This window comes from the organism of the source record quoted next, unplaced genomic scaffold (assembly GCF_019419815.1).
Source record: "Pyrus x bretschneideri cultivar Hongxiangsu unplaced genomic scaffold, Pyrus_bretschneideri_v1 Contig29, whole genome shotgun sequence".
Classification (NCBI taxonomy): Eukaryota; Viridiplantae; Streptophyta; class Magnoliopsida; order Rosales; family Rosaceae; genus Pyrus; species Pyrus x bretschneideri.
In genome coordinates, this window is record NW_025999601.1 from 2865419 (window position 1) to 2935550 (window position 70132).

The 70132-nt window shown below is 36.1% G+C and overlaps 7 protein-coding genes and 1 long non-coding RNA gene across 13 annotated transcripts in view; 3 read left to right on the top strand and 5 right to left on the bottom strand.

Moving 5' to 3' along the window:
- Window positions 1-3486, bottom strand: part of LOC103947702 (probable CoA ligase CCL7) — an 18961-nt gene extending 15475 nt beyond the window's left edge. Inside the window, exons 1-6 of the mRNA XM_048588662.1 lie at window positions 2361-3486; window positions 1700-1889; window positions 843-988; window positions 498-565; window positions 314-416; window positions 51-241 (exon numbers count right to left, since the gene is read on the bottom strand). Of these exons, the coding sequence (XP_048444619.1) occupies window positions 128-241; window positions 314-416; window positions 498-565; window positions 843-988; window positions 1700-1889; window positions 2361-3377 (1638 nt within the window). The 5' untranslated portion in view covers window positions 3378-3486 and the 3' untranslated portion in view covers window positions 51-127. The remainder of the gene's footprint in view (window positions 1-50; window positions 242-313; window positions 417-497; window positions 566-842; window positions 989-1699; window positions 1890-2360) is intronic.
- A 19214-nt stretch (window positions 3487-22700) lies between these two features.
- LOC103947703 (lactoylglutathione lyase) lies at window positions 22701-30793 on the top strand. 3 transcript variants are annotated; one of them, XM_048588939.1, is made up of 9 exons: window positions 22812-22972; window positions 23053-23184; window positions 23277-23338; window positions 23884-23944; window positions 24217-24296; window positions 24399-24469; window positions 25155-25244; window positions 25838-25960; window positions 30638-30793. In XM_048588939.1, the coding sequence occupies exons 1-8, from the start codon at window positions 22853-22855 to the stop codon at window positions 25936-25938; spliced, it is 717 nt and encodes a 238-aa protein (XP_048444896.1). In that variant the 5' UTR covers window positions 22812-22852; the 3' UTR covers window positions 25939-25960; window positions 30638-30793. The 3 variants fall into 3 exon arrangements, with proteins under 3 accessions (XP_048444897.1, XP_048444896.1, XP_048444895.1); XM_048588940.1 differs by lacking the exons at window positions 22812-22972; window positions 30638-30793 and adding an exon at window positions 22701-22798 and having other exon boundaries at window positions 25838-26455; XM_048588938.1 differs by lacking the exon at window positions 30638-30793 and having other exon boundaries at window positions 25838-26456.
- A 509-nt stretch (window positions 30794-31302) lies between these two features.
- Window positions 31303-33796, bottom strand: LOC103947705 (transcription factor RAX1-like). Its single transcript, XM_009358643.3, has 3 exons — window positions 33096-33796; window positions 32814-32943; window positions 31303-32398 (listed from the first exon to the last, which is right to left on the bottom strand). The coding sequence occupies exons 1-3, from the start codon at window positions 33229-33231 to the stop codon at window positions 31618-31620; spliced, it is 1047 nt and encodes a 348-aa protein (XP_009356918.2). The 5' UTR covers window positions 33232-33796; the 3' UTR covers window positions 31303-31617.
- Window positions 33797-46712: 12916 nt separating this feature from the next.
- LOC125468041 lies at window positions 46713-50587 on the top strand. Of its 3 annotated transcripts, none has more exons than XR_007260023.1 (4): window positions 46713-46919; window positions 47025-47139; window positions 49810-49968; window positions 50353-50399. It is a non-coding gene; the product is annotated as an uncharacterized LOC125468041 (long non-coding RNA). The 3 variants fall into 3 exon arrangements; XR_007260022.1 differs by having other exon boundaries at window positions 46714-46919; window positions 49810-49882; window positions 50335-50587; XR_007260021.1 differs by lacking the exon at window positions 50353-50399 and having other exon boundaries at window positions 46717-46919; window positions 49810-50159.
- A 1475-nt stretch (window positions 50588-52062) lies between these two features.
- Window positions 52063-56811, bottom strand: LOC103947706 (protein N-lysine methyltransferase METTL21D). 2 transcript variants are annotated; one of them, XM_009358644.3, is made up of 10 exons: window positions 56655-56811; window positions 56358-56452; window positions 56115-56181; window positions 55766-55831; window positions 54824-54917; window positions 54576-54686; window positions 53881-53981; window positions 53172-53246; window positions 52988-53080; window positions 52063-52673 (listed from the first exon to the last, which is right to left on the bottom strand). In XM_009358644.3, exons 2-10 carry the CDS (start codon window positions 56369-56371, stop codon window positions 52290-52292), a joined length of 1005 nt encoding a protein of 334 aa, XP_009356919.2. In that variant the 5' UTR covers window positions 56372-56452; window positions 56655-56811; the 3' UTR covers window positions 52063-52289. The 2 variants fall into 2 exon arrangements, with proteins under 2 accessions (XP_009356919.2, XP_009356921.2); XM_009358646.3 differs by lacking the exon at window positions 56655-56811 and adding an exon at window positions 56603-56648.
- Window positions 56812-57355: 544 nt separating this feature from the next.
- Window positions 57356-60361, top strand: LOC103947708. Its single transcript, XM_009358652.3, has 4 exons — window positions 57356-57617; window positions 57717-57837; window positions 58551-58705; window positions 60225-60361. Exons 1-4 carry the CDS (start codon window positions 57423-57425, stop codon window positions 60246-60248), a joined length of 495 nt encoding a protein of 164 aa, XP_009356927.2. The 5' UTR covers window positions 57356-57422; the 3' UTR covers window positions 60249-60361.
- On the bottom strand, window positions 59116-61768 carry LOC103947707 (serine carboxypeptidase-like). Its single transcript, XM_009358651.3, has 9 exons — window positions 61378-61768; window positions 61096-61264; window positions 60893-61012; window positions 60502-60645; window positions 60260-60410; window positions 60045-60136; window positions 59677-59935; window positions 59442-59575; window positions 59116-59345 (listed from the first exon to the last, which is right to left on the bottom strand). Exons 1-9 carry the CDS (start codon window positions 61728-61730, stop codon window positions 59187-59189), a joined length of 1581 nt encoding a protein of 526 aa, XP_009356926.2. The 5' UTR covers window positions 61731-61768; the 3' UTR covers window positions 59116-59186.
- A 3494-nt stretch (window positions 61769-65262) lies between these two features.
- On the bottom strand, window positions 65263-68498 carry LOC103947709 (vacuolar protein sorting-associated protein 24 homolog 1). The gene is made up of 6 exons (XM_009358653.3): window positions 68211-68498; window positions 67972-68048; window positions 67387-67489; window positions 66424-66545; window positions 65792-65983; window positions 65263-65693 (listed from the first exon to the last, which is right to left on the bottom strand). Exons 1-6 carry the CDS (start codon window positions 68320-68322, stop codon window positions 65613-65615), a joined length of 687 nt encoding a protein of 228 aa, XP_009356928.2. The 5' UTR covers window positions 68323-68498; the 3' UTR covers window positions 65263-65612.
- Between the last annotated feature and the right edge of the window lie 1634 nt (window positions 68499-70132).

Genomic DNA, 70132 nt, shown 5'->3' on the forward strand with positions numbered 1-70132 from the left:
TCTGTTATTTTATTGTTTCTAAATTGTTCTCCAACAAAAACAAGCGTAAGGAACTTGTAGCGTTCCTCTACAGACAAGCCTTACCGATAAAGCAAACATCGCATCAATGAGGAGCCATGATACAATTTCATATTTTCGACCGCACTTTCTCGATGAGCTCTCTTCTGAGGATTTTGCCCGATGCTGACTTGGGGACACTGTTTATGAATGATACTCTTCGTAATCGTTTGAAAGATGCAACCTGCCACAGGAGCAATTTTTTACCAAGGAAATCAAATTGGACCGAAATAATCCTTTGATGTTTCCTACTTACTTGACTAGCAATAAAGCTCTTGACATCTTCTTCAGTTAGAGAACTATTTGGCGTACGTACACAATATGCAACAGGGACCTCACCAGCTTCAGCATCAGGAAACCTGCTGGACGGAAATAAAACCATCATTCAATTAAGTTCAAGAGAAGGCGGTTAGCACAAGTTTTGTATGTGGCAAACTCACGGGATGACAACCGCATCTAATATTTCAGGGTGAGAAACTAGCAGCCCTTCAAGTTCAGCTGGTGCCACCTAGCAGAGGACCAACCGAGCAAAGAAAACATGATTGAATAATTGCAGATGTGTAGAGCATAAGAATCCATTATGAAAAAACGCAAACAGAAAGACAATAATTCACTTTTAATCGAATTCTGACAGCATAGCATCCATGATCCACCAAATTTTCTAGTTGCAGAGACAACTATGTTAAAGGAAAATTGGCATGGGATTTGTTATGCATAAAAAATAGCTTTGCAGAGATAACCAGCAGAAATTTCAGTAATTGTTTAACTCTAGCAAAAGAATTTACCTGGAAACCTTTATACTTAATGAGCTCTTTGATTCGATCAACTACATAAAGTTGTCCGTCTTCATCAATGTATCCAAGATCTCCTGTGTGTACCCAACCATTTTTATCTATAGTCTCGTTGGTGGCCTGTGGGTTGTTGAAATACCCTGAAATGAGTTTAGTAATCATGGTGTTATAAATTTTTATACCAAAAACCCCACGACACACAAAATAAACTTGAACAAATATCCTACTAATATCTGCACAAGAGGCGAACCAAATAGACTTCACACAACCAAATTGGAAGCAAAGGTTTGCAAGCTTGTTATATTGGGCGATTATATTGACCCGAGGCATCCTTAACTGACAGTTCTCAATGAAACAGAAAGGAAGAACTTTTCAATGCTAGACAAGATAAATGGCGAGGTAACTGAAATTCTGGAAAATAAATTATTGCATGCTTCTGCATTGTTATTATTTCATGGTATTTAGTTAAGGCAGCAGACCCAACTTAAATTTACACCATGGAAACATTTATAAACATTCCGCATCAGCTTTTCAGCAAGTAAAAAAGCGAACATTTTGCGGGAAGAGAGTGTGATCCATATTGGCAAATGCAATGCCCTGCTTGGGATGAACAAAGCATCAGCACTAGAGTTTTGCATCTTAAATAATTGATGAGGATACTGAAAATCATAAGCATAAACCTCATATGCCGCATGAAAATGCTACCGCACTGCGCCAATTCGAACGATTACATTACAGACAAAAAAAATGTGACTTCTCTTATAATAAAATGCAGAATAATTTCTTTCTGTGAGACGATTAATATGTCTATGTGTGCAGGACAACTTTTGAATGTTGACAAACACACTTACCAGTCATCATATTAGGCCCCCTAACCCATATCTCTCCCAACTGTTTGGGAGGTTGAGGCTTCAGTGTATCTACGCTGACTATCTGACATTCAACTCCAGAAACAAGCATGCCAGTTGAATCAGTATGTCGAGACCCCGCTAGTGTGCTCCCCACCGAAACAATTCCACAAGTTTCTGTCATACCATAGCCCTGAAAAACCAAGCAAACTTCTGAATCAGTGAAAGAAGTTTTATCCTCCCAGCTACTACATGAAAAATTTTAACTTCGCAAATGAGGTTGAGAACCTCAAACTCTAGCGCCACCCAATTTTCACATTTCACATCAGTTGAATTGCGGCATAAGCTGTCATCCACTTTCAATTACTTCAAACTTTGTGCTAAATTTAATTAGCTACCCTCTTGCAATTTGACTATATTTTAAACTACTCCAATTTACGAAAGGGGATTCGAACTTGTTGTGTAAAAAGACACATGACGACTAGAACACATGACTGCTTGAAAACTGCACTTGAATCAAGAAAATGTAGCCTATAGCCATTTGGTTTCAATCAAACACCAAACTCTAAACACAATGCCTATATTATAAAATAACCGAACCAAAGGAATTAATCGCACTTCCAAGTTATAAACAATCAAAACCAGCAAGATAATAATTTAATACCTGAGCTACTACACCTTGAGGAATAATTTTAGCACACTCCTCCATCAACTCTTTCCCCAAAGGAGCTGCCCCTGAACAGATATGCTTCAACGACGAAAGGTTAAACTTCTTAACCACACTGTTTTTCGCCAGAGCAAGCACTATAGGAGGCACAATCCACAGGTGTGTCACCCTATACTTCTCAACAGCCATCAAAACCTTCTCGAGATTGAATCGCCCCATCGAGACCACAGCATTGCCCTTCTGCAGCTGCCCATAGGTGATAATTGCCAGCCCAAACACATGGAACATTGGCAGAACACAGAGAAACACATGGTGCATCTCCCCAGAAAGTTCTTGATCCATTGTGACCATCAGAGACGAGGCAATGATATTCCTATGTGTCAAAACTACCCCTTTGCTGACCCCCGTTGTACCTGAAGAGTACAACAGGACAGCTGTGTCGGTCTGCTTAATGTTAACCGATGGAAAATCGGACACAGATCCAGCAGACTCGACCAAATCATGGAAAGTTCGAATCTTTGAGGCTGATCCAACGTGGGATTTCCCCGAAAACCCCTTTGATCCTAAGAACACTGTTGGGAGGTTAAGGCCCTTGACTTTATCCCAGAGCTCCGGGACTGTTATAACCAGCTTGGGATTAGAGTCCCGGACTTGCTTGGACAGCTCTGAAACAGTGTAGAGCGGATTGGAGGTGGTGCCAATAGCGCCGGACGCAATAATCCCGAAGAGACAAATGGGGAATTGGATTGAGTTGGGGGCGAAAATGAGGACGACGTCGTTTTTCTTGATACCCAGATTGATTAAGCCATGGGAGACCTGGATAACTTTGGACTTGAACTGCGAGAAGGACAGGGCTTCGGAGGACTCGCCGTCGATAAGCGCGGGCTTGTTGGAGTAGGAGGAGGAGTTTCTGAAGAGGAAGGAGACCATTGAGAGATTTGGGTCTCTGGGTAGGACAAGCGGCGGCCGAAGTGACCGGAAAATGCCATCTCTGCCGAACCCAGATTTCTCCATTGACGATTGCGGTGGAGAAGTCCAACTGGGTAAGCTGGAGTTTTGGGTTTCTGGGATTTGGATATGGTTTTATTGGGGAGTTTGTTGAAGGTGATGGGTGATGGGCGATGGAGTATCATAAAGACCCACATTATTCTCAGTCAACCCAACAGCGCCAGAGTCCAAATCATCAATTGCTTAGTCTTTAAGTTTTCTATTGTAATTAATTCATAGATTAAGCTTAATTAGTTACATTAGTTGTTAACTAAATATTATTAGCTGCTGTGTATAAATACTCCAAATGTAACCAGTTTCATTTAATGAAAATTCATTTCTTATATGGTATCATCCCTTTTTCGCTTCACCTTTTTTCCTTCGATCCTCTTCTTCGTCGCTCCCTGCGATCTCTGATTTCTTCGATCTTTGATCCTCTCTCTTCATTTTCTTGTGGATCTTGATCAATACCTTCTTCTTTTCTCCTATCTGATTTGATTACAATGCCTTCGTCGAGTTCATCTCCAATGAATCCTGATGTTCTTGCCCCAAATTCGTCCCCGATGAACCCTAATTTCACTACGGTTCCGCCTTCTCCCTTAATTTCTTAGATTTCTATTCAGAATATCAGTTGTATGGTTCCTACCAAGCTTAAACGGGACAATTATCTTGTTTGGAAGGCGTTGTTTGCTCCAATTTTTCGTCGCTACAAGCTTATCGGGATTGTTGATGGCTCTGAGATTTGTCACTCCCCCTTCTTACTTGATGATTCTGGCAAGAACACTGGCACTCCAAATCCAGACTTCGATCTGTGGTATGAAAAGGATCAAAATATCCTTATCTGGCTTAATTCTACTTTTTCGGAAGATCTCATTCCGTTAACAGTTGGTGTTACTTCTTTTCGCGAACTATGGTTGAATCTTGAGCAACGATTTGGCGGCGTTTCTGCTGCTCACATTCACCAGCTTCGCTCCCGCCTGCATACTGTTCAGAAAGGGGATCTTACGATTTCTGAATACATTCAGCTAATCAAATCCATCTCTGATGCACTTATGGCTGCCGGTGCTCCGATCTCTGTAAGCGATTTGATTGCAGTCACTCTTAATGGCCTTTCTGATGACTATGAGTCATTTGTTGACTCCATTATGCTTCGCATCTCTTCTACCTCCTTGGATGAACTACATGGCCTACTGATTAACAAAGAATTGTTCATGCAGCGTAAGAAGAAACATGTTGCTTCATCTGTTTCTGAACCCTTTCAAGCCTATGCGGCTCAGTCTCCATAGTCTCAACCGCCTCTTCTTCCCACACCACAGGGCTATACTGTACCGAGGCAATTCAATCGTGGTAAAGGATCTTACCGAGGCAATAATTCTCGTGGCACCAATACCTATCGAGGCCACACCTATCGGGGCAACAACTATCGTAGCAATTCTGGCAGTTATACTCGTCCTTCTAGTCATCCCCATGGTCATCGCGATCCATGCCAAATCTATCATTCTCCTGATCATGATGCTCTGGACTGCTTTGAACGCATGAATCATGTTTTTGCTGGTAAAATTCCTCCTGCAAAATTGGCAGCTATGTGTGCTCACACCAATATCCCATCTTCTGCTCCTATTTGGCTCATGGACTCGGGTGCCACATCTCATATAACGAATGACATCTCTGCTCTTCATTCTCCAGCTCCTTATAATGGTCAAGACAAGATTTATATTGGTGATGGTTAAGGTATGCCCATCCACCATACTGGTAGTTCTTTTCTCACTACTACTGCTGCCACTTTTCGTCTGAATAATGTTTTACATGTTCCTGCCATGAAACATAATCTTCTTTCTGCGTATCAATTCTTACGAGACAATCATTGCAAATTAACCCTTGATTCTGATGGTTCTACAATCAAGGATCGTATGTCGGGGAGGATGCTTTTCCGAGGGCCCGTTAAAGATGAGTTTTATCTGTTTCAAGGACTTCCTCCAGCTTCTACTTCTCCCTTTGCTCTTGTCAGTAGCAAGGCTTCTTTACCAGTTTGGCACAATCGACTCGGCCACCCCTCTTCTGTTATCTTTCGAAAGGCTTTAACTAGTAGTACTATAGTTTACAGTGGTAAAAAGTTTACTTCTTTCTTCTGTTCAGATTGTGCAATTGGTAAGAATCACAAATTGCCTTTCACTACAAGTCTCAGTTCTGTCTCTATGCCTTTGGAACTTGTTCATTGTGATGTTTGGGGACCTGCCCCCACTTTGTCTGTCACTGGTTATAAGTACTATGTGTTGTTTGTTGATCAATTCACCAAGTACAGTTGGTTGTTTCCTTTAAAGCTCAAGTCTGAGGTGTATTCAGTAATTGTCACTTTCAAGGCTTATGTAGAAAACTTGGTTGGTAATAAAATCAAAGTTCTTCGATCAGATTCTGGGGGTGAATTTACAAGCTCCTGTTTTAATTTTTTTCTCTTGCAACATGGCATTCTGCACCAATATTCTTGTCCTCATACACCGGAATAGAACGGTTGTGTTGAACGCAAACATCAGCACCTTACTGAAACTGCTCGGACTCTTCTTACTGCATCAAAGGTCCCTCATCAGTTTTGGGTTGAGGCATTTTCTACTGCCTTGTATCTGATCAATAGGCTTCCCATCTCTAACCTTGATAAATCTCCATGGGAATTACTTTTCCATAAGTCTCCGGATTATTCCAAGCTCAAGGTTTTTGGCTGTAGCTGTTATCCATGGCTTAAACCATATTCTATTTCTAAGTTCGATGGGAAGAGCATTCACTGTGTTTTTCTCAGTTACAGTTTGCACCACAAGGGCTATCGTTGCTTAGATCCTCTTACATCCAGGGTCTATATATCTCGCCATATGCTTTTTAATGAATCTACTTTTCTTTTTCATACACCACACAAGTTCATTGTGTATACTTCTCCGCTGCCCCACAGTCCCCCTTCCCCATCTCCAACCTTCACTCATCCTTTCACTTTTCCCTGTCCTTCCTCACCCTCTATACTTCCTTCCACTTCCTCATCTATTCCCATCGTCTCAAATTCTCCCACCGTCTCAAATTCTCCTATCCACCCTATATCGCCTCCCCTAGTGTCAACTTCTCCAACAGTGCAGGATTCTTCACCAGTGCCACATTCTCCACTCCCACATCCACCTCCCCTCTCCACCAATACTCATTCCATGATTACTCGGTCCAAAGCTGGAATTTTTAAACCCAAAGCCTTGGCTGCTACTAAACATCCTATTGATTCCTTAAATTTTGTTCCTACCACCTTTCTCCAAGCCTCACAGCATGACCACTGGATGAAAGCCACGGCTGAGGAGTTTCAAGCCCTGCATTCTACAGGCACTTGGTCTCTTGTTCCTTTTACACCACATCAAAATCTTGTAGGTTGTAAATGGGTGTTTCGAATCAAAAGGAAACTTGATGGTAGTGTGGACAGGTACAAAGCCCGTTTAGTTGCAAAGGGCTTTCATCAACAGGAAGGTATTGACTTCCAGGAAACTTTTAGCCCAGTTGCCAAACCTGTCACCATCAGAATTCTCTTGACATTAGCAGTGCAATTTGATTGGTTTTTAAACCAGTTGGATATAAGCAATGCATTCTTACATGGGACACTCAAGGAGGAGGTGTTTATGCAACAACCCCCTGGGTTCATTGATCCTTCACAGCCATCTCATGTTTGCAAACTTTCTAAGTCCTTGTATGGTCTCAAGCAAGCCCCACGAGCATGGTATGATAAATTGTTTCAAACCTTGCTTTCTCTGGGGTTCCAGAACTCTCAATCTGATTGCTCCCTATTTGTTGTTTTCGAGCCATCTCTTGTTATTGTACTAGTATATGTTGATGATATACTAGTTACTGGACCTAGTGCTTCAGCCTGCAATGCTTTCATTAACAAGCTCAGTCAGCTCTTTCCTATCAAAGATTTAGGCCCGCTACACTACTTCTTGGGGTTAGAAGTTCATCGCACCTCAGCTGGCATTTTTCTCTCTTAACATAAATATGCCATGGATCTTCTTCTCAAGACTTACATGGATGGCAGCAAACCATGTACTACCCCTCTTGGTACTCAGAAGTTAGACCACAGTGGTACACTTCTCTCTAATCCCCATGAATATCGGTCCATTGTTGGGGCATTGCAGTATTTGACCTGGACTCGACCTGATCTTTCTTTTGCTGTCAATCAACTCTGCCAATTTCTCCATTGTCTGAGAGACACTCATTTTCAATCTGTTAAACGTGTCTTACGTTTTCTTAAAGGCACTTTTACTGATGGCATCTGGTTCAAAAAAGGTTCTCTCACTTTTACTGCCTTCTCGGATGCTGATTGGGCCGGCTGTGTATTTGATCGACGATCTACAAGTGGTTACTGTGTATATCTTGGTCGCAACCTTATTAGTTGGAGTGCCAAGAAACAACCCATGGTTACTCGCTCCTCTACTGAAGCTGAATATCGTTCTTTGGCTCACACTTCTGCCGAGATCACCTGGATTTGCAAAATTTTCAGGGACATTGGCTTTCCCCTGTCCTGGGTTCCCATTCTTTGGTGTGATAATGTCTCTGCAATTTCTCTTGCTTCAAATCCAGTTTTTCATGCTCGAACGAAACATGTCCAAATAGACTACCACTATATCCGAGAACTGGTTTTAGCCTCTCTACTGAAAGTTCAGTTTGTTCTTAGTCTCCATCAAATTGCAGATATTCACACTAAGTCCCTGTCCAAGGGTCGATTTCAGTTTCTTCGTTCCAAGCTTTCACTTGGTTCCCCTCCATTCAGCTTGAGGGGGTGTAAAGACACACATTATTCTCAATAAACCCAACAGTGCTAGAGTCCAAGTCATCAATTGCTTAGTCTTTAAGTTTTCTATTGTAACTAATTCATAGATTAAGCTTAATTAGTTACATTAGTTGTTAACTAAATATTATTAGCTGCTGTGTATAAATACTCCAAATGTAACCAGTTTCATTTAATGAAAATACATTTCTTATATATCATACGTATCGAGGTATATTGATTGTCCTTTTTTTTTTTACGGCAAAAAGGTGTTGTCTTCCGATTTGCCAAGGAGGTGCTGTGAATCTGTGATCCTGATTAGGAAATGTTTACCGGTCTGGTTGGATAAAAATTAAACTCAAGGGGATTGCTTGATTTGTTTCCTTCACGCTAAACACGACACAAACTCGGTGTATACTCTTGCTCCGTGTCGATATACGACACTTTGCGACAAGACAAAAGAGATATGGAGAAGCGGCAAGTATTACGTGTCGAATCGAAAGACTCAGTCACTCATTCAGTACTTCACGGCGGAAGGCTGGCAATGGAACGCCATGCATGGTCCGGAATTTTTGCCTTTTCTTCTCTGATATGGTGATAGGTTTTTAATTTTTGTTAATTTTTTTATTTTTCTTTTGTTTTTTTATTTTTTTGTTTTTTTTTTAAATATCTTTTGCTTTCAGAAGTGACAAGGAAAATAGCAAACGGGCGGCGAAATTGATGGCATTTGTGCAGTAGCAGATAGAAAATATATCAGCAAAGTTCAACGCTCTTGCATATTAATTTCAAACAAAAGTATAACAGCATGGGAAGACTTTGAGGTAAGTGGTCATAGCGTAATTAATTGTGACAAGGATATGTTCCTAACTTTACTTTTCTCATTTTTGAAGGATTAGATTTAGGGGTTGTCAACTGGGGACGAGGATCCTTTCCTAATCTAAGGATGACGATCCTTATGACCAAAGGATGTGGGCCGTTAGATGAAAATCCAACGGTTACAAACAGGGGGTTCCTTTAAAGTTATAATAATTATAACCGTTGGATTTTCATCCAACGGCCCACATCCCTTGGTCATGAGGATCCTCATCCTTAGATTAGGAGAGGATCTTGGTCCGTCAATTAGTGAAATTTTCTCCGTCCTTCATTAATAAGTCAGAATAATGTAAATATATTATTGTATCATAAAAATGTAATATTGTCTTAAAACTATGTAATATTCGAAACAATAACCCTAGTTGCCATTTCTTTATCTGGTTTACTTGTAAGTTCTACTGGATACACCTTATATATTACTTTTGGGCAACGCTCTCAATAACTAAGAGATCCATTAGAGGAACCCGAGGACTAGTTGAAATCCGTACTTCAATTGAGATAATGACAAGTCATTTCACCTTTTAGTTGGAACTTTAGGTGGTTCTCGAAAAAAGATAGCAAAAAAAAATTATTCCTAGAGTTGAGACTAAAATGAATGTATAAACCAATGCTTCCATCGACTTGCTCGATTTGGGATTGGCAGGATTGATGAATTTCAATGGAGGGCGACTGCTCTTGAGCTATTGCTAGATACTCTTATGGAAGACAACTGTTTGCTTGTTTTCTCTCTTGGTGTGAGGATAGCTAAAGTTAGTTGTTCGTGTAGGACGCTCTTTTTTCCTTCGACCGAGTTGAAAGCCACAACAAGGTTTTTATCGAGGGCCATTTAAGCACACTATCCTCCACTTTGTACGTTTTATTTTATATCAATAAATTTTGTACTTCTCTAAAAAAATAAAATAAAATAAAATAAAATAAACCAATTCTTTCATAGACTAGATTGTGGCTTACCATTATAATTTCTATACCTGCTTATTTGAGATCGTCTCATGGATAAATAAAGAACAAGAGTCAAAGAAAAAGTGGTGATTTAAATCAAGATTTATCTAGTGTGTCATCTAAAAATCATATAATTTAGGGACACATATATCACAAAAAAAATATTCTAATAAGTGTGGGTTAGGTTGTTTTTTTTTTTTTTTTTTGGACGACAAAGTGTGGGGTTAGTTATAACAGAGAAACCTAATTATCTATTAATTCACTCATTAGCTTGCATATTTTTTAAATAGTTTTTCTATTTAATCACCACATCAATTATGGTTAAGAGTTGGTTCTAATCATCACATCAATTTTCTCCAATATTTTACTCAATAAATATGTTATCAAAATGTCTGTATTTTTTTGGCAATGCCAAAGGAGTACTATCACTTATCCGCATTAGTGGACATAACATTGACGTCTTCTCCTTGTATTCCATAGTTGGCTCGACTTTTCTAATTGCTCATATTGTTGAAAACATTGGCAATGTTGAATGCAGTATTGAAAACATTGGCAGTGTTATAAATGCCCATATAGATTTTCAATGTCCATCCAAAGTGATATTGACTTGGGAGATGAAGGAGGATCGTACTTTCAAATATGTGTAATGTAAATTTCAAAATGTTTGTCTAGTGTTGCTCTATAAATAGAGCACTCTGACTACTATCAAGATACACAGAAAAGAAAGGAAAAATCAATAACATCAGTATCTATTCCTACCTCTTTTATTTGTCACCCTTTTGTACTATAGTTACAATGTAATATTTTACACCTGCTTCGCTCATGTCACTAATAAACGTTATCTCTCTAACTTTTGCATATTTATAACACGTTATCAGCACGACTCTCTAAATATAACCATTTCTCATTTCTCTTCGCCGAAAGAAATCATTCCTTTTCGCCGAATGAAAAAAAAAAAAAAAAAAAAAAAAAAAGAGTTTCCTCTAAAGATTTTACTGTTCATCTTCTTCATTTGCCTCAACTACTAGATATACCCTCGCAAAGAACTGTTTACATCATGCCTGCTTTTAGTTCTCAACCTAACAATTACATATATCTTTGATTTCTTGTTTGGTGTAGATCTTGATTACTAACCCAGTGTTTATGTATGTTAATTTTACTACAATCCAAGATAGTGCGGTACAATCACCCATCTTGAACTGCAAATTTAATTTTATGGTGCGGTATCATCACCTATCTTGGACCGCAGATCAAATTTTACTGCAAATTTTAGGTGGTGCGGTATAACGCCCACCCTACTTTGCGTATTTCAATTTTCCTACAACTAGAGTGGTGCGGAATAATCGCTCATCCTATGTTATGAGAATGGTGCGGTATAATCGCTCTCCTCATTCATCATGTAAATCTCGAGCCAGAAGTTTCGAGTGCTTACCATTTTGCCCAAAAGATCAAAATGAAAAATTTGTAAGAGTCAGAAGTTCTAACACTACGTCCCCCAGATTACATATTATTGCAAGTTCTTACACATCTCAGTTTTCTTTCAGAAAAGAAAATGGCGAACTTGGCAAAACTTGATTTTATTGCCCTGGACATTATTGGGAAAAACTACTTTACCTGGGTAGTGGATATCAAGATTCATCTAGAGGTAGGGAATCTTGCAGAAACAAACAAAGAGGATAACAATGCATCTTCTCAAGATTGGGTGAAGGCCATGATCTTTATCCGTCGTTACCTTGGTGAAAGACTAAAAAGCGAGTACCTAACGATTGAAGATCTGTTAGCTCTCTGGAAGGCATTAAGAAACAGATACAATCATCAGAAAACGATGATTCTTCCAAGAGCTCATTATGAGTGGACTCACCTAAGGTGTCACATCCCAGCCCGGGGCGGATCACTTCCCGGGCCCGCTCCACCACCGTAGCACGATATTGTCCGCTTTGGGCCCCGACCACGCCCTCACGGTTTTGTTTTTGGGAACTCACGAGCAACTTCCCAGTGGATCACCTATCATGGGATTGCTCTAGCCCCCTTCTCGCTTAACTTCGGAGTTCCGATGGAACCCGAAGCCAGTGAACTCCCAAAAGGCCTCGTGCTAGGAAGGGATGGGAATATACATATAAGGATCACTCCCCTGGGCGATGTGGGATGTCACATAAGGATCCAGGATTTCAAATCAGTGGCTGAGTACAATTCTGCAATGTTCAGAATTAGTTCCTAGATGAAACTCTGTGGGGAAACCATCACTGAGGAACATATGCTGGAAAAGACTTTCAGCATCTTTCATGCCTCCAACATGCTTATGCAGCAGCAGTATAGAGCGCGAGGTTTCACTGAATATAACAAGCTGATTTCTGTGCTCTTGGTTGCTAAACAAAACAATGAGCTCCTGCTGAAAAATCAGCATTCCCGACCTACTGGATCTGCACCATTCCCAGAAGTGAATGTTGTTTCCCTCGAAGCCAACGCCACATCCTCTGGTGGCAATAATCATAAACGAAAACGTGGCCACAGACGAAGATGGTGGAACGGGAAGGGCAAGAATCATGGTGTCCAGTTTCATAACCAAGTTCCAAGGTATAATGCAGGCCCAAGTTTCAAAAATGTAAATCACCATAAAGGCAGAGCTTATATGACCAATGCTCCCAGAAACTCTGAAGGAGTCCTTCATAGGTGTGGTCGCAATGGGCACTGGGCGCGTACTTGTCGTACCCCAAAACATCTAGTGGATCTATATCAAACCTCCCTGAAGGATAAGGGTGTCGAGACCAATTTTCTCGACCACGCTAAACCAATGGATATACCTGATCTTGTATGTGACTTATCAAGGCAGTTGAACACAACCCACCTAGATGTCTTGGACTTCATTATGGAAATGGGGAATGAAGTTTACCTGTCGGACAAAATCGTTTATGTTTGATGTACTGAACTTGTAGTTTAAAACTAGCATTTCAAATTCAATAAAAGTGACATTTAAATTTCCTGTTATAACTTACTTTTAACTATGATTCCCTTATTCAGAAAGCATGGATAAAAAGTATGGTCATTCTCAAAACATGAGAAATAACGGAGATATTTGTCTTGCAGACAGTGCAACCACGCATATAATACTTCGAGATCGAAAGTATTTCTCAAGATTAATGCTTACAAAAGTAAGGGTAACAACAATATCAGGGCAATCAGATGTGATTGAAGGCTCAAGGAAAGCTCAGATTATGTTACCAAATGGAACAATATTGTCCATACAAAATGTGTTGTACGCTACTCGATCTACTCAAAATTTGTTAAGTTTTAAGGACATACGTTTAAATGGATACCATATTGAAACGAAAAGTGCAGAAAATGTAGAGTATCTATACATTACCTCCAATGATACCCATAAGCGTATATTGGAGACGTTGTGTGGTTTGTTGAGTGGATTGTATTATACATACATAAAGACAGTTGAATCACATATTGTCATGAACCAGAAGTTCATTGATTCAAAAGTTTACATGTTTTGGCATGACCGTCTGGGTCGCCCAAGATCTACCATGATGCGTAGAAGCATCACCAACTCTAATGGACATTCATTATTGAGCAGACACATTGCTATCTCAAATGATAACCCTTGCAATGCTTATTCTTAAGGGAAGTTGATAATTAGACCATCACAACTAAAGGTTGATACTGAATCCCCATCATTTCTGCAAAGAATTTAAGGGGATATTTGTGGGCCTATTCAACCATCTTGTGGACCATTCCGATATTTTATAGTTTTGGTTGATGCATCTACCCGATGGTCACATGTTTGTCTCTTATCTACTCGGAATGTAGCTTTTGTAAGACTTCTTGCTCAGATAATTAACTTACGAGCACAGTTCCTAAATTACCCCATTAAGTCAATCCGACTTGATAACGCTGGTGAATTTACGTCTCAAACCTTTGATGATTACTGCATGATATTGAGCATTGATGTTGAACACCCTGTTCCTCATGTCCATACTCAAAATGGTTTAGCAGAAGCATTGATCAAGCAGCTTCAGTTAATAGCTCGCACTCTGCTCATGAAAACAAAATTGCCAGTTTCTGCATGGGGACATGCCATCTTACATGCTGCATCATTGGTTTGATTGAGACCTATAGCCAACCATCAATACTCCTCAGTATAACTCATGTTTGGGCATTATCCAAACATTTCACATTTACGAGTTTTTGGTTGTGCTGTTTATGTACCTATTGCACCACCACAACGGACTAAAATATGACCTTATAGCAGACTGGGAATTTACATAGTTTTTTATTCATCATCTATCATTAGATATTTGGAACCATTGACATGTGATATGTTTACAACTCGTTTTGCTGATAGTCACTTTGATGAGTCAGTCTTCCCGTCGTTAAGGGGAGAAAAGACAGTTCCAGAAGAATGAAAATAGCTGACATAGGTTGTTCCCACCTTATCTCATTTTGATACACATAGCACGCAATGTGAAAATGAAGTGAAAATGATTATTCATTTTCAAAGTATAGCTAATTAAATGCCAGATATATTTAATGATGCTATGAAAGTGACAAAATCACATATATCAGCTGCAAATGCACCTGCAAGAATTGATGTCCTTGTTAGAAAAAATAAAGTGGCAGCGAATGATTCATCTGGTGCATGCTTGAAGTGTGGTAGACCCCCAGGTTCAAAAGATTCAGCCACTTGAAAGAGAAAGTCGAGGGCACAACTGAATCCAAATGAAATCATTCAAGAAGAAAAAATGAATGACAATCCACAATTCATGATTATGTACTTTCAAAAAAAGAAAATGTCCTTGATGAGACACCTGTACCTGAAGAAACAAAGGTACATGAAAGCAAAGAAATCGCCATAAATTATGCTTGTACTAATGAATTGTGGGATCGAAATGAAATAATCATCGACGACATGTTCACATTTACGGTAGCCACTGAAATCATATTAAGTGATGATCTTAAGCCCCACTCTGTTGATGAATGCAAATAGAGACAAGATTGGTCTAAGTGGAAATATGCAATCCAGGCAGAATTAAATTCCTTGGAAAGGTGAAATGTTTTTGGACCATTAATCCAAACCCTGCCTGGTGTAAACTCTATGGGTTACAAATGGGTATTCACAAGGAAACGCAATGAGAACAACGAGATTGCAAGATATAAATCACAACTCGTTGCACAAGGTTTTTTCCAGAGACTTGGAATTGATTATGAGGATACATACTCTCATGTAATAGACGCCATTACGTTCCGTTACTTAATAAGTTTAGTGGTTTCAGAAAAACTTGACATACAACTTATGAATGTCATCACCCCGTATCTATATGGAGAATTAGATGCTAACATATATATGAAAGTCTCAGAATGACTTAAGTTGCCTGAAACAACTAACAAACCACGAGGTATGCTCTCAATCAAATTAAGGCGATCATTGTATGGGCTGAAACAATCTGGACGAATGTGGTATAATCGTCTCAGTGAGTACTTGATTAAAGAAGGATATATCAACAATATCATTTACCCTTGTGTGTTCATTAAGAAATCCAACTCTGGATTTGCTATAGTGGCATTATATGTCGATGATATGAACCTGGTTAGAACCCCTGAAGAGCTCAATAAAACTGCTGAATATCTGAAAAGCGAATTTGAAATGAAAGACCTTGGAAAAACAAAATTTTGTCTCAGCCTGCAGATCGAGCATTGTGCTAGTGGAATTTTGGTCCACCAATCAGCTTACATTGAAAAAAATCCTAAAGCGATTTAGCATGGACAAGGCTCATCCACTCAGCACACCAATGGTCATTCGTTCTCTGGACATTAAGAAAGATCCATTCCGTCCAAAAGAAAATGATGAAATGGTCATTGGTCTAGAAGTACCATATCTAAGTGCAATAGGTGCTTTATTGTATTAAGCACAATGTACTAAACCAGATATAGCTTTTTCAGTCAACTTGTTAGCAAGGTATAGCTCTGCTCTAACAATTCATCATTGGAAGAGAGTCAAAGATGTATTGCAATACCTTTGTGAGACAACAGACGTGGGTCTCTTCTAGTCAAAGAAATCCATAAATGACTAAGTCCTTGTTGGATATGCAGATGCTGGTTTTCTTTCTGATCTGCATAAAGCCCGCTCACAAACTAGATATGTGTTCAAAAATGGAGATACAACAATCTCTTGGCGCTCAACAAAGTAAACATTAGTTGCTACATCTTCAAATCATTCAGAAATACTTGCTTTACATGAAACAAGTCGTGAATGTTCTTGGTTAAGATCAATGATCTATCATATTCGGAATTCATGTGGTCTACCCTAAAAAACAAACACTCCAACTGTCATCCATGAAGATAATGCAGCATGTGTTGCCTAAATGAAAGAAGGATTCATCAAAGGCGATAAAACTAAACACATATCTCCAAAGTTTTTCAGTGCACATGAGCTTTAAAAGGCTAAAGTTATTGAAGTCAGACAAATTCATTCCAATAAAAATCTGGCAGACTTGTTCACCAAATCTCTACCAAAATGCACATTCCAGAAGATAGTGCAAAGTATCGGATTACTTCGACTTACTAATCAAATAAATTTGGAGAATGCAGAATCAAGGGGAGCATCCATGATACATGCATGTTGTACTCTTTTTCTTTTGATTAGGATTTTTCCCACTGGATTTTTCCTGTCAAGGTTTTAACGAGGCAACATAAGCATAATTAACACTATATCAACAATCCAGGTAAAGTTGTACTCTTTTTCCTTCGCTATGATTTTTTCCCACTAAGCAAGGTTTTAACGAGGCAACTGATATTGATATGTAGGCATCCAAGGAGGCGTGTTGAAAACATTGGCAGTATTATGAATGCCCACACAAATTTTCAATGCCCACACAAAATGATATTGACTTGGGAGATGAAGGAGGATCGTACTTTCAAAGATGTGTACTGTAAATTTCAAAATATTTGTCTGGAGTTGCTCTATGAATAGAACACTCCAACTACTATCAAGATACACAGAAAAGAAAGGAAAGATCAATAACATCAGTATATATTCCTACCTCTTTTATTTGTCATCCTTTTGTGCTATAGTTACAGTGTAATATTTTACACCTACTTCGCTCCTGTCACTAATAAAGGTTATCTCTCTAACTTTTACCTATTTATAAAACATATGTTTAAGCTTTGTTTTTTAAAATGTTCCTTTGGACGGAGTGAAGCTTATAGCTTAAGGATTAGGTTTTGAGTTTTGGACTCCCAACAATCCGGTGCTAATCTCTAAGCCATAAAGGTTACTTAATGCAGTATATGTTCAAGTCGAAAACAAGAAAAATAGATAAAAGTAGCCAACAGTTGTACAAAATCTATGCAAACTTAATTTTGCACCTCTATGCTTGGGGTGATTTTCAAAATGATAACCTACGTTTCACATCCTCACATTGCCCAAAGGTTTTGAAATTGTATCGATGTGAAATCTCATCCCTGGATTTCACTGTTCAAATATTGTGCCTCACAATTTTGTGAAATTATTTTAATTTCATTAATTGAGTTTTAGTTTCTTAAAGTTTGATTTTCATAAGTAACCATAAAAAATCCGCTGACCTTTTGAAATCACTCTTAATATTTTTGGATAAAGCTCGACAACACAAACGCGCAGGCGAAAACCGTTTCGCCAATTGGATTTGTAACTAAAGAGATATAAGCTTGCAAAGGCAAGGGAAAATTAGTCTTTTGCCCACTTATATATAGCTGAAGCGGGGGGTGGGGGGGGGGGGGCAGACAAAGGGGCAGGAACTAGACCCATATGCGACTCGGACTTCTTATTCCTTAGCAAGGTTTAACCCATTTTCTCGACAAATTTCAAGGGGTTTTTCCAGCCGATTTCAAGGATGGAATCTGCCCCCTCCACCACCATTTAAACTGTCTCACCCTCATGAACAAGAAATACCCCAAGGTTGCCCTATTTGGCCTCATTTTCACGGCAAGTCGAGCTTCACCTTTTTCCCAGATTTTCGCCAGCGGTGATCGTCCTCCTCCGTGCATGCCAACGTCATCCACCACAACCAATCGACTCATCTTCATCCCAACATCAAAACCCAACCACAATTCAAGTTGTTAAAGCACCGGTAACGTCAAATCGACATTTACCGATTTTGAAGATTTCTGATGGTCCCTTGTTGATTTCAGGATTTTTTGGGGCAAAACTAGACTCCGGTGAAGGTATAACTCTTGCTCTACTCCTCGAGATATTCATTTTGGTGTATTTGAGTCATTTTGGTGTTAGTTGGAAAATCCAGCAAGCCTGCGGCACCTGCTACCGCTTGGCAGTGGCTCATGGCCTCGATGACCTATCTTGTCTTCCTAGGCTAAATTTGGTGCGTTGAATCTGATTTTGATATCAGTTTGATGAAATTTGACCAATCGAACCTGGTTTCATAATGAGGCCACATGACCTTTGTAGACGAAGGTCCAGTTGTTGGTTTATCATGAAATTATAATAAGTGCTTATGCGTAATATTTGAGGATCTTAGGAAGTTACGATCAAATCTGATGTGCAGATCTTCCAGATTGGACTACGTAAGGTTGTTGACCCTACCGTTAACTACGTTGATTGAGGGCTGACTTTTGGTCAAATGTCTTGAATCACTCTTAAATACTAGAATTAGTATTACTAGAGACCTAATAGGGTTTGGCGGACCTACTCTAATCAACAGGCCATTTTGGAGATGTGCACCTTGGTTTGCATAAAAGTGGCACCTTACCGTTGATTTACGTGTTTGTTAAACTTCTAGATGATATAAACAATATGTGTGAGTGCTAGTATGAAAAGATGAGCGAAGTACATATTTAAAGTATCATGTACGACTTGTATGTCTTTATGATAAGATATTTGGTTTTGTTGAAATATATCACATCGATCGTATCTTGGTGAAAAGAAGAGTTTAAATATGCTAACCTCACTCTAACCAGTACCAAAGCCTTTTATGGTAAAACCTCACACTGACGAATTATGCAGGTGGTAATTATCAAGTTGGGAACAATATCGGTGTTGTTGGAAGTGGGCCTTTGGCCCTTGTCTTTGATAATTCTACAGGTTTGTCATATGGAATCGATAGTGTGTGTGCTTACAATTGTGATTCGTGTTGTATTGTTGTATGAAATACGACGCATGATGTAGGATGTATGATATGTGATGTATGATGATATAACTGAACCATGTAGCAATGTGGTATATGAGTGGTCCTGCTTGGTTAATCCGATTGAGGGACCACTACATTTGATGCATGGCTATGGTTTTGTTTGGTTAATCCGCATTGGGGGACCATACGTATTATAGGGGCAACTCTACTTAGTTCCACAGTAGAGGGTCACTGCCTGCTTAGGTACATGGTACTTATAGATGGTCCTGCTTAGTTAATCCGCATTGGTGGTCATTGCCTATTTGGTAACCTTGTTCCCATAAGTGGTCCTACATGGTTAATCTGCAATGGAAGACCATACTTTTGGATATGTGCCTATGGTTCTGATTAGTATATTCGTGATGGAGGATCATCCGCATTGGGTGATCTTGCTTGGTATATATGTGATGGGTGATCACTGTATACACTATTAGACTATGCTTATGGTTCTGCTTGGTATATCCACGATAGGGGACCATACGTATTCTAGGAACAATCATGCTTGGTACATTCACAATAGGTGATCACCTAGTATTATAGGATACCATCCTGCTTGATATATCCTCGATGGAGGATCGTACGTATTCTATGAGTGATTATGCTTGGTGTATCAGCGATGGGTGATCACTACCTATACTATTAGACTATGCCTATGGTTTTGCTTAGCATATTTGCAATGGCAACAACTTCCTAGCTGGATTCTGTTGAGTGGTCTAGAATCCTTTTCCTTATTCGGTTTCGTTCAATGATCTGGTACCCTACCTCCGATTGGGTTTCATTAAGTTGGTCCGGAAATTCCATTTCACTTTCAATTCCGTTAAGTTAGTTTGGAATCCTGAAATCTTGTGCATAAAAGTTACTCAAGTTCACGCTTGTGGTTGTAACTTGGATTACAATGTTGGATACTTGGATTTTAGTAGTGAAATACGGTAAACCTTATAGAGGTTGGTTTTATTAAAAATTAGTGGAGTGATATTTGGTCTTGTTGGTTGATTAATGTAGTTAAATGTTAATATTGTGTGGCTTGGATTCATGAGATTGATTATTTTTTGTGATTGTAGAATTGTGTTGGAAAACATATGATGCACGTGGATGACAAAATGACAATCCTAGCTGCCATATAATTTCATTATGTAGTGTGGAATCTGGTGACTCATGATGCTCGAGTTTCATTGAGTGATTCTAGAACTATATGTTTTTTTGCTAGAAGTACTATGAGAAATGTCAGAGTTTATCAAACTGTGAACTACGAATGGCTTGATCCGTGTTAGGGTATGTAGGCAGTCTAACACAAAGGTTAGATTCAGTCATGATATAAAAGAAAAAGGTAATGCGATGTTGAACCATTGTTTTGTTTTTGGTCATGTCTCGAAGCGAGGCATGATAGCATATCTCGAGATCGGGTATTGACAATACATGTACACAAAAGTTGACAATACATGTACACCTTTTGTCTAATGAATCATTTGAATTTTCATTAAATTGATGACATGGTGATGGAATCCATAACTGGGTCACATTTGCACAACATAACCTAAAAAACTGATCAATGTAAAGGATAATTAGACGTTCAAATATACAAGAGATGCTAATTGAAACAATTTCAAAACTTTAGGGAGCAATTTGAGAAAATTGAAACTTTTTGGCCCAGTTTAATAATCATCTTAAACCTTGAGGATGTAAAATTTAGGTATCCCTAACATCTAATATAAGTTGTGACTAATTCGACTACAATGAAATAGAAACTTCGATGCAGAATCTGAATAAGCATAAGTGGAAAATAGAAATTACAATGCAGAGTCTAAAGCCGGGATGACCGACCTATCCAAAAATATCAAAATTTTGAGAAAAACGTTGCCATCTCTACATGTAACGGCACTAGTTTGTAATTTGTCAAGTTTAGGTGCATTAATGTCTTTGAAACTCGATTGACCTTTTGTTAATTAGGATAAATATGAAGTTTTGATCCATTTAGAATCAAACATACCTGTATTTTTTAAGAGGTGTGTTATCCACACACTCTTTTTTATTTCTCACATATCTTTTGTTAATTTCTACTCTTTAAACTTCTTTAATTCAGTTGGATCCGATGGCTACAAATTATAAGGTTATGTAGGAAATAAAATGAAATGTGTGGATAACACACCCTTTTTAATTAGCGAAACACGTTCCTAAATCCTTGCTCTCCCGTCCGTATCTAAGCATTATTGTACCCTATTGTTGTGATATTTGTTTTTTGGAACAAAATATTTATTTAAACGTTGTATTTGTGATAAATATAAGCAAAATTTCAAGCGTGGCATAAGTGAAGGTTTTGGGCTAACAACTAGCAATACAATCTCTTTCATTTCTTTAGTAAACTGTTGATATGGTCTCTGAATTTAAGATTGATTTAATTTTTACTCGAGTAATAATTTAAGGACAAAAATAAAGGGAATTTTTATGAAAATGGCTTGTACTAAGTTTATTTTAATCAAAAACCATATTATAACTTTATTTAAGGAAAAAGACTCAAATTTTAATGAAAAACTCTTAAATTTTAATGAAAATGACAAAAGAACTTAAGTTTTAATGAAAAAGACATAATTTTAATATTAAATTTTTTTTTAAAAAAAAACTGACCCACGGGACCGGGTGTCCTCACACATACTATTTATGAAACTTACTACACTGTATTACACTGTTTATGAAATTTAACGGTGTATATATGTATATTATTTCTTTTACCTTAAGTAAGTACGAGTGAAATCGACATTATCACTTTTATATATATTATTTATTATATATATGAAAATACACCTTACGAGATTATAGTACTAAACGTGTGTTTGTGTTATCTTGTTTTGTCAAAGGCCTAAAAATGGATGTCATCGTTGTTACAGTTAGCTAATTCATACATGTTTATATTTGATGTTTTTTTCTTTTTTTATCTTTATTATTAAATAAGACTATCAAATGGTTTATGGTTGAAATGCAAAATTTTGAAGTCATTTTCATTAATTTTCCTAAAAATAAATTGATTTCAAACTTATCATCTACAAGATTTATACATAAAACTTTATTATCCATATGAACTAACTAGTAATGCAGTTTCGTGATAATTCTCTTAACTAGTGATAGATCTTACGATTCAACTAACTAGATAATGAGAATGTATTATATTTTGAATTTGATCCTAATTATCGGTCTTGCTCAATCTCCTTCCTCTAATCTCCTTCCCCTGGAACTAGATTATTAGTTAGAGTAAAATATTTTTGTATGAAAAAAATAAATAAAAAATCATACAAAGGAAAGAAAAAGCTTTTAGCTAAAATAGTCATTGAGATTAGTATAATTTCTCATTTTGGTTATTGATATTTAAAATCAATAGAAACAGTCCCTATAATTGTTCACTATCAATCATTTTAATCATTCTATGAATTTTTTTTGTTAAATTAAAGAAATCACAAGTTTAAGAAGAAGGGTAATTTGAAAAAACTCTCAATTTGATGAAAAATTCTCACAAGAAAAAATAAACTAATTGACAGTAAACAATCTCAAAATCACTTATATTTATTTTAAATCTCAGAGCAAAGTGATATAAATGCATGCACCATCTTGAGAAAAAGCCGAAAGAAAATAAAGGCGCAGAGAGACCTCCAAAATCTCCCGCACGAGAGAGCCCTGTCCTCCTCTGGTTTCCTTTCTCGCACAAGGTAAAATCACTCTCTCTCTCTCTCTCTCGCACTCACAAGTCACAAGAGGCCTCCATGGCTTCTTCTGCTTCTGCAATCACAACCGTCCTTTCCCGCCTCTCCCTAATCCGATTGGCACCCAAACCCTCCCCATCATCTCCTTATACAATCCCACTCTTTTCCCCCAAGCCCAAGGTCCAAATTCATCTTACATATTCTATATCCTTCGGGATTCGATAGTTCGGTTGCTCTCTTACTTTAGTGTGTCTTTGCAGGGTCCGAATCCGAAATACCGATTCCGATTGTTTTCTTCAATGGCGTCCGAACCGAAAGAATCTCCGGCCAACAATCCGGGCCTCCAGGCCACCCCAGATGAAGCCACTAAGGGTTACATCATGCAGCAAACTGTATGCAACCGCGTCCCTTTGAATGAATAGATATAAAGTTTGTATTTAATTTTTCTGTAGAAATGGATTTTTATTGTGAATTTTGATTGCAGATGTTCCGAATTAAGGACCCGAAAGCCAGTCTTGACTTTTATTCGCGTGTTTTGGGAATGTCGTAAGTTTTTGTTATTGTTTCCAGCGTTTTGATATGAAATTCTTTCTCTTCTGTTTATTATGCTTTTGTTGCGCTGGGTATGAGTTAAGATTGGCATTTTGAGGAATTTTTTTGGTTCGTGAAATTATTGTGTTTTTGTGTATGGAGGGTAGAGTTGATTAATATCTAGAATTCTAGTGCATCATACTTTGGGTGGGTTTGTCTCTGTTGTTAGAAATCTGCACAAATAATGGAGCAAAAGGAAGAACAGGCATATCAATATCGGTTTAAAGTGTCAGGATGTTAGTTTTGATGTTGACTTTTGGTAGGTTTGTCTATGGATACCTCGCATTTTCTTTGGATTTAACGGGACATGATAGCAGGATTTCAGTTGGGTTGTTTTTGTGTTATCAAGTGATGTAATGCCTCTTTGATTGGTTTTTGTATGAGTGTGTATGTAAACATGCATGTATGCACTTTGCTATGGCTGGAGATTCTGTAACTGGATGTTGTTGAAAAATTGACTCTTTAAGTGGAAATTGACGGTGATTTATACTATTGTTCAGGCTACTTAAGAAGCTCGATTTTCCCGAAATGAAGTTTAGTTTGTACTTTTTGGGCTATGAGGTAAAATTCATAATGTCCCATCTGCTATACCGGCGTTTAATACTAGGTGCTCTTGTTGGTTTTACAGTGGTAGTTGGATTACTGTTTTTCCATTCCCTCAACCATCTGACACATCTCCGACGTCCTATTTAATGCTTCTTCTTAAAGGAGCAATTTGGCCTTTCACATTTTAATCTGTCAAACCCCTATATGCAATTAAAGTGTGTGATAGTATGTCTCTAAAAATTGTCCTCCAGAGACGTTTAATTTTATTTGAATTTTTTCTGGAATAGGACCCTGCTTCAGCTCCAACTAACTCGGTTGATAGAACAGTTTGGACTTTTGGTCGGAAGGCTACAATTGAGTTGACACAGTGAGATTCTTTTGTTTTTCCTACACGGTCTTTTGTTTTTTTTTTTTTTACAATTTGTGTCGAATGCTCTCGGTAATATCTGACAATCACTTATATTTCCAGTAATTGGGGTACTGAAAGTGATCCAGAATTCAAAGGATATCACAATGGGAATTCAGAACCTCGTGGCTTTGGTATGTAACGACCTATCAATGCGTTAAAACATACGGTTCTTATTTTTATGTTATATAATGTAGTTGTTTCTTCCCTTACTTAGACTTTGATTAACTATTCCATTTAATGCGAAATGCCAGGTATTATGTCATTTCTTCTTATGCAGCAAGTATTGATGGTTCCAAGAAATGCATACATTTGGACTCTCTCTGAACCATGAACTTAAAATACATTCGTAATGCTTAGTTCTGCCTATAAAAAAATTAGGCTACATTTTTCAACAATAAACAAAATTTTAAAGCATAAACTTTTTTGTATGGATTCGGTGTGTATCTTTATATAAAGTGTGGTATGGAGTAAAATGTTTTCATGTTTAAACAAAAGATAAGAGAGCTTCCAATGCTCAGTTGGTCTAATTATCAGGAAGGCTCGATTTGTGGACAGGATCAGCAACTACTGAAATTCATACTGGATCAGCAACCTTAAACCCTAAATCATATATTGCTGCAAATGTGAATAATGTGAATGTTCCTCAGTCATTTTTCCTTGTAGCTTTGCCTGATGGCCACTGGTAGTGGTTGATCAAGCATGTTACATGTACTTTTTCTACTTTGTACATAGTGATTCTGACAGACTCTGCCTTAAATCAATTCTACTTTCTGGCATTCACAGTGGCTGCCCTAACTGTCTAATTTTGTTACTCAGGACACATTGGCATCACCGTTGATGATATATACAAGGCATGTGAGAGATTTGAAAGTCTTGGGGTAGAATTTGTGAAAAAGCCAGATGATGGTAAGAACACATATATAGTAGAATCTATTAATAAGTATGAGATGTATCCTGGAAAGCTGGACCTCATTGAACATTAGCACATATAATTGGCGGGGATTGATTGGGTCACCTTAGATCCTTTTTATGTAAATAAACTGATAATTTTTATTATCAGTTTGTAGGGAGTCTCTGTTGTATACGCTATTTACAAGTAACGCAGATGGTTTCAGTTAACCAAAAGATCATCACTTTCCTGAATTAACAGCAGCAGTAATTATAAGTTTGTACCAAAGCCCCTTGGGAAGCATTATGGTTTTTAAGGATGTATGGATGTATGTGCATAGATGGGTGCGTGCTCCTATATGCATGTCTGTTATCTTCTAGTTCAATCATGCGTTTGGTTACAAACTTACAATAAGGAACGAGCAAGATGTGTGTTTCCTTATCTTCGGGTGGATGACCATGACCATTTCTTTTCATTCTCACTTACTCCCTGGTTGTTGGATTATTAGCACACCCCCTTTTAGATTCCTGCACTGTTTTATTTGAAGAAATACAGAATGGGGAAATATTTATGTATTTCTGGTTCCTTAATTTTGTGATGTTGATTGCAGGAAAGATGAAAGGGATTGCATTCATTAAGGATCCTGATGGTTATTGGATCGAGATCTTTGACCTTAAAACTATAGGAAAAGTCACAGCTGATGCTTCTTGAGTTCATGGTACCTGAATTTCTGGTTAGTTTCAATTTTCTTATTCGTGCTTTTAATTGATTGTATAGGATTTGATTTAAAAAAAAAAAAAAAAAAATTGGTTTACTGGCCTACCGCATCATGTGTATCGTAAGCATAACAATATTCATCTGCTAACCACTATGTTAAGCATTTTATTTTATTACTAGATTCCCTACCCTCCCTCAGAAACATGATCAGAGGTTGTTCTGATTCATGGTACTTGAGCCATTCACAGTGCTTGTATTCAAGTGTTTATGCATTTTTATGCATGCATGGATGACTACATTGTGTAGATGTAGTGCAAGATGGGTATTTTCAATGAGTATGGTGCGGGAATAGACTTAGGTCTATCCGAATTGTTAGGAAAAAAAATTCTAGGGCACCAGATTGCAAGGAGTACATTCATCTTGTGATAGGGTTTGGCCATTAATACATATGGTGGTTCTGAATGCTTTCTTGGTATACACAAGCCTTGAATCTCTAGAAAACGGGCACACCATGACTTTCCAGTGGGTCACCCATCATGGGATTGCTCTAGCCCCCTTCTTGCTCAACTTCGAAGTTCCTACAGAACCCGAAGCCAGTGAGCTCCCAAAAGGCCTCGTGCAAGGTAGAGATGAGAATATACATATAAGGATCACTCCCTTAGGCGATGTGGGATGTCACATAAAACATGGTATGAGTGGGGGGAAAAATAATCTTAAAAATTCAAAAGACGATATATAAATTCTTTTAAAAAAAAAGATAATTTTGTCCTCATTAAATGAGTAGTACACACAAAAATTCCCACATACAGTTCAACAAATCTCTAGAGGCTCGAGCAATTGACTACGACTACACCAACCTCTCCTACTCGTGGTGAAAAAAAGTTAAAAGCATAAGATTAATCATCAAATCATATATTTAATACATTTCTGATTGAAGATCAACTCAAACAAGTAAAGAATCCTCATCACAATCAAACAAGGACACTTACTTGATAATCCCAAGATATTGTCTCATAATTAATATCTTTGGGATAGTGTTTTCCTCATCCATCCTACATATGACACACCTTGGCTAAATGGAAGCCACCTTGTGTAGGGCAAAACTCTAACCGTATAGTCGGCCACCTCCCTATAAATACTCCATCTATACCATTTTGTGGTAAGCTTTTGCTACATACTCAAGCCTTAAACACTCACTCTTTTCAGAATTACTAACTTAGGCATCTAAGGTACATTGGTCACCCCCCCCCCCCCCACCTCGTAGGCGTGCGTGTGGCTTTAGCCTTGATCAAAGGTGTTTATTGTTTTGTATATATAACTTCGTTAAGACTGAAGTCGGCGGATTTTCGCTACCACAAACTGGTGCTTGCTTACTTGCCTTACAGAAAAATTTGTCACTCAAATAGATTAGCTAAACCAAGTAGGCAAATTTATATTTTATTATTTTATTTAATCTATAACACTACTTTTACCTTTTAGTAATGTTATCTTTCTCCGTATAAATGTTTTACCATAAAAAGAGAAGTGGGATCCAATTTGCCTACTCCTGGTATTGTAGGCAATATTGCTACTTTGGGTGAGTAGACAAAGTTTGCTTACTCAATTAGCTACTCTATTAGAGCTAAATTTTGCATATGTTGATCATCAAAAAGAATTTGGCTACTCATTTACTTATTCTATTGGAGATGCTATAATAGAATAAGTAAATGAGTAGCCAAACTCTTGCTCATGCAATGCGATAGTACACCAGTTACCTCTTTTGTTTCTCAACAACGAAATCCATGTAAATAAATTTGCTTTTAGTTAATTGTTTGTCTTTTGGCTAAGCGTTTCAATTCTCTTTTAATTAAATTCGGCAAAAAAGAAAACAAAAGAACAAAATTTTGATGGTTAACATTTTCATTACCATAAACGGGTAGAAGAATCATGTTTTATTGTTACATGTTAATTTATTAAACTCAACAAGCCGTAATTTTATTTCAGTCATGTTATGTTCATTTCCTGTGATTTAACACTGTATCTTCACAAGTCACGACTTATTGATATGAATTGTCACCCCTAATCACGAGTTGTTTAATTTCTTTTGAAGAATGAGAGGTGGGTGGCCTTGAAACGTGTTTTGTTTTTCAGTCATGTTAAGCCCAATCCCTCAAAGAATTTTAAAACATTTTGAATGGGGCTATTAGAAGAAAAAAACAGAAGCTATTCAAAACTTTTTTTTGATACGCCACTTAGTACTACGGTTTAGTGATATTTCTCTTTATTTGTAAGTAATAGGTCTTAGGTTCGATTTTTACTAAAGACAAATTTAAACTATATTATTATGGTTAGTCCATTATGAAGCTGAACTCACTCTCTCACTCCCTTAGTATAGATACTATCGTATGTTAAAATAATAAAGGTAAAAAATAAAGAATTTTCTTTGATACACAAAAACATTTTGGATGAAGGATTTGCATGCCTTAGGAAATTTAAAAGAATGAAAGGAGATAACAGTCTTAGACAGCTTCGAGGGAATATTTTGCTGGCAATTTGTTTTGCCGAAAATAATGGAGGGTAGTGGCATGCCAGGTTTTGGGTCATTGGATGTAGAGATAGAAATATCGATTTTTATTTTCTTATTTAGTTATATAAGGATAAACTTGAAAACTTAGTGGATAAAACTTTTTAGTTTAATTTTTTTGTCAAAGATAAAACTTTTTAGTTTAGTGTAAAAATAAGACAAGTGGGTTCAAATAAAAATTTTCTTCTCCATTGACTAATGGTTTTTGAGTTTAAAGTTGAAGTAGTTAAGGTTGAGACACTAAATTTGTTCATAAAGTTTTATTTACCAAATAATTGGCTGGAAAATTTTTTTTCCGAAAAGTAACGTGGCAATAGTTGATTGATTAAAATTTGAACTCAGCTTTATTATTGACAAGTAAGATATATAGTGAACCATAAACTGACATATTATTGGTGAAAAAATTGGTGCATAAATTTGAAGCTTTTTATTCATAATGGTCTTTGAGATAGACACAACTCATTGCTTTGGTCTCAGACAATGAAAATCGATAGAAGTGGTTTCTGATTTTGTCCACTATAAATCATTATGGTCTTTCTGTGAAAAATCTGTCAATATCATTGTAGAATTGTCGTGTGAAGAACCACGTGACCACATTTTTAAAAGTATTTTTGTCAAACCAAATCCACCTCTTAACGAGGATATTGACAGATTTTTTAAGAATTGATCAAAATGTTTTACAGTACACAAACTTAGAGACCACTTTTATGAATTTTTATTGCTAAGAATAAAAGTGAATAGTTATACTAATTTGAAGGATCATTTTTAACTAAAATAACTATCACTAGCTAAATATTTTAGGGAGGCAGATTCTCTACCCCCCCCACACTTTATGTGCCCTCCTGTTTGTATGGTCACGGTTAAGCCATGTTAACATTTTATATTACTATTCATTTTTGTCTTATTATCTCTATAAAAAAATAATATAAAATATTAACGAGACTTAACTGTGACCATACAAAACAGAAGGGCATAGAAAATGGGAGGGCAGAGAATTTGCCTCTATATTTTAGAAACCTTCTTTTGCTTTTTTATTTTTTATTTTTTATTTTTCTGGTTTACTTTTGAGCTCAAACAGTTTTTCCTTTCAATGGACAATATTATTTCTTTTTCGTTTATAAAAATACAACTTATTTCAAAGAACCTCGCGATTGAATATCGCCTCCCCAAATGTACAGTCTAATCAATTGTAATCATTACTTCGTTTCTTGCGGAACCAATTTTATTTGTAGAGTCCAATTTATTAACAGTAGTACTGTTCCTGGCGACCCATTCTTATCATCATGGCATTGGCATGCCGACTTACAGAAAAAGAGACATGGAAACTCTGTTAAAGTAGAATTTTTTGATATTTCATAATTTAACGTTAATTTTCGTATTAATATTGAAAAATATTATGCTAAGAAACATAAGATAATAAAAAATACAAATAATTTATAAAGAAACTTACTTTTAAAGAGTCTTTACAAAGACAATCGGTTGTGGACTGATCAACACATCAAAACACACATATAATAACTTCATGGCCGCCCTCGGGTTCTAACTATTGCACAAAATATTTTATGAGACATTGTTAATAATATTTTATGAGACATATTTATTAATAATAAACCATATTTTAGAGCTCGAGCCTTTTGCAAAACTCCAAAATTTCCAGCATCATCTTTTTGTCTTTAATTTACTGGAAGTAAGCAAGTTCCCACTTCCAGTCTGACCTGATTCATCATACGTATAAAAGATTCTGAGTGATTAACCTTACTACCAAGCAACAGTAATGCACCCCCTCCACAGACCAACAACAATAATAACAAAAAACTTTGTTTCATGTGGAAAAAAAGTGTTACTTAGTGATAGTCAAATAGCGAAGTCAAGAATTTATGTCAAATAGAATTTATATTGGATAAAGGAATTTTTTTTTTACAACAAAAATATATAAAACCGTCTCGTTCTTTTGGTCATTTTAGTGATTAAGGATGTATAATCACTCACAATTGAATTTGATATCAAATGTGAAGAATAAAGTATGAAAAGACATTAATTTATATTTATTCTTGATATCAAACTCAAGATTGAGTAGCCATGAATTTCTTTTCTCATTCTGACCACAAGAACATATTTCATTTTTTGTAGAAACATGAAGTACGAGAGAATTTGGAGGGCTTTGTTGTGCTAATTTGGACACATGACTTCTTTCTCTCTTGATTTCATAGATTATATAATAGAGGGAGATGAAAAATTAAACAAAATCATATTCTACAAGCGAAGCGAATTTTTTTTTTTTAATTCTGTAGTGAAAAAAAGAGAAAATATGATTTACTAATATCATTATAGAACCATAGCTATGAATCTTTGATGTAAACAACTAAAGCCCTTGTATTTCTTTGTTGGATTGAAAGAACTTACCAATACTATTAAACTCAATTTGATAATGGTATTATATTGGCCAAATTCAAATTGATAGATTGTATATAGTAGAGGTTTATAAGAAAAAAATTTCAGGGGGATTATCCTGTTCTAATACTGTTCTAAGGTGGCTCTGCTACCGGTGGTAGTTTTATCATTTGACTAGAGACGTATGATTTTGATGATGTTATTTAGACACAAAATTAACATATTGACACATATATTCTTTGTGATTCTCAAAGGTCACCGTTATCAATTATACAAATGAAGCTTTGGAAAATGAAAAACAATAAGATAACATTGCATGCCTTGGTTAAACCAGTTCGTGTTTGCATAAGGTTCTTGTTCTTTCTAGCTTTCATGACACATTTTTAATTCTGAAGACGTTGCAGTGAAGGACCGTACAACAACTTATCATATTAATCATCATCAGCATTCACGTACTCTCAAAATGAAATGCACAAATTAACAAAATAAAAAGGGCTTTACCATGTACTGTCAAAAAAAAAAAAAAAAATCATCGCATATATCAGATTCAGAGTTCAGAAACATATAGAATAGAAGTCCACTGAGTCAATCTTTCGGAATATCTCCCCCACCACCTCTCACCATACCCCATCAAATCCTTCTGATCATTTTACTTACAACAGTCAGTCAGTAGACTCAATAACTCTTCAGCATTCAGCAGCTACTAGCATTCAATAACTTCAGTAGAAATACATAACCTTCTCATCATCTTCTGTCTTGCTTTCATCAACATTGAATAATAAGCAGTTAGACGTAGAGGAACCATTAATAATAGTATCATTGTTATGAGTATTTTTACTACTAGTACTAATCAGCTGCTGCTTAACATCTTCATCCAGATCAGTAAACTCTAATGTGTTGTTTTCTGCTTCAAAATAAAACCCATTTGGCTTCTCAGTCCATTGGTTGCCAAAGTTAAGCATCATGAAGCTCTGATGATCAAAACCCATTTCTTCTTGTTTGATGTTATTAATCTCTGATCTGCTGCAGTAGTCATAGCTGATCTGGTTATTACAGCTTCCAGCAGATGAAGTACTGCAACTTCCTTCACTTCCAAACATGAGGAGGTTATTGTTGTTATTTTTCTTCACTCCAGCTGGGTAATTTAGGGTTTGGAAAAGAGAAAAGGAGTTGGTGGAAGTATTTGAGAAATTATTGGATGTCAGTGAAACTTGTGATGGCAGTGGCAGTGGCACTTCAAACCCTAAGAAAGATCTGTCGTAATTGCTTAGGTCTTTGTACAGTGATGAGAGAGTTTCAGATTGAATCAATGATTGGTTTTGGTAACTGTGATGAGAAGAAGAAGGAAATGGGGGAGGTTTTAGTAAATTTCTATGGTGGTGACGAGCTGGAGGAGAAGCCATATGCATCCCCATGAGCTTCTTCTTGAGCTTGGTGTTCCAATAGTTCTTGATATCATTGTCAGTCCTGCCTGACAGCTGAGCAGCTATAACTGACCACCTGTTGTTAATTACAATTGATTAATTGTTAATTACATATATAATTATTCAATAAGTACCAGAAGAAGCAGAAATTTGTTCTGGCTTTCCCTTAACAGCTGTAAGTGGGTGTTGATGCTAGATCCAAACTTGGCATGCATTCAGTGAAAATATCCAAAAATAGCAGATTCTTGATATATGCAGTTTCTATAAACAAGATAAAATAAGGGAAAAAAAACATGAACTAATCTTTGTCTTTTCTTTTTCTCCTTTTTTTCCTTTTCTTTGGTACTGATTTTGGATAGGTCATCAACATCTTTCATGATAGCAGTTGATATAAGGAAAAAAAAAAAAGTAGACTCTAGAATATAGCTTTGGAAATTAGGTAAAAAGAGAAATTAATTAATATATTTAGTAAGAGTAGAGTAGAGAGTTACCTGCTTCCAATGCTAGCATAGAGGCTGCATATCATTCTGTCCTCCTCATCAGAGAATTCTCCATGTTTGATGTTTGGCCTCAGATAGTTAAGCCATCTCAATCTGCAGCTTTTCCCACATCTCTTCAGACCTGATCCAAACACCCAATTTAATGAACCCAAACATAAATAACAACAGAGAGAGAGAGAGAGAGAGAGAGAGAGAGAGAGAGAGAGAGAGAGAGAGAGAGAGAGAGAGAGAGAGGGAGAGGGAGAGGGAGAGGGAGAAGAATTGAACCCTTACCAGCTTTCTGTGGGAGAGCAATCCAATTCCCACCAGTCCCATATTTCTCTATGTACTCCTTTAGCTTTGAGTCTTCTTCTGGTGACCATGGTCCCTTCTTCACGTTTGCTTTGTCACAACAAGGAGCCCTCCCCATCTCTCTCGTTCTCTCTCTCTCTCTCTCTCTCTGGGAAAGAAGTCAAGCCTTTGATCTCTTGGGTATCAACTAAACTCTCTTGAGGAAACAAAGGTCTCACACCTTTTGAAATGTACTTTGCTTGGGGAGGGATGATATGCCTTAATAATGGTATAGAAGGGTTTGGACTTGGACAGCGTAGTACACTAGAAAAAAAATATATTTTATTCAGTGGTAGGCTTTTAAGTCAAAACGAGAGACAATTTTCAATCATCAGATTTCTAACTCCTATGCCAATTAGCTTAGCTAATCGAACTTTCTAACTTTCTAACTTTCCATCTCATATACGTTGGTACCCTACAAATTCAAATCATCATTTATCATGATCAACCTCACTGTCATACGTCTTTTCTCAAAGAAAGTATCCAAAGTTTTTCCAAAGTTTTCTACTACGTAGAAACAAAATATATATGCAATTGAAGTTTAAATCTCCTTCAAAATTTTGGAGAAAAAAAAGAAAAAAGAAAAAAAAAATATAGGCAATTGAAGTGATGGCTAGAGGCCTCCGTCATTTTTGACATTTTTCCAAATCACGGTCCCAAAGTAGTAGCCACAAGCTAGATAGACAAACTTGGTATGGAACTTCAAAACTAATAACTTCTTTTAAAAGAGAATCAACATGATATAATTTTTCGGGCTAATAACATATACCTAAATCAAGTTTGGAATAGTTTTAAAAAGGATCAAGTTTTAGTTTTCGCACATTGCTGTATAAGATTTGAAAACATATCAAATTTTGTCCTATTTCTATTTGACTGTCTTGTGCTTTGTTGATGTGATAAATGTGAGACATATCAAATGTGAAAACCATATACTTGTAGCATATGGGCCAAAACTAGTCGTCATGGAACTTTGGCTTCTCTTGAAGTCAATGTTCATCGTAGATAACTAATTATAAGGTTTGGCCCTAATATTTGTATATGTAAGTGTGACTTCTATGCAGCTTAGAAATGGATCCCACATCGTTTACTACATTCATTTAAAAGAGGATCGTATTGTGAAATAAACAACAAACATGAATTTGTACGATTTATTTTAGCGTATGTTTAAAATCACTTAAGATGAGGCAGGGGCGAAGCTACATAGGGGCAAGGAGGGGTGGCCGCCCCTCCTCTTGCCGGAAAATAAGCCCATGAGGGTGTAGCCACCCCTCTCGTTAGTCGGAAAACCTGTAAGAATGTTCTGCAACTTCTGGAGTTGCCATGGGCTGACACACGTTATGGAGAGTGGGAAGTTGCCCATCTGGCTCCCGAAAAACCCTTTCACTGAAGCCTATTTTACCCACCCAAACTGCCTAAAACCACCTTGTGAGGAAGGGCAAAACCCGAACAGCAACGGCGGCTAGGTCAGAAGGAGGAAGAAGCAGCAATATTATAAAACAAATCTTAGCAAACGATGCGGTTTGGCTGAGCACTTAAAGTGGACGATGAAGTTTTATTCAAATAGAACAAATCCTTTGACCTTTATGCCCACACGTCATTTGAACCCAAGCATGTCTAATTAATTTTTTATTTGTTATGTTTGATGTTTTATTTAATTTTTTCCTTTTATGAACTAGGTATACTTATCTATTTTTTATATAAAACATTTATCATACTTATCTAAAATTAATAACTATGCACATTGTTTGACAGACATAGATCCTCTTCGAATCTGAGCCTAGGGATCAATAGATCCGGGCCATTAAAATTTGACCCAACGGCTACAAACAAGGGGCCTCCTTAAAAGTTATAATAATTGTAACCATTGGATTGAATTTCAATGGCCCGGATCTTTTGATCCCTAGGCTCAGATCCGGAGAGGATCTGTGTCCTTGTTTGACGACTATAATACCTACAATTTGTAAGTGGTTTTTTGCATTAATTGTTTAATTGATATAGAATTAGCGTAATATGCGTTTTATCTATTTTGTTTCTATTGTACAATTACATAATGTATGTAACAATACTATAAAAAACAATGTTTAAATCATTCTTCAAATATTCTGGTACAACGGATAGTCCTTCTTCGAATATTTCCAGATAATCTTTCTTTGAATATTTTGGTTACTCCAAATCCTCATTCAAGTATTCCAGGTAGTTATGAACGACATTAATATTGTCTACTATTTACAAGGATTTGGTTGTCTACATTTTTTCTAAACCTTTTACTCTTTTAAATTTCTTCCCTTCTGCTGAAAATTCATAGCTTCACCACTGAGACGAGGGATGACATAAAATATAGTTAACTCCAATTTTTCTCTAATTAATTGTATTAACACGAATATGTGGTCAATATTATTGATATCGCTGATAACTTGATTTAAGGGTTGTTAGTATGATTGATAATATGTGGCTCCTATATAAACTTGACTAGAAAAGTGCAATTAAGTTTAACACAGTTTAAGATACATAGGTTTGAATTCATATTCAAAATAATGAATGAAGTTCTTCATATATAATCCTTCAATGCGTTTTTCAATTTCAAATTTCATCATTATATCTATTAAGCAAGATCCACGTGATGAACATAAAATTATGTTAAGAACCGATTTAATTAATATTCATATATGTGAAACAACTATATATATATATATATATATATATAATCTTAACGCATCACAATATCACTTTTTCGTATCAAGATATCATATTTGTCTGAAGGTACATGACGATGCATTTATCCTTGTACAATATAGTTCACTTTTCATATCAATGATCATATTGCATCTATGTTGCGGATACACTATATTGGATTCTTGATACAAAATAATACAATTTTGTAAACTTGTATTACCTAACCTAATTTTCCAGACACGTACGGTTTGGTTATATATAGAAGAGTTATGTTGTATGCGAGTTATACATATCTCTCTCAGTCACTCTATATAATATGATGAATCAAATGAAAAGAAAATTTTCTTCTTCTTTAATATTTCATTTGCTATATCTTCACACATCTCAATGTATTAGTTTGTGATCGTTCTTACTTATTTCCAGCAACACAAAAACCAGGGAAAAGGAAAAGAAAGTTGTCTTTGTACTTCCAATTAACTTGTTATATGATATGCACTTATTACTTATATTAGTGTTCAGAGATAACAAAAATATACGGATTTGCAAGTGCAAAATGAAAAAGTGATGGATTCTCAATACAAATATGACAATCGTCACTCTAGTTACATAGAACCAAGCGGTGCGTAAAAAAAATAGTGTCCTAAGAAGCTTAAAAGTTGAAGTAATGAAAAGATGGGGTTATGCCTTTTTATTGTTTTTAACTTTTCTTATCATCAATTGTATCAAATATCAAAGAATCATTACACAATAATCATGATCTTTGTTATCTAGTAGCTAGAGTACAGTACATGAGATGCACATGCAGAGTAACTGATGAGAGTGATCATATAGTTTGGACCCATCAATCAGAACCTTTACCCTTAAATTCATCTGATCAGGTGCCGGGGACCGTAGAGGCTAATCAATGCCTCCTCCATGGATTGACGATGCATCATAGCTATTGTCACAACTAGTTTAAAACAGGCAAACAATCTTCAGAGATAGTTCTCGTACAATGTAGCATTTCCTCACCGGGACACATCGATCATAGTTGGGGTATACCTAGGTTCACTATTTGGGTTTCTGAGCGACCCATTGGAATAGAGGCCTAATAATGGATCACTCTGAGGGACCCTACCTAGATACATGATTTTGCAAGCCAAAAATACAAAATTGTTTGGTACAGTAATGATGACCACTCTACATTGTTATAAAAAGAAGAAAAAAATTGTAATTTTGTATGTGTAACATCTTCAATGTTACGTAGAACTAAATGTTACATGTGATCTAAAATTTTAATTTGATTTTTACGACTGTTAAATTTTTTATGTTCTGTTTCAACTATTCCTTTTTCGTATCACCTAATGCACAACTGCATAATAAAAATTGAAATGCATAGTCTGAAATCAGGTTGACATATTGAAAAATGTGCTGCCAACTGTAAATGTAAGGGCTATAGTTTGTAATTTTGTTTGGTTCGGTGCATTAGTGTGAGAAAATTTCGTTCATATATTTTTTAATATTATAAATTTTGATCCCCTAAAATAAAAAATCTATACATTAGGGTTTTTGTTGTTGTAAACATTAGGGTCATTTTGGGTTTTATCGTTAAAGTGGTTATGCATCAAGTCATATATAAAATGTCCGAAGCTTACCAGAAAATGACCATAAGAAATTGATAGGGTGATCTGCATGACCATAAGGAAGTGTTCAAAACATCAATCCTAAAATTCCATTGATGTAGTTCTCTTGGGTTTGTCAGGGAGAGTGAAAATTACTTCTTTGTGTATTGAACTGTGTACAGATTCATTTTCTATTAAGCACCAAGCCATTAAGGCATTACGAAGTTACAATACCCTATGGAAGGAAAATATGCAGGCGTACTCTTCACAATAAGCTTCTAAAATTTATTTTCATAGTTTACATATATGTGAAACACCATGTTAAAGAAAAAAAAGCCCTAGGCTTGGACCAAACTACTATAGCACTCAGACTATTATTATTGCATCTGACATTAACAATTGATTCTTGCGTATGTGTTGGGGGAGAAAGGAAGAAAAGGTGAGTGACATTTCGCTTTTAGTTTCGAGTGATATTGTCCACTCGTGTGTTTTTACCTCCTAAACGCTCTCTCATTTTTGTCGTCAGATCAAATAAATTTAAAAATATCAAATGACAGAAATTGACAATAAATGTGTGAAAAGTAAAAATAAGTGTGCGAAGATAGCACCATCCTTAGTTTTTAGTGCTAAATCTTGAAGGAAGTATGTATATGCCGATATGCGTTAGAAAGATGGTGGAGGGAAGGAGGGACTAGGAAAAGAGAGAATATATATAGTATATATGTATGTGTGTGTGTATATATATATATATATATATATATATATGCAAAAATAAATCATTCATCTAGTATTCTCTACGTACATTTTTGCTCAAATTTTCCTCTTATCATTTTTCATCTCTCAAAATTTTCCATGAATTTTGTTGTTCTCCTCTATCCCAATAAACAGAACTGAAGTGTATTTCACTAAGATACACTAATCCAACCACACATACATACATATATATATATATATATATATATATATATATATATATAATAAGGAAGCATGCTATATAAGATATAATACGAAAAAAAATACTATTCCCCCACCAAATTAAAAAAGGGGAAACTTGATATAAGTCCAATTTTTTGAGCCAATAGTATGAATAGTCCAATTTATTAAAATAAGTCCAATTTGTTATATTTAATTATCTAATTATCAATAGTTATTTGTTCAATGATAAGATTTATTATAAAAATCAAATTTCTTCCCAATTATCTCTTTGCTTATTTCTTTTTATTTATCTTTTTGTTATTTCTCGTTCTTCCTCCTACTTTAAACCCCATTTATAGATTTTATTTTTAATTTTAATAATCAACCTATATCACAGGTTAATTATATTTATCTACCTATATGACAGATTCTTTTTTTTATAATCAACTTGTCACAGATTAATGTGTCTTGCTTGTAGGTATGTTATGTTTTTTTACCTTTTAATTAGGTTTCATATCTCACGTATAGGTATTATATACATTCATATATTTGTTACTTGAGTTAGGGTAGAATGTTTTGCAGATAAATTTATGTTAGTATATTAGTTTTTTTGTTATAAGATATTAAATATATTCTTTTGGAGTTGGAAAATGCATAATATTAGAAGATTTTAATTGATTTTTAATATTTTTAGAAAATGTAAAATGAGTATAAAAGAAATAAAAACATATAATTAGATAACTGGACTCACTCCTAAAAACACTCGACATTTTTGGACCTGGATCTAAAAGCCCCATTAAAAAATTAGTGACATGAGTGTCATTACATTGACTATTAGTCTTGGACGTGCATGCTTGTGTCTTCATCACTTTCTCAACGGTTGGCAAACTAAGCTAGACAAATGTTGCAGGCTTAACAATTACAAATTTAATAACAACTGAAGTGGCCTTCTAAAAAGTCAGGGTTCCATTTGGATTTGGTGGTACTTGAACCTTTTTATTGGTCAACTTTTTTGAGTTGTCTCTAAAAACTTCTATTGTTCGACCCATTACACTAATTTAGGAAGTTACCCTACTCTCGTTAACTGGGGGAGGTATCACAAATACTCATTATTGCATCGATCACTAGAAATTTGATGAAAAAAAAAAAGAAGACCACTTTTAATGCTAAAATAGATGCAAACTAGACGGAATGACCAAATTGATTAGCGGCAACCACTCTTTAGACGAAATTGATCGATTTTTAACTCTAGGGACCAAAATAAGGAGGCATGCCAATTTTAGAGACCATTATAGAAGCAAACATACTCCAGAAACAAAAATGAGGACCCTTGTATTTCACAGGGATTTTCGGGCCAACATGACTGCTTTTAGTGCTAAAATGGACAGAAACTTGACAAAATATCCAAATTGATTTGTGACAATCAATATTAGAGATGAAATTGGTCGATTTTGAAATTTAGGGACCAAAACAAGAGTTGTGCCAATTTCAGGACCATATAGAAGCAAACCTACTCTAGGGATCAAAATTAGACTTGGCATTTGTATTGTGTTTCTTGTGATCGTGTCGCTTTCGTGACATACCTGATATTTTGATGGGCTGTTTCATGTAACACCCATTAAAATAAACGGCTAATAAAACTCGACCCGTTAATATTAACAGGTAATATGACCCGGCTCATTACCCGTTAAAGAAAATATATTTTAAATCAATAGATAATGAAATGAAAACATAAGACTAAATTAGTATTTACATATCACATTGTCACATATTATTGTAGTAACGTTTTAAATAGTTTTTTAATTAATGTAGAAGAGTGTGTGTGTGTGTGTGTGTATATGTATATATATATGCTCATAATGACAAGCTCTATAACTTTCGTGAAGGGCTCAACTCCAAAAGCCGACACCATAATCAATAAACCATAAATTTAACTATCAATTGTCATTTACACTCTATTCTTCTCACCAAATTTAGTTTTTTTCAAATTTTCTTTTTTGAAAACATGATTTTTGATTTAGCGGATGCAGAAAAATGAACGGTTCAAATTGTTCATATCAAGTTCAGATACGGTTAGTGAAAATAATGCTCAGAGTTTACAAAGTCTCTACAAATTATATAACATCGACTCATATTTCAATTAACCGTAAACGCCAGAATGTGATATCCACTATTTGAACCGTTTATTTTTCTACATCCGCTAAAAGATCATGTTTTCAAAAAAGAAAATTTGAAAAACGAAATCTGGTGAGAAGAATAAAGCGTAAACAACAATTGATGGTTAAATATATAAATCTGTGGTTTTTGGATTATGGTGTCAGATTTCGGAGTTGAGCCTTTCACGAAAATGGTAAAGTTTGTCAGTACGAGCGATTGTATTTTTTTTTAAAAAAAATTCACACATCTACATTAATGATTATTAATTTTTATTATTTTTGTACTCAAACAAAGAAACTATTTATGAGGGTTTGGAGGGTTTTAAAAATCTAAACGACGATGTAACCATTGTCTAAACGTAGACGATCAATCACCTACGTTTATATAATATTTTTTCAACTTGGACATTAATTAGTATGAATTTTATTTATTTTGAACTCCCCCTAAAAATACTATTCATGAGGGTTTGTAGGATTTTAAAAATTCAAATGACGATGTATCCATTGTCAAAGTGTAAATAATATGACCACAAGTACATTTGCATATTTTTAACATTTGTAATGACTTATTATGAATTTTTTTTAACATGCTTTGGTATTTTAAAATTGCTGTGTATTTTTTAATGTGCTTTGGAAAATTTTCTCACTTATGTGAAATTAAGTACTATGGTTATTGTAGTAACTAGTAAGGTTTTTTTTAATAGTTTAAAATTATTAAACTAATTTCTTTTATTAACATGTTGAAACAGGTTATTCGCGTGTAAATTCGTTAAAAATTTGTTATTAATAGATGATCCGATGACGATCATATTATTAATCGTGTTGACCCAAAATTTGGTTTTTTTTTCATTTTTTTTTTCATGTTACATTAATAAATCGTATAAGAAATGATCAAGTCAGCCTAAATGAGAATCAATTTATTTAACTGGGATTTCGACTCCAGGATCAGCCGCCTCGCTGTCTAACTAAATAGTGACATCACAAGTTGCAACAGCCATGGCGGGAAGTATCGTGTTCAAGATTCGCGCTATGGCCTCAGTGCCTCACCGCACGAAACGTGTCTTCGTTTGGTGCATCGGGCATCGTGCTGCCGTTGGTTGGAGTTTTCTAGCATTTATGATATTACTATTCCTTTTGCATGTCAGGGTCGTATGGCGGTATGAGTGAGTCAGGCTAATTGGGAAGGAGGCAGTGGGATTTGGTTGTTGAATTGCATGGCATATGGGGTGGGTTGGTTTGCTGAGATTTGAGATTTGGTCCTAACTTCCACGGATTAGAGGCTTTGGGAGAGGAAGAAAAAGCAATCAATCTGTCAAATCTCTAAGGCATTTAGGGAGCTAAGAATTTGAATGCCAATGGAGGGATTTTTTTCATGGGAGTATCGAATATTTCGAGTTTTTTAAATATTAAATTTTTTATTAAAATTTTGCGATTAAAAGTTTAAAATATCTAATATATCTGACATCATAGAATATTTTATTAAAAAATACTCAAAAACAAATGAACTACTAAGTTCCGCTATATATTTTTCAATTGGTGTACCTGTTGTTTAATTTATTAAACAAATTAAAGTACATCTTTTAAACCCTTTTTCTCGGGTGGTTGAGGTTGGTGCAGATATAGTTTGGAGTTTGACATTGCCGTGGCAAAGATGTTTGAGAACAAGATCTCACATCGGGTATATAACAACATAATACAAAATTAATATATGAGAGTTGTTACCTCTAATATCACTAATATCTTTTATGATAAAACCTAACACTAAATAAAAAGTGGTAAAGTGGGGACAATATTGATGATATCGGTGGTTGTCATGTTAGGTCTGTAAAGTTTATCATGGTAACAGAGCAGACTATTCTTTCGACATGTCTTGTGCCAAATTTATTGAGCTCAAATCTGCTACCATAGGTTGGGCTTTTGAAAAGTTGCGGTAAATCTAGCTTAAGGATATTGAATGACTTGACCCTTAAAAAGTTGTGTTGATTTTAGTCTCTGGATGATGACCGGCTCTCGAGAAGTTGCATTAACTCTGGTATAATGACTTGACCAGTTCCCGATGTGGAATTGGTTTCCCATGTGACCCCATGTGAGGGCCCTCGTGAGGAAAAGTGTTGGGGAATAGGATCCCGCATCGGGCATATGACAAAATAATATGCAATTAATATATGGAAGGGGGTATGGTCATATATAAAGCCCCCAATCCTAATGGAATTATTCGAAATATCGGAAACTCCTGAGGACTTGCCTAAGTTTTCACCCCTAACATCACCGAGACCCTTTGTGATAAAACTCAACACCTATTAATAGGTGATTACGTTGAGATAATATCTAGGATGTTAGTGGTGAGCCATGCTCGGCCTATAAAGTTTACCAAAAGAATGTTAATTTGGAATTTTTCTATAGTAGGAATTCGTACTTAAAACATTTTAACTATAAATTCCTCAGGTTTTAGTAATGATTGAATATGCGCTGTTGAGCTTGAAGTTGGTAACGAAGCAACTCATTTGATTGTGTTTTTCATTAATCAAGTATATGAATTTGTATTGACTCATGCACTTATTAATTTGATCAGCTATAACATGTTTTTCGATCAATATATTTTCAATAAACTCTTAAGACTTCATTTGGTTGGGAGGAACTTCAAAGAAATTATTTGAATTTGACAAGAAGGATAACTTTACTATAAAGGATTAGAAACTCTCTGCAAATTCCAATGAATATGGTTTGAAATCTATTTATTTGATTTGTCTCCATTCTTATTCAACTCAAGATTGGTATGCATGCATGGAAAGGTTCTTTATTAGAGAATGGGATATTATGGAATGCCTGATTGCATTTGCACATGATTCGTAATAAACAGTCTTTTCGCATGTGAATGTGTGACAATCTAAATAAATAATAGTATCTCTATCATTTCATAGACATTCCTAAACTTGAAATCACTTCATCTAATCCCTACAAGAAAAGTTGACAAGCCACTACATTAGTTGTACAAAATGAGGTGTGTAAAAATTTATCAATAGCTTACACAATGATACAAAGCATTTTATTTCTTTTCTTTTACTCTATTACATATAAAGTGTGTCCTTAATATGTTTATTTTTTTCATACAAACAATATTAGAGAGTGAGAAAACTAACAATAAAGAACCTCGTGTGAATGTCTATATACTCTTAATTACGATGCAGCTCAACAAAAATCGATATTTACCTCCACAACTAACTAGGTACATATTGCATGGCTGATTGTGCGCCATTGATCAACGTGATACCTCAACATTAATTGAGAGATTTTTCAGTGTGATCGGAACACGAAGTGGTACACCATGTGTCTTTATATAAATGGTGAGATATGTGTGTTAAAAAATTAATAACTTCAAAAATAAAATTTACCATGACTTATATTAAAACACGTGGTATACAATTTGTGTTCCAGTCACAATGAAAAATTTCTCCATTAATCAAGGACTACTAATCCTTAGTATGCGCACGCAGCACAAGTTAGCAGCAGACGATAATCTTCTTCTTATTGTGTAAAATGAAGTGTTGTTCGTACCCTTCTAGTTCTCGCAACACACACTCTGTATTACAAGAATACAAACAGCAGCACTTTGTGAGAAGGATTTGACGATTTATACCGTCGGACAAGAGTCGTAGCTAGCCTGGCTACTAGGTCATGCATGGCAGTATCCAAGATCTTTGAGCAGAAGTAGTCTCTTCTCAATCGTCTCCAATTACTTGATTTGTTTTAACATGTTTCCACTAGGTTTAGGCCCACCTCCGAAGAATATATTTCATGGCACCATCCTTCATCTTCAACGTTTGTTTCAAACACGACTCTGTTATATTCTCTCTCGGGGCTTCTTCTTCTAGTGCACAATGGAACAAAAGTCAATAGACCAATTGGTCTAACAGTGAGCCAACGATTTTGTTCCATTTTGTAAGGTGTGCAAATTTAATGTGCATTGGAGAATTTTCATAACCACATGAAGTTGACCATATTAAAGTTAAAAAAATAGTAAGTGCTCAATTGCCCTGATGATTAGATTTTTTTCTTCAACTCATTGTGTTCCAAGTTCAAACACCTCATCCCTCCTCCTAACTGTAGATCAGTGTAGAATATCACTTTTATTATAAATAAATAAATAAAAATAAATAAATAAAAAAAAACACTTTCAAAACAAAAAACAAAAGCAAAAAAATTGGGTGCATGCATTAAAGTAAATTTGCGGGTCTAAAGCTTGGGCCTCATTATTATTTATTGTGGGTCAAAATATTGGTCCTCATTTTTTTTATGGGTCGAAGCTTGGGCCATTTTAGTTCGTACATAGATGACCCGACACAAAATATGGAAAAGAGAAGCAAATTCTGGGTTGATGCCAGCAATTGTGGAGAGTTTGAATTCGGACACATTGAGCACCGGCGGATCCATTAAGGGGCGGGGGTCAGCTGACCTTCCAAATTTCAATGAATCTCTATGAATGATTTGGAAGCTGCCTCTTTGAAGGTTGGAGTTGTCCTTCATAACATGCTCTCTAACTGCTTGATAAAATATCTGAAATTATCGTTCTTATTATTATTTTAAATATCAATTTGAGTATTATATTCTTGCTATTCAAGTAGTAAATTTGCTCAATTGAAAGGAACTGGTAGCCTTGCAAACATAAAATGGTGGAAACAGGGAGGAACATAGTATATAATCATGTGTATTTGCTAATTATATTGGCTTCAATTCTACCGGTTGTTACTAATTTAGTGGAAAGAGCCTTTTTCGCAATGAAGTTTATTGCGAAACCTAATGAGGATTCAATGGTTGAGTGTTAGCACGGTGATTTATACTGAAAACGTGTCGTGGACAATTGTAACTTGTATTGTTATTTGTTTTATAATCTATGAATGATGAAACTATGGTTTAATTTCTAAAGTTATCATATGTCTAAGAAATGTTTTGGGCTTTTAAATATAACCCTTCAAATAATTTTTGTTGGATTCGCGACTCACAGTGAGTTGAAGAAAAATGCTCTAACTACCTGAGCAATCTACCACTTGCAACAATTAATGGAGTTGATTACACCTACAGCCACAAAATTCTTTGAGGGTGAAATAATGGTCTCTCTCTCCATGAGCTCGAAACCAAAATGGAATCAAACCTGCGAATAAATTTGTGGTGCATTCTTATCGTCACTTATGCTACGCCCCCGAACACTGGCATCTATCCGTTCTCCCCAGTTTTAGCAAGGGTTTAAATGACGACCTCTATTTGATGGATCAAACACTTCATGCACACCAAACCAATTCACTTGTTTTGTGAATCTACCAACCCAAATGATATTATTCTTGCTCAAGTCGAACATGAAACGTTCGACCCGATTTATAGCCTTATCCATTTCATACCAAGTTGATATGTTTCGTTAATTGATTCATTGCCTCAAATACTGACTCTCACCAATTTTAATCGAGAAAAACTTAGGAGCCGTTTGATAACTATTTCGTTTATATTTTTTAGTTTTTGGTTTTTCAATTTTCACTTCTTTGGAAACTAGAATCTTATTTGGTAACTATAGACATTAAAATTTTGGTGAAATAAATATTCACCAACAAATAAATTTTGATTCACTAAGACTTATGTAGCGCACACTATGGCTCTTGGCAAATTGCACACATTAGTTGTGACTCACCAAAATTGAATGAATCATCGAAGACTGACACATATTGACATCTAAGACCTATATTAAACAAATCAAATCATCAAAAGAAGACCAAATTAACCCTAATTGATCAAACCAAATTCACGCACATCCGCAAACGAAAGTGAAATCCAGAATAAATTATGCAGAATGTGTATCAAACACTACTAGAATTATGCCCATTACACACCATTTTTTGCCCACCCTTTGCAATTGGTGGTCATAGATATAAAGTTGCTACTCTTACTATTATTTGGTGGCTTTACAATGAGATGCCACTGATATCAGTGGCCTAAAAAAATCAGCCACCAATATTGGTGTCTGTTAACTAACTTTATTTCTTAAAAATACTTTTTTGTGCATTTGTGATTAACTGGGCACCAATACAATTTATTGAACACCAATAAAACAAATAAAAAAAAACCATTAAACCTCTCTCCCCTTCACAAAAGTCCAACTCCTCCCCTTCATTCCCTCCGCTCGCTTCCCCTTTCATTCTCTCTCTCCTACCTCCCATATACTCTTCTCTTTCATGCAGCAGTGGCTCCGTCCTCCCGTCACCAACGAGCGTCAAACTATACCTTCAGAATCCTCTTCCCTTCCTCTTTCCAACCCTCAAGTTAGTTTCTCCAAATTTGTAGCCGAATTTTCTCAATTTCAGATCTAAGAAACGGTGACCATAGGTATTCCGGCCAATTTCCAGCAAAGTCTGCCTGAATTGGACCTCAACCAAGAGGTAAAAATGATCCTCTCCTCATGGGTGTTCCCTAGTGTAAGTGATTTTTTTTGGATCAATTCTAGATTTCAAATTTTAATTCCACTTTCTGTATGCATGTTGAAGATTGGGGACAAGGAAGGTGAATCAAGGTTGTTTCCAACCTGGGCCGAGAAGAATGGAAGCCTTGGAAGGTTGTGGGTGAAACTAAGGTGAAGAGGGTTCTTCTAAAAAAATTAAGGTGAACATGGTGATTTTCTCCTTAACCACAACTATCACATTTTATCTCTTGCTTGGAATTTTTTTTTAAATTCCCAGGATCTGCAGTTGCAATATTTTTGATGGACAAATTAAAAAAGAAGCAACTGCTTTTATAAAGCTTTTGTAGTCTCACGGTAAATATATCATTATATATACTAAAACCCAGTTGGGTTCCAGCACTGTTCAGCAATAGTAAAAGGGCGGAAATGCCCCTGATTTTTTAGCTTGCTTAGCCGTTTTGCTGCTGCTTTGCACAGTTAAATATCTGTTATGCCCCTGATTGCCACGCGTTGATCATCCTTTGTCTGTGTGGTTTGATTCCGTCATAGCGAATGGACGACGTTTCCCTTCTAGCCCACGCGTCCATCATCGATGGCCCTTCCAGTTCGACTTCTTCCCAATTTCGCTTCTCTCGCCGTTCTCACCTTTTGGGTATTTTGGAACCTAGGTTTTTTTCTCTCCCGCATCGCCGTCTTACTTGCTGTTTAGCGTTGCCATCTTTCTCCAGATCGGCAGGCCGATGGAACCCGGCGAGGTCAGCATGTACTTCTATGTAATTACCGCCTGTGATCTCAGCCATGCTCGCGCCGCCGTCAATTTCGTTGTTTTGTTCAGGTTCGCACATTCAATCTCATTATTTGCATGTTTAATTTAATATTCATGCAATTAATTGTGCTTTGGATTAGTGTGGAAGTTGATATGTTTGATTTTCTGCATGTACTTTATTTTTTCTATTTTCTTTCAGAAATTAATTTACTTTTCCTTGGAAATCGTTGAGCTGTTAGAAGTTTTTTGCCTTTTTTCTTAATTTGATCGAAATCCATTTCTTACCCACATAACCTAGAGTCTCCTGGTGAGTTTTTCGTCTTTCTTAGTGTGTCTGAATTTTTTAATTCCGTTGTTATGGCCTTTGTTTTCCTCAGAGAAGAGATGTTGATGGTGCATGGGAGCAGTACCTTGGGTTGGAGCACTCTGATAAAGCTCCTAAGAGCGCTCACGCAACAAATCAAGTAAGTGCTGTTGTAAATAGGTTGTTTTCGATTTACAGATGGATTTTGTGTTTAAATTTTCTTTTTATAATTTTAGAGCATGCATGTATTATCAGTTGCTAGATGTCATGATCAATCCCTGTATTATATGTGAAATAAAAAAAGAAGGAACACTCTATAACTCTAATCAGATGTCCACTGAAAAGAAGACAAATCACATTATAGACCAATACGTGTTAAAATTATGTTGAAATAAAAAGATGAATAGAATGTTTCTGATAGAGATTACCCATGATAACAAAATGGTCAGGCAGAGTCATTTAATGGTTGTCAAGGTTGGATCTTTGTCTTAGTGAATAACAGTACATCCTATATCAGGGAAAAACACTAAGATCTGATACACTATCAATTTCATTTGACAGGAGAAATAAAAGCTTTAGAAGTCACTCCTTTTTTTTTTTTTTCTTTCTTTTCATGTTTCAGTTTGTTTTTCAAATCAGTTGTCAATGCTATTTGCTTTTTACTAACATATGTTTTTTGTTTTTAATAGTATACGAACATAAAAAAAAGCCTCCAAACCTCCAAAGACAGTAGCAAGATCTTTGTTGATGGTAAGCTATTATTCTCTGATATCTGTTTCTTTTTGTTTATTTCACATATGTGGCTATTTATTGAAATTTGATTTGCCAAGAACTGGAGATGGTCTCGATTTTAAGGTTAAAATTGAATCATCCATGATTTTAAAATAATGGTATTTTTATTAAACCTAATCTTTCTGAGCATGGTTAGGAAGTTATGAAAAAAGTAGAAAGGATGTTCCCTTGATGATTGTTCAGAGAAGAATTCTGGTGATAGTTCATAGAAAGTAAAGGTTTATGTTTTTTTTTTAAATTCCAGTTGGAATGTGTTGCAATAATATCAGTCTTTGTGAGATCAAATGAATAACACCTACCTTTTTGCCTCTTTCTACATGTTTTATACAGTTTCAAAACCCGCAGCACCGCGCGGGCAAGCTTGCTAGTTAGCACTAGAAAGTGAGGAAATCCACTTTCTTTGGTCAAGTTGGATTCTTTACTATGACTACCATTTTTATCTCTAAACAAATTTTTAATGGTATGTATGATATAAAAGGGTAAATTTAACTATTTTGGTTTCTTTTTTTTCACGCTTTGGTGCCTCGAGTTTTAATTTTTCATAGCTGTGTTGAGTTTTTTTCCAGTTACAATTCGGGAGCCATTGGCAACTTCTAAGGGACCAAAATTGTTTTCAAGTCAAAATACAGGAACCAAATCGTAACTAGACTAGGAGATTACATTACCAAAGTAGGAAAGTTTTGTCTTGATTCATAGTTTGACAACATAATATGTATGTAGGATGTTGTTTTAGAATCGCTTGGTAAGTGTTAAATACATCCTATAACATGACTGACTAACAAGCATGGTCGTTCAGATATACATGCAATTGAGATCACTGACTAAATCAGATTTCTTTTATATTGAAGCAAATCTTGCCTATTGGGTGTTTGTGAAAATTCCCCAGAGAGTTAGAAACAAGGATATGATGCAAATCTGAATGTAGGCTGTTTTGGTATGTGTGTGTACGTATAGGTGTGTTATATTGATATGACATGCTGCCTAATTTATCTATTTTTGGATTGCTAGATCAAAGAAGGAAGTTCAATTTATCAAGGATCAAGGTTTGGACTGCTAGACAGCGCGTCGCCTTCGGTTTGAGGTATGGAATTAGTCTCGTGCTTGCAATCTGGCCGCTTACGTGTTTAAATTTATGGTTTATCAATATGCTCAAGATTTGGTTAGCAGGTAGTTATGCAAACAAATTAAAGTTCCTTTAAGCATATGGTTGGTAGTCTTGGTGCCCTCCAGATTTGTGTAAAAATCTAGAGCCATCTGCATGGTCCTATGCTAATGAGCTGCAAGTAAAACTTCAGTAACAATGTGTTTTTGTATTTCTTTCTAGCGATCAGCTCTTTGTGCTCGAAATTTGGCGATCAGGACTTGCCTTTGATTTTTTTTTAGTGCAGCAGAGTTTTGCATCGATTTTTTCATCTTCTTCCAGATTTCTGTTCCTTTTTTCTTTTTTTTATTTTTTATATTGTTTTGGGATATGTGAATGTAATTTTTTGAGTATTTCTTTGCTTCAATTCTCTCTAATATTTTGATGTTTAGTTTGAACTCCCATCGCAGCATCATCATCATCATCTGCTCTTGCTGCTGCTGCCTTTGACTGGTATTTCCCTATTTGCTGCCCAAACAACAGTCCTCTCAGATACTACTTGCTCTTAGATACTACTTGCTTGGAGTACCATATACCTATATAGTAGTTTGAAAGCTGACCTGGTTTGAAGAAACCTAGCTCAAACATCCCACCTGGAGAGACAATGGTTTGATCGCCAAAGAGAGATTGGCATGACATGATTAAGCTCTTTAGAAACAGTCTTCAAACACTTTTCAAAGTTTGAGTCCCAACATTTGTTCAAAATTGTATTAAAGATCAGTTATGCAAATTTGTAGTATATTCTTATATCAAAGATCTTACAATTTGTTTCCTCACAAAAAAAAAAAAAAAAAAAAAGAAAATATTCCTATTCAAATCTGGGTGCCCACACAGGGCATCCTCTTTTTTTAATATTATTTTGCAATTTTGCCACTGATGTGAATAAGAGTGGCACTGCAGGAAAGGCACCAATGAAATATTGGTAGTCATTGTTACAATAGAGTCCTCTACATAGGCCACACTCTCTAGTTTAGTGGGTGCTTGGTGGGCATAGAGGTTTGCCACCAATGTGAGTGGCAACACTTGACAATAGCCACTAAATGAAAAGGGTGGCTGATAGCCAAATTTCTAGTAGTGAAAATGATTTTTGAACTTTTTGTTGATTAGGAGCTAGCCAAATCTGGCTAGTCCTACTTGTTTGTCTCTTCAAAGATTTGATCTATTAGAGTTCCCCTGGTCGGAGTTCCGGATTCATAGCTGAAAAGCTGGATGCTAGACGGAATGTGCCTATATATTCCTAGAGGGACTTGAATGACTTAAGAAATATTTTGTTAAGTTTATTTTACTCAAGTCATTAAACATGTTAGAATAAAACACTTGGGGACTTTTCATCCTTTGCTTCCTTATCGTGGAATATAGTTAATCCGACAATCTTTCCGAAGTCAACTAACTTCGAAGTGAGAAGTACTGAAGCAAAAAATAGGTAAGCTTGTAGGCCCGGGATAGGGCTGGAAGCTCTCCTAAATAACATTGACTCTGAAAAACTTCACCTCCCAACCACCTCCTACCACGCCGCTGCTACCCCTGACGCTCCTCCCTATAGTCGAGGAGGATTCTTGGAATTATGGTAAGACATTTCCACTTCAATCTTATGGGCTACATTAAATAGTTGCATTGGTAACAATTCTACTTGTTTTTATCTTCTGGACATCAAAGCACTACACCAATCAATCACTGAAGCTACTGTTGCCTATACTCGCCGCAATGCGAACTTTGTCACTCATCGCCTTGCACGGACTGGACTTTCTTTGAGCCAAAGCTGTAAATGGCATGGTTCTCCTCCAAGTTTTCTTATTGATCTACTTGTAGAAGAATGTGTTAGGTATTGATTCAAAAATTGTACACCATTTCTACTCTTTTTGATAAAAAGAAATCTACTATCGTCTCTTTAAAAAAATAAAGACATGGCACGATTCTAAAGGGGAGGTAACGCCGTAACACTACACCGGGGTTACGACGAAGTATGCTTAGTCCGTGCCCATTTCATCGTCCTGCTATAATGCTTGATCTTATTTGTCTTCCTGTTTATTCGAACTTTATGACCATGAAAAGTTGTTGATTTTACACACAAGTAACATCCGCATAGCCCAAATAAAGTTATCAAGCTACGAAACCGAATGTGAGGAATCCATCAAGATCATTGGCGATTGCACTGTATATAAAGCACAACACATTGCATATCTTTTTGGAGAATGGCATTCCACAAAAAAGAAGTGATTGAAGTACTAAACAGTATGTATCGACGTCTAAAATAACTAAAATTAAGGCAAGAAACTAGATGAGTATTTGAACCCAACAATCCAAGCAGCAAGGCATCGCATGACATCACAATGACCGAACCTCATAATTAGGTAATTTTGATGTCGTGAAGAAGGCGCGCAGCCATTGAACCATACCTTCTAGCTTCCCAATCAGTAAGTTTATCATTCTGAAGCCTTGTCATTGGCTCACAATCTTCCTCAACATTTTCATCGAGGGAACCAATGTCACCTTTTTCCTTACGGCTCTCAGCTTCATCAACTTTCTGATCGATTACATTAACTGCGTTTTCTTCACTTGTATTTGCTTCATCAACTTTCTGATCAATCACCTTATCCACTTCTTCTGCACCACCCTCCACTTCATCCTCATTCTGATCAATCACCTCAGCTGCGTTTTCTGCGTAACCCTCCGGAGGCTTTAATGTCATAATGTAAAGTTGAATATCTGGATGTTGGTAGGTACTGTCCATCTGCAGGAGTTCGAAACAAAAAACACCTTGTATTTAGGAAAATCAAACAAAGGTAAGAGTAAACCTTCTCCCAAGCTCAATCTCATATGTGGTGCATCATGAATGACACAAGACCCTGCAATAAGTTAGCCCCTAAGAATATCAATAATTCAATCCTTATACTAACATCAAATGTAATCAACGCCATAGCTCTTATTTGGATATTAACTACATGTCACAGGAACCAGGAATTTCACTTGCAAACCACATGCAGAAAATGTAAATACAGATAATTATTTGGATCTATATACTGTGTTAGAGAAACTAAGCTGTACCTTTGAATTTGGAACAGTTTTCACCTCGAAGTTTCTTTTCCACATTTGAAGCATTTGTTCATGGACACTTGTAGATCGAATCTCATACCCCATCTTCCCAAAATTGAAGCAAACCAGTGCATCAATAACAATGTTTAGAAAGTACAAATTAAAAAATAAATCTAAAACGTATGAAGTACCATACCAAAATTGTAGTTTTCGGCCCTGATAATGCATGTATTGTCTGCAACAATGGTTCCAACAGATTTTCTTTATAGACCTTAAATCCAACCAAGTAGAAAATAGATCAGTTAATACTAATTAACAATGTTAAAAGAGGAATATAACATCATACATGATGTTTTAAGGACCGATGTTATTCTGGAATCCCTAAGCAAACAAAAGGAAAATAGAAATGGGAGGAGGAAAGAAGACTTGGGTGATCAGATCCTAAAGCAAGTGCGTAAAATGAATTCGAGAATCAATATCAAGAAAGAGTGCGACTGAGTTACTCACATATGAAAGTTTTATTTTTCTTTCTAAAAAGAAGCCATTACTTAAATCCCTAAAAATAGAAGTTCAATCTGGATATCTGGGCATGATGCTCCGTTTCCATTATACTTGGGAAATGAAAGCTAAAAGAATGAAAAGATTTTACTCTTCATCTTGGTGAAAAGGACATGGTTTGGTCAACCAATTAACGGGTCATTTCTGTTTAAAACCTTCCGTACATTCAGGGACTCCAGCCTTACTCAGATGTAATTCATTACAAGCCCTTCACACTGAATACTAATGAAATCCAAAACTATCATATCATGATAAATACTAGAGATATAACTATTTGCCATTGTAGGTCCATAAACTACTGAAGAAATTTGAAGTTTCAATTTTCAGCTGCAACCAAACGAACTTACAACATCAGTTCCAATGATGTAGTCAAATGGTGGTTCAACAGCTCTTACATGATCATCATTTCCCCAGCTCAACTCTGCTGCCTGGATCGACCCAAATGAGTCTAAAAAAACATAGCTTACATGAGTTGCGAGCAAAAACCAAAAAGGGCAATTAAATTGACTAAACCAATCAAAACTTAAAAACAAAACCAATTGGCGCAGTTGGGAGTGTTGAAAGACTTATACTTCCTACATGGAACAGACTGGACATAAACAAAACATTTAATCGCATGCGAAGTCAGAAAACAATATTGGTCCAATTTACTGTAATTATCTTCCTAACTGCTCTACACCATATCAAATCTTAACATATAAATATGTTATGGTCTCCATCCCTCCCTCCCTTACACACAATCAATCAAGGCTGTTATGGTGCTTCTTTTGGTGAAATCTCTCAAAAACAACGAGTTCTAGCCCCATACCTCTTTTGATGGATACAAGTAGTATAACTACCCAAATTTTATTGATGTATGGGTAGCTCCAAGACTCAAAGTAATGCCCTCCGACAGCTAAATAGTTTACTAATTACCGCACTAGGGCACACCAAATGCATGTATATATATATAAATACACTCACATGCACGCGCACATTTATGAGAGCTAGTACATGCACAAAGGATTAAAAATTGTTCAGCAGATTCAAAGCAAACTAGAACCAGAATTCATCTGTGTGATCCTTGAAGTGTTCCGTTCAACATTTCTCATTAGCAATGGCAAAACCTCCACTTGATCTGTCGTAACCACATCACACCCCAGTAATGCCATGCCTGAAAGAGAAAAACCAGATAAAACAGATGAATAACACTTGAGAAAGAAAATTAAAATACCAAATTCAAGTGGGGAAAGCATACAAAATCATACAGATAAAATTTAACATAAACTTAATAAGAAAAAAAGAACTCACCAAACCCAGCTACTCCACAACCTGCTCCAAGTTCAATGACACGTTTTCCTTTCATTTTAGGTGGTGAGAACCTTCCCTTTCTGCAATTCTTTTCCTGAAATAACCAAAAATGTCACATTTACATTCATAAAGAAAAATCTGCCACGGAAGTACAGTATGTATGAACAAATGATGTGCTCAGGATCCAAAGAGAATCCAATACCTAACCAAAAGGGATAGGCTAACACCACTGACAGCATAAAAATCTATACGTAGAGCACAAAAATCATTTTATCAAGAGGGACAGAGTATCAAAATTTTCTGTCGACTCAGGAACGTAGCAGCCTTAGGGATTGCCGGCTCCTCTGAGAAATAATCTCCGGCTCTTCCCAGGAAAATGATGGCAACAACATAAACGAAGGGTCCATGTGGTTGCTCCCCCTTGTTAGTCAACAGAGCAGCTGGGGCATCTAAAGCCTCTTTCGATTAAAATACTTAATCGATAATTGTAGTCCCTTTGACCCAAAATGAAAGAGTTGAATAATCCTTTGATATTCCTAGTAACCAAAATGACGTTAAATAGCAGCTACTCAATAATATGTTTGTTGTTGGTTTTATCACTTTATCGTTTTTTCTGGTTTACAGAATCATTTAGAATAAAAATGGGAAGATCATTACCTAAACGCCTTGGTTGTTTTTCATTTCCTTTCATTTGATCAAATTCAAAATCATCAATGCATATTGCATAAACACATCTATTTTAAGTACGAACAGCCCTGATGTTCCTAAAATATCCAAATATTGCATTCAACAAGGTGCAAAGGCCTCAAACTTTAACAAAGTTTAAAATCAATCATAAAAAGTCACCTACACGCATTATATCCCATGCGTATTTTGCGAATTGTGGAAACCAAAATGATCGGAACTTGTACAAGAGTGTCTAGGGGGGATAACAGTCATTACCAGAAACTTGACAAAAACCAATGAGGCATCCCAAACTGTAGTTCCTAAATGCTTTGAATTGGGATCCTACGGAAAAGATAAAACATTCCACGGTCAGGGAAGATTTTATTAGGACATATATGATTACAAAGCCAGTAACTCATGAAACAGAACATAGGATACCTACAAGCCGTGGTAGACGGTAAATAGCAAAAATAATCATACAGAAAAGTACAGGGCGGATCCTTCCAAAAGCACTAACCTTAACAATTTCTGATTGCAAAGATCTTTCTTAGCGCGTAACAATAATCCGAAAAAAAAAAAAAAAAAAAAAAACAAACAAACGCAAAAAAGGGAGAAGAGAACAAACCTGAGCAAACTGTAAGTCATGGCCCAAAACTTCCAAACTCATTGTAAACGTGGTGGGCGAGTTTAATCTGCAGCACAAAATCTCACCACCTTTAACAAACAATTACGTTTCGGAAGGTTTGATTTTTCGAATTGCATAAGAATTTTGATTTTCTAATAACAAATCCAAAAATTTCAAAACTTTATATAAAAATGTAACAAGTACAAACAATTAAATAGTAAAGATTGCCCATAATATTAATACCTGTCAAGCTCCATTTGATTGCTACAATGTTCCCCAAGAAAATTGATATTCCACAGCTGAAAACCCTACTCAAATAAGCAAATTGAAGTGCCACCCTACCATAATATTCAAGAAAAAATTGAGCTTTTCAGTGTAATTAAGCAAGAACCTTTCCTTACATTAAACAAAAAAGAACAAAATTATCACTTTCAGTTCCAATTAGATAACTCTTAAACTCGATCTTAAACTCTTTTTGTACTTTGCACCTGAGGAATGAGAAAAAGAAGATCAAACTCAAAGTCCAAGTGAAGAAATTACCTGAAACTCAAGTGTCTTCCGAAACTCTGAATAAAGTGGACCGAACCGATGATTTTACCTTTTGAGTTTTGGGAAGACAAGGTTTAAAGAGAGGCGACAGTAGAACTGAACTAGAGAGGTGTACTTGGCTAAAAGCCCAATGCGGCTTCGACCCTGAACAATTTGAGGTCACATTTTTCAGGGCCATGATGGGTTTGGATTCTTTTTTTGTTGTCAAACGTTTTGGGTTTGGGCTTGGATTGCAAATGATTGCTAAAATTTTGATGCATTACCTATAGATTGTAAGAACCGTCACTGATGGTTCAGCGGTTAAGAATGAATTTCAAAGTTATATATTCTAGATTCAATTATTAGCATTGTTAAATTGCACGATGGTGATCAAGGAAGTTAAAATGGCTCTGTAAGTTTTTTCAACTTCTAAAATAGTGAATTACCTAGCTAAGCCACCAAATGGTGCCTCTTTCAAAGAAGAAGCTATACATTATTAAATTTTGCACCTTGTAAAAAGGCTCCCCTTTTGGAAAAAGGATTCTTGTAGGATTCTTTTGCTAAGGATCCATACAATCTTATAATCGTGTTCGTTCATTATATATTGTGCAGTTAAATTTCGTTAGATACTATTTATATTTAATTTTAAATTTTAAATCGTTTCTCATCATACAATGTACAATGAAGTACATGAACGTATAGTTGCAAGATCCTCCAGATCCCGAGTTTCTCACAACTTTATTTTGAGAAAAGCAGTGAAGTAGGTGAAGCCGTGAGTGAATGATGGAAGCCGATGAGCCAATGACGATGATCTGCACATTGCTAGCAATAGACAACACCACCGGCTTCTCCTACAGAGTCTGCTCCGTCTGCGAGCGGACTCTCCCCGACAACCCTTCTTCCCTCTGCAAGTTCTGCAGCGTCAATGCCTTCAACCCCCGCTTTCCACGCACCAAACGCCTCTTTCGCCTTCTCGTAACTCCCTACCCTTTTCTTGGAAGGCTGTTTGCCCATTTCAAAAGTGCTTTTCATTTCTGTTGATTCGTATTGGGTTTCTTTGGGTTGTTTTGGCAGATGTCAATAGCTTCAGATACAAAAGTGCTTAATGTGATATGCTTTGATAGGGCTGCCAAGGTTCTATTTGGTTGCTCTGCTGAGGAGTTTTTTGACTTCGCCAAGTTTCACCCTTTTGCTGGTAAATCTCCCTTTCCCACTTTAGATTTTCATACCCATAATCCCATTTATGTGAATTTTTGTGTGCTTTTACTGTTCAGGAATAAACACCACTTAAAATTCAATCTTTTGCTTTGACAATGCGATAAATCTATTTTAAGCTAATCTAATTACGTGGAGCCACTTAGTGCTACGGTCTAGTGCAAGTCCTCTTCACTGCTAAGTGAGAAATCATAGGTTTGATTCTCGTTAAAAGACGAATTTGAATCAAATTATTGTAGGCCACCTCTTTAGTATAGATGATATCGTTTGTTCAAAAAAAATTACTTGCAGGGGAATTCAAGCTTCGATGCCGTGTCCAACTGGCCTAAAGCTGACATTTGCCACTCAAAATTTGATCTTAATGTTCCCATTTTGACTGATGTTTTGATGCTTTCGTAGTCAATTGCAATGTGGTGTGCTTCTTTGGAGAAATACGAATGTAGTAAAATTTTCTTATGATCTAAAATTAATGCAACTTTTTTTAGCAGCCATATGCTTTTTGGTAGCTTTATTGTATTCTCCCATGGTTGAATTTTTAAGTTCATCTTCAAGAAATTTTCTTATTGATTATTTATGGAAACTTGCTTCGTTTTCAACTTGTACAATATGTCACCGTTTTCCAGTAATGGCATGCATTAATGGGTGGCTCGATTTTTTGCCTAATTTGTTTCTGTTTTGGGATGTTTTCTGCAGCTGTTAATGCTAGTAGAATTCTGGACGGAGAGATGTTTAAAATGACACTATCCAAACCAAAGAACGGGAATGCACAACATCTGCGAGCAGTTCAAGTTGTTCCATTGAGGTCTGGTTTTCAGCCAGCAATTGTGAGCTTGAGGGAATTGTATGGAGTAAGAAGCTCTTGACTGTTGTTTTCATCTACTGTATATTGCTGTGTGCTTGCAAATACAACTGATTGTCCTTTTTGTTTTCATCAATATTGAATTTCACTGCGTTCTCAAAGCACTTAACCTTTTTTTGAACACTTTAGGTATAGCACGCATTTATGCCCATATATCCGTGGGTGGTATTTTGATTCCCTGCCCTTATACTAGGAAAAACTAAGCCAACGGTACCAGTTAGGTGTGTTTGTCTAGCAATGATGCACGGACTCATGCCCTTTTTCATAGTTCTCCAAAGAATCACCTACCCAATTTTGCAATATATGGTTGTTAACTTTTAAAAGAATATGCTGGCTTTGCAATTACCAGATAAGTTGAACTTCCAAAAGACAAGAAACACTGTTGGAAAAGGTGAAATAGTCAAAGCAAACATGGTAACTATAGTTATGAACAAGTATTTCATAATTCTGCCTGCCCAACAGACACCGGGTTAGAAACCGCGTGGTGGCAGGCTAGGATTGAGGGTATCAGCTGGGGCAACTCTTTTGCCTGACTCGGCCACAGCCAGATTTCCTTGCATCCAGTTTGTAAGCATCTGTAATGCAGCTTCTGGTTGATCCATTGGAACCATGTGACCAGCATCATGAACCTGTTTTTGGTTACATACCAAATTTTCCGAAGTTACTATTTGTAACCAGATTGAGAGAGAGAGAGAGAGAGAGAGTTGAAAGAGGGAGAGAGAGACCTTGAGGAAAGCCAGAGGTCCATGGCTTTTTAGCAGTCCGGCATCTGCACCCGCAACCTTAAATGGAACAGTTTCTGCAGCTCCAAATGCTTTCTGACCAGACCATTCCATGGCATGAACCCACTTTGAATTCCCTGCAAAATAGAGAGACGTCATGATATGAAAATTATCGAAAGTACATTATCCTCTCTAATACATTGCAACACGAACTTTTTGCTGGAACAAAGAAGCTCACCAAGCCAATTGCAGATGAAATCGTACTCCCCAGCATATACAAGCAGCTTTATTCCATCTTCAAGAAGGGCAGGAATTCCCACTTCCAGATTTCTCATCCAGTCATTCTGCATAGCATCATATACCGTAGTGCTGCATGAAACAAATTCGATGTCCCCAACTCCTAGGGCATCCCTAACCAGTTGCTTGTTCAAGAATGTCTCCATGTTCGAGAAGTCATAGCAAAAGCTCCCTTCACATTTCTTCCTAATATCATAGTGCTGCATATATCCAAAATAAGGTAGATTCTCAGCATACTTGAACTCGTTTTTAGGTTTTTTTAGAACTTATAGCTCTGACGATGATAAATATTTTTGCGTTTTTTCTTACATTTGTATCACCAAGTCTATGCATTATCTGGTTAACTATGCTGTTGCAAATAGTAAATGAATTCTCACAAGCGTCTCCAGTCGTAGAGGCGGCTGACGGTTTGAAACATCAGAAAAGTACATGAGCCGGATAATCTTGTTCAAACAACCATTATATCTCATTTGATATCGTAATCAACAGGTATGTGAAGAACAGAAGAAATGAAGAGGAAATACCGCAAGTCTTAGCTGACTCTTCGCAGTCTGGAATTATCTGTGATATACTGTCGTAGTCAGGTTTTGTAATCAACTTCATTTCCAGTGCATAATCACTGTATGCCTTGTACTGGATTTCTGGATTGGTCAACCCATTCCCTATGGCGAAACCCTGTTTAACCGGAGGTGATAAACCGATCAGATCAGAACTACCATAGGAGATAAACCAAATGCAGTCAGCCTGTTGTAACTATTACAGATACCTTGAGGTTTATGTGAGTCCCTTCCTTTGCTTTGTTTCCTTTGTGAACCCGAGAAGCAAGCGCGGGAACGTAGTGCCCAGCATATGACTCTCCGGTAATGTAGAAATCATTTTTAGCAAATTGAGGATGTTGAGTGAAAAATTCCTGTCACCATGAAGAGAAGCTGGTAAATTCAAGGTCTCTAAGATTGATAAAGGAAAACTTCACTTGATTGAGTTGCAATGTTGATGAAGTGCCTTCGTATGTATTTATGAAGGCCATTTTTAATGACAGTTGTTCACACGTGCGCGAATGATTATCATGATTATCGTTCGTTGATGCATATGATGGATGATTTCGTATACATCAACGATGAGTGCATGTCTGTTTAACAGAAAGTAATCATTAGAACCTGAAGAAAGTCGTATAAATCGTTGCTAACGCCTTCTTCGTTGTGACGAATGTCATCCGAATTTGTACTATAGCTGAAACCAGTTCCAACGGGTTGGTCAACGAAAAGAATGTTCGATGCCTGCCAAACAAGAACTCGTTCAGAAACACAAACAAGCCATAAACGATAAGAAAAAACACCTCGGCCAAGGACCATTACAGTACCTTGTCCCAGCCGTAGTCATTCCAAGTGAGTGACAAGTTCTTTTGAATGCGGAAGGGACCATTTTCATAAAACAAAGCCAGTTCACTGCTGCATCCCGGCCCTCCAGTCAGCCATATCACAACAGGATTGTTCTTGTTGGTCCTCGATTCGAAAAATAAGTAGAACATCCTGCAAAAAATAATGCAATTCGAGTAAAATTCAGTCCAGAATTTCATAGTTTCCAGTTTCCCAAATCAAATGTGATTTGAAATACAGTTTAAGATCAACCCTTTTGCTCTTACCTTGCAGCGTTCGAGTGGGGAAGGCGGTAGTAGCCGGCGTGGTGACCAAGCTCTTTAACAGAAGGACCCAAAGCGGCGTCAAGAAAGGGCATTTGGAACTGCTTCTCGACAATCTTAGCACCAGCATCACTCTCAGCATCCAATAAAGGCCTGTGGGGTAAACTGTTGATATCATGCTTTGGGAACAAGTTGAGGGCTCTGATGAACTTCTCCGCTTGGCGTTTCGCGGAGAGGGTGGGGGAAGGCAAGTGAAGGCGGTCGCTGGCGGGGTTCGACGCAGATGATAAAAGTGGGAGGAGGAGGAGAAGGAAAAGAGAAGAGAGGGAAATGTGAGGGAAAGTAGGAGATGTCATTGTTGTTGGTTTGTTTCGTATGGGAAGAAAAGTGTGGGGTTTGGAGGGAATATATAGTGTTCGATGTAAACAAGAAGGAAAAAACAGAGAGTTGGCATGAAGGATGGACTCTGGAGTACGAAATGTCCAACCCTCAGTGGCGGAGGTAACGGCCTTTGAATTTATTATATTTTAAAAGAAAAATTGTTTTAAAAATAATAATAATAATTTTTCTAGGGTCACTTAGTATTACGATATAATAGTATTCATCTTCACTTGTAAGTGAGAGGTGTTAGGTTCGATGTTGAACCGTATTATTATGGCAGACTCATTGTAAGACTTAGCCTACTCTTTCACCTGATATTATTGTTTGTTGAAATAATAATAATTATAATAAATTTGCTGGTAAATCTTCATTTAATTGCGGTTAAAGAATGATCAAACAGCTAATTATTTTGTTTTTTTTGAGATTATTGCTTTAAAGGGAAGTAACTCTTAAACCTCTCAATTAAAATTCTAATGTTCTCTTTGTTTGTTGTTTTCATTATATCATGTTTAAATGAGATTGATTAGATGATACCTTGTTTTCATTATATTATGTTTAAATGAGATTGATTAGATGATACTTGATAAAAAAAAAAATTAATTAACAAATGACGAGATTTACAAAAATCATATATTTTATTATCTAACACTCGTCATAATAAGTCACTGTGAGTCAAAACTTAAAATTGACCTCGTTAGAAATATAAATATCGAAGTTATATTCATGTTAGCTGGACTTTATACATATTATCTTATAATGCTCATGTGTAATAGTTGAGAATTGAATAATTGATGGAGATTTAAGAAATCATCAGACCCCGTCAACGACGAAAGAAAGAAAAAGACAACAAAGAAAGAAAGAAAAAGACAACAAAGAAAGAAAGAAAAAGAAGGGGCTTTAAGACAAGGAAAGACTTAAAAAAAAGAAAATAGGAACTTAAGGACCAGCTGTCACGCGTTTTCCTTTAAGAAAAAAAAAAGTTTAAGCAGTTACTAACTCTGTTTGATACTTTACTTAAATATAATTTTTTAAACTCAAAAATAATTTTCAAGTTTTAGATCTTAAAAACTTATTTGGTAGGACTATTTTCAAAAGTTAAACTCAAGATTAACTAAAAAAATATAATTAATTCTCTAAAAACATAAATAAAATAAAAAATGTTTTTAGAATTTTTAAACTTAAACTCACTCTTTCATTTTCTCTCCCTCCTTCCCTCTCACTTCAAATCTATCTCTCTTTTTTCTTCTTTCTCTCCCCCCTTCTTTTTTTTTTTTTACTTTTTTCGTCTCTTCTCTAATTCGATCTTTTCAATCTCTTGGTTTTCTCACTCATTCCTCTCTATCTCTTCCAATCCTCTCACTTCTTTCTATCTCTTCCGATCCTCTCACTTCTTTCTCTTTCCTCCAATCATCTCATACTTTTTTTCCTCTTCTCTCCTTTTTCTCTCTCGACTTCCTCTTTTTGGATCTTTTTGTTTAGTTTAAATTGTATGATTTAAAAATTTTAAATCACATACCAAACAAGTTTTTTAGTCATAAAAAAAATTGTTTTCTATAAAAAATTTTAAGAAATGTTTTGAAAAATTATAAAATTTTTTAAATAAGATACGAAACAAGCCCTAAATTTTTTTTATCATTTTCAAAAGTATTCATTGAAAAATCATTTCTTAAGTATAGTTCTTTTTAAGATTAAAAAACTTATTTGATTTAAAATTTAAAATTATTTTTAAATCTTAGCAATTAAAGAAACAAGAAAGGGAGAGAGGGGAGAGAAGGGAGAGAGGACCGAAAGAAAGGGAGAGAGAGGAAAGAGAATGGAGAGAGATTTTGGAGTGAGAGACGATAGATACAAGGAAAGCTGAGGCTTGAGGAAAAGAATCGGGAGAGAGAGAGGGGAGAGAAATCAGAAAGGTAAGAAGAGAGGGGAGAGAGAAAGAAAGGATGGAGAGAGAGAGAGAGAGAGAGAGAGAGAGACGATAGATACATATTATCTCATAATGTTCATGTGTAATAATCATACTAAACAAAAATGATTGACTTGAGACTTAAAAAATGTTGCTGAATTAAAAAAAAAAACTAATGAAAAAGATTTAAAAACTTTGAATTTTAACGATAATGATAAAATAAAGAGTAAAGTGAATAGTACCAGATTTGACTTTTTAATGTAAAAATATGGTTTTTCGTTAAAATGAACGTTACCGCGGACTTTTTGTTAAAATTCTCTTAAAAAAACGAATTCAAGTTGCAAATCAAACAGACTATAAGTTTATGAATTGATATTCCGTGGACAACTACTTTGTTTTATACTTATTTTTTTCGCAAATACAATTTCGAATAGTTCTAATTTTACAAATGTGTGCTAAGCCTATTAATTATAAATTTGTTTCTTACAATAAAAAGTGGCTTTTTACCAAATTGTCGTACTTGCGTGTAAGGCATTGTTTGCCAGCACGCCAAAAATGTGTTTTCATAATATAATGATAAGAAAATTCTTTAAAATGCCCCAAATAGAAGGACGATGCTTTGAAGAAATTGTCATCCCAAATGTTGGAGTGGTTTTAAATAATGGTAATCTATTAAGAAGTCGACCAAAAAAAAAAACAACAAAAATTAGAAATAGCTAATTAAAGTAGATATGAGTTTAACAATTAGTACTACGGTCTGTTGGTATTCATCTTCACTCGTAAATGAGAAAGTCTTAGGTTCAAGTAACGAGAATGGCGAGTTTGCAACCAATTTAGTGTAAATAACTAGTTGTGATTGAGTCATTATGTGACTTAACCCAAATTCTCTCTCCCCAACAGAGTAAAACAGATGTGAGTTAAGCTAATTGGGTGATATAGTTTGTTAGCATACACTTGAGTTCGAACCCGCCTCTTTCCGTATATTAGAGTAGTTTAAAACATTTGCATTCTCAATAGAAATAACTAGATAAAATATTCATGGAATTAGTAATTTTTGCATGCGTACCAAATTGCAAGGGAAAGAGCCAAGTATTTTAGGCAGCAACATTTTATGCAAGAATTTAATTAATTATATGTTGACCAGTTGAAAAGGAAATGAATTTTGTTTTGCTGCATGATTGCTTAACATGATAGCGTGATTATTAAGGTGCATTTCCAGCTATGTCAGTTAAATCATGTGTTAAAGGAGAACATGATTTTTCCAATTTATTGGACGCTAAGTTTGACTCCGGAATCTGGAATATGGATCCAGCTTCTTGTGACAGCCAAGAGCCACGGCTTTTAAAATAAGTACTTCTGTCGAAGCACTATCCCAACCAAAATTCTCACCCAATTTGCTTTTACGACCAACTACTACGACCTAATTTGTCCATAAAGTCTCAAAAAGGAGAATTTGATAATGATAGGTGAAATCTGATACAACCACAAGTTGCTAAAGCTAAATGTGGTTATTGAAACGACAACATGTCCGTATGTTATGTCCAAAATTCATGCGTTATCATCACCTTATCGCCAAAGAACGGATAACATGTAAAAAGAACGGATGATGCATGCGTGCAATACTTTTCATGCGTAAATTGCAATCCGTTTTGAGTACAGATATTGAGCGAAAATACACGGAGAAAGTAGATCGAAGCTCCAGCCGCAGTTACCAAAGATAGAAAAACATACGCAACGCAATACACAGTGATACTAGTTTGGTTGCAAGTTTCACGAAATGAGTTGCATTTGAATATTGCACAATAACGGCTTACTTGTAAACTCTTTCGGAAGCTGCTTCAATTTAATATACAGCAGACGATACATCTCTGGTGTCCTCGGTCAGTGGTAAACACGGGCTTTACTGCAGAATCCGGTCAGATAAAGGAGAATGGCTGAAGGGCTTCAACTTATCTTATGACCTAACGTTTGCAAGCCGGGCCCTTATTTCTTCCAACTCTGCCTCATCATCGACACCCTCAGCTATGGCCTCTTCCTGCAGAAGCAAAATGATGTATCATATTGTTCGGCTTCTTTGAAAGGTATAAACTTATGACTGGAAATGGGACTTCATGATAGTCACGTCACACATACCTCCTGTCTAGCTTGTGCAGTAGCAGGTTGCTTCAACCTCTCCTTCCTGACCGCTTCTGGAAGCTGGGCAGCAGTCTCACCAGCTATAGAAGTCAAAACTTTGTCGACTTCTTCTTCTATTTCTTCTTCTATGTCCTCGGAGTCCAGTGCTGTGTCAAGACTATCATTCACCACCTCTTCAATTACTCCTGCCTACAAATAAACATTATAACCATTGCTTGTTGACCAAAATACCTTACGAGTTACGACGTTAAATAAACTATGGGAACAACTTAATGAAAAGCTAATTAAAGCAACAAACATAAGTGATGATAACATTTAATTCTTCCAGCAGGAAACATCTATATACAGTTGACAAACAAATAGATCTAACAGAGGCCATAATTTAAGAAAACTATTCTCCCAAAACCTATTATTTGCGGTTACATTTTCCCAAAACTTTTCATCTGGGACAAAAAGGGAGAAGAGGAAGAATATTTGGACAAATAACGAACTTCCAAATTCCAATGCAATTCTGTATACACATTATAGAAAAAATAATGTTGCTATGAGTATGATAAAACTGTGACAAACAAAACGAAAGACTGTCATGTTTGTGCTTCTGTGTAAGTGAAAGACAAATAACGGAGTACCTTGGTCATCTCCTTGCTAAATTCTTGCATCGTAACAGCCACTTCAGGAGCCTTCATGAGGTTATTGACAAGCTTCATAACCTCAGAACTCTTGGATAAATGCCCCACTGTACGGGCAATAGCTGCAGAATCAATGACAAACATAAAAATGATCAAACCAACCACCCATACTCATGTTAAACAAGGAAGCATTCGGAAGGTGGTGATTAATTAAGCATATCAACAACAACAACAACAATAAAGCCTTTTCCCACTAAGTGGGGTCGGCTATATGAATCCTAGAACGCCATTGCACTCGGTTCTGAGTCAATTAAGCATATTAACAAACGGAGAAAAAAGGAAAAGAGAAAAGACTCCAAGAATATATTATCAGAAACCATAACAAGACCAGACTGAGTCAGTCCATAAAACAAGAAACTGTAAATTATTAGTAATCATAACCACAATAATGAAAAAAAAAAAGTTTTCTCTTGCCACCCCCTCAATATAAAACACTAGTTTTACCAACACGTCCTAGCAGAACATTTAACTTTTCCTATACTAAAGATAGTTCATCTTCAAATTTGTTACAAGTTAACTTCACGTTATGTTTCCTGGTTGCTAGTCTAAGAATCACCTCCGATACGGAGGCCTAACTTCCCATTGTGTTGCAGGGTTGCGCTAGTCTAAGAATCATCTTCTCTAAGCAGGCATCCGTTGTCATTTCAATCCACTAGCACGTAACAACCTAAAGAGATTTCTAGTTTAAGACATGCAATGACATAAGTCTATAATATCACATACAGCTACTATGTTCAAGCTCTACAATAAGATTCCAGTTTTAAAATCCAAAATAAACTACGCTACTTAAACAGGTAAACATGCGATAACGGGAATCTGAGGTTATTACTAAAGCAGCACTTCCAATGGTGATGGAATGTATACAACCATACTGAACCATAAGCTTGCGTATTACAGACTTACCAACACTCTCCCCAAGGTGCATTGATATTGAATTCAGTTGTGCCCTATTTTCATGAAGACGGTTCACTGTCCTTCTAGATCTCACAATTTCTTTAGCAAGTGACTGAAATAATTAATACAGAGTAGATAACTGAATATACAGAAGGGAAGAAGGATGACCGCATGGAATGTCAAACAACAGCCGGTAATTAAACTAACAAACTAATCAAAGATAAGTTCTGTCAATTTATGAACTATCATACAACACAGAAACCGATCGCAGGGATCATAATAAATCGACAGCCACTCATCTCCCTTCATTAACAGTTAATAGCTATAAGTACAGAATGAAAAGTTCAGTTGTATAAGTTCACGGTCCGAGTAGAAAAAGCAGAGCAATATTATAATGGCTGGACTGGACATTTCTATCCCATTTCGATTTCGTTCAAATTAACCGCAACATGTATTCTGTAGAGCCTACTAATACTATGATTTGGTGTACATCAAAGGAAATTCACAGACGACAAACTCATCGAAACAAATTTGGAGAATTTGGAGTGCAAAGCCTTGGCTCAGAACCAAATTTAAAAGGGGAAAAAATAATACCTTTGCAGAACCCATGTCATTTCTCTTGGCAGCCTCTCTGATTGCTTTCTGCACACTTTTCTCTTCTCTTTGTATATCTGATGAAAACCCATTGCAGAACAATCAAAATTAAAACTACCCATTAATCCGATTTCCTGATCCATGAACCTAAACCATGATGGAAATCAACCCACAACCCAAAAGTTCGAAGAAAATTGAAAATTATGGTAAAAATTAGAGCTGGGTAAGTTAAAATTTACCTCGAATTTGTCGTTCGATGTTGCGGCACTCCTGGCGAAGCTTGCGCTGCCAATCTCTCAATTGCTGCTGTGGATTTGGCTTTGGCTTTATTATGTTCATCACCCTCTCCATATTTTTATTATTATTATTATTATAATTTTCGAATTTGAAAAGTTGGGGTTTCTGATTGCTGGTAAGGAACTAAATTCTGCGATGCTTTGCTTGATTTTGAAGCGAGGACGAGGAGGACGATGATCGAACTCAAAATTATTAAAATTAAATTGTGAAAAAGGAAAAAGGCAAAACTTATCTGGGTTTTTAAGCCCATACACCCTTAATATTCTTTGGGTCTGTCTGACCGGTTTAATATTAATTAGCGTGGATCAAGTGACTACAGCCCAAAATAATTTTGTAAACCCAAAGAAAGATTTTTTTATTTTTATTTTATTGGGGTATATGGAGATTATATTTAAAAGAGTATAACGTTTGCCATTTTAAAATTACACATTTTGCGGATGGTTTTATGATTATATAAATAAATTTTAAGACGGTGAGAGGTGGTGATGAGGATGATGTTGCGGTTGCAACGAGGATGGGGGATGGTGGCAACGGTGGTCAGGGTGGTGGGGTATGCGTTGTGGCATTGACGGAGGCAGTTAAGGACTACAGTAGTCTTAGGCTTACCCTCAATTAAAATATAAGATTAGTATTACACCTATTTCTATTGCTTTGCAACCCTTCTCAACAACTAAAACAAATTCAATCATAATCTATTTTTCATCTCATAGGTCCCATCTCAAAATTAAGTATATATTTTAAATGGTCATTTAGCACAAAGAGCGGTGCAATCCATATACTTTTTTTTACTTTTCACACATTCTTGTTAATTTATGTCATTTGATATTCAATTCATTCAATCCGGTGACCGCAAATTAAGAGGGTGTATGAAAGGCAAAAAGAGATGTGTGGATGGCACCATCCTCTCACAAATCAATAACATTAAATTAAAACCCATCATTCACTTTTAATTAAAAAAAATCGTCTTTCACTTATGCATGGGAAAAGTTTTTACTTGTTCTTATTGAATCTCATATATTCAGCCTTCGAAATCCCAAATTTATTGAATAAAGAACAAAAAGGTTTGTAATACTCTATTATTCACTATAAAACATCTGATTCTATTATATCCCACCTCTTTCTTGAGTTTTAGGGTTTGCAAAGATTTTCGTAATTCTCTCTATTGAGTTTAATAATTCTTTCAATCGTATAGATGACATCATGAAACGGTTTCATTGAAATTCGTCAAGAATAATTTTGATTACTATGAATAGATAAAATTATCTATGCATATGTTAGTTTTGACTATTTAACTATTTGGATAAATATTATGGTGTTTTGCAATAGTAATTTTATAACCACTACTATTCGTTTTTTCTTCTTCTATACTTGTTTGATGCCCCTTCTCACAAGAAATCCTGGCTCCGCCACTGCGTGATGGCAATAGTGGGGTGGGAAGGGTAACGGGGGTGGGAGTTTAGGCTCCAGGTCTATTGTCCCCTAAAAGTGTCATTTGTGTCTCCTTGCTAATATGTTGACACATGTCCTTTAACTTAACTTAAAATTTTACTCTGTTAACTTTATTTATTTAACATTTACAACAACAACAAAGCAATTTCCCACTAAGTGGGGGGTCGGCTATATGAATCCTAGAACGCCATTGCGTTCGGTTTTGTGTCACTTCTTCTATTAGATTCAAGTACTCTAAGTCCTTTATTTATTTAACATTTAAATTAAAAAAATCCAAAATAATCAGAAACTGTTGGGTTAACGAGGTGAGCAAACCCAAATAGGATTCTTCACTTTCTTTATGTGGCTGTTGAGTTGCCTGGGCGAACAAACTTCTCTGTTTAAGCTTCTAGGTAGACAATGAGATTAATGAAGA

Coding starts and splice junctions, on each gene's coding strand:
- LOC103947706 (XM_009358644.3), bottom strand. Junction 54,687..54,823: donor TTGTGGAGTAGCTGGGTTTG/GTGAGTTCTTTT, acceptor TTTCTCTTTCAG/GCATGGCATTACTGGGGTGT. Junction 53,081..53,171: donor GGCCGAAAACTACAATTTTG/GTATGGTACTTC, acceptor AATTTTGGGAAG/ATGGGGTATGAGATTCGATC.
- LOC103947703 (XM_048588939.1), top strand. CDS start 22,853: ATGGCTTCTTCTGCTTCTGCAATCACAACCGTCCTTTCCCGCCTCTCC. Junction 23,185..23,276: donor GTTACATCATGCAGCAAACT/GTATGCAACCGC, acceptor TTTTGATTGCAG/ATGTTCCGAATTAAGGACCC. Junction 24,470..25,154: donor TTCAGAACCTCGTGGCTTTG/GTATGTAACGAC, acceptor TTTGTTACTCAG/GACACATTGGCATCACCGTT.
- LOC103947707 (XM_009358651.3), bottom strand. CDS start 61,730: ATGACATCTCCTACTTTCCCTCACATTTCCCTCTCTTCTCTTTTCCTT. Junction 61,265..61,377: donor CCCCACTCGAACGCTGCAAG/GTAAGAGCAAAA, acceptor TATTTTTTGCAG/GATGTTCTACTTATTTTTCG. Junction 60,646..60,892: donor ATTTATACGACTTTCTTCAG/GTTCTAATGATT, acceptor TCATGGTGACAG/GAATTTTTCACTCAACATCC.
- LOC103947709 (XM_009358653.3), bottom strand. CDS start 68,322: ATGGAGAGGGTGATGAACATAATAAAGCCAAAGCCAAATCCACAGCAG. Junction 67,490..67,971: donor ATGACATGGGTTCTGCAAAG/GTATTATTTTTT, acceptor TAATTATTTCAG/TCACTTGCTAAAGAAATTGT. Junction 65,694..65,791: donor CTGCACAAGCTAGACAGGAG/GTATGTGTGACG, acceptor TTGCTTCTGCAG/GAAGAGGCCATAGCTGAGGG.
- LOC103947708 (XM_009358652.3), top strand. CDS start 57,423: ATGATGGAAGCCGATGAGCCAATGACGATGATCTGCACATTGCTAGCA. Junction 57,838..58,550: donor CAAGTTTCACCCTTTTGCTG/GTAAATCTCCCT, acceptor TGTTTTCTGCAG/CTGTTAATGCTAGTAGAATT. Junction 58,706..60,224: donor GCTTGAGGGAATTGTATGGA/GTAAGAAGCTCT, acceptor CGTAATCAACAG/GTATGTGAAGAACAGAAGAA.
- LOC103947705 (XM_009358643.3), bottom strand. CDS start 33,231: ATGGGGAGGGCTCCTTGTTGTGACAAAGCAAACGTGAAGAAGGGACCA. Junction 32,944..33,095: donor TGCTCTCCCACAGAAAGCTG/GTAAGGGTTCAA, acceptor TGTTTGGATCAG/GTCTGAAGAGATGTGGGAAA. Junction 32,399..32,813: donor TATGCTAGCATTGGAAGCAG/GTAACTCTCTAC, acceptor AATTAACAACAG/GTGGTCAGTTATAGCTGCTC.